The 72,089-nt window shown below is 35.9% G+C and overlaps 3 protein-coding genes and 1 long non-coding RNA gene across 4 annotated transcripts in view; 1 reads left to right on the top strand and 3 right to left on the bottom strand.

Moving 5' to 3' along the window:
- Positions 1–12,576: 12,576 nt before the first annotated feature.
- LOC110784549 (protein FAR1-RELATED SEQUENCE 5-like) lies at positions 12,577–19,693 on the bottom strand. The gene is made up of 9 exons (XM_056841936.1): positions 19,633–19,693; positions 16,595–16,615; positions 16,343–16,489; positions 15,412–15,655; positions 14,735–15,301; positions 14,432–14,596; positions 14,095–14,250; positions 13,137–14,025; positions 12,577–12,702 (listed from the first exon to the last, which is right to left on the bottom strand). Exons 1-9 carry the CDS (start codon positions 19,691–19,693, stop codon positions 12,577–12,579), a joined length of 2,376 nt encoding a protein of 791 aa, XP_056697914.1.
- Positions 19,694–21,996: 2,303 nt separating this feature from the next.
- LOC110784536 (uncharacterized) lies at positions 21,997–32,121 on the top strand. The gene is made up of 10 exons (XM_021988995.2): positions 21,997–22,257; positions 22,377–22,506; positions 22,757–22,817; positions 22,924–23,056; positions 24,479–24,602; positions 24,988–25,044; positions 25,131–25,227; positions 25,685–25,892; positions 30,860–30,920; positions 31,780–32,121. Exons 1-10 carry the CDS (start codon positions 22,157–22,159, stop codon positions 31,843–31,845), a joined length of 1,038 nt encoding a protein of 345 aa, XP_021844687.1. The 5' UTR covers positions 21,997–22,156; the 3' UTR covers positions 31,846–32,121.
- A 1,351-nt stretch (positions 32,122–33,472) lies between these two features.
- On the bottom strand, positions 33,473–37,455 carry LOC110784537 (uncharacterized). The gene is made up of 4 exons (XM_056827450.1): positions 36,869–37,455; positions 35,739–35,897; positions 34,964–35,620; positions 33,473–34,781 (listed from the first exon to the last, which is right to left on the bottom strand). The coding sequence occupies exons 1-4, from the start codon at positions 37,214–37,216 to the stop codon at positions 33,738–33,740; spliced, it is 2,208 nt and encodes a 735-aa protein (XP_056683428.1). The 5' UTR covers positions 37,217–37,455; the 3' UTR covers positions 33,473–33,737.
- A 33,546-nt stretch (positions 37,456–71,001) lies between these two features.
- LOC130459964 (uncharacterized) overlaps positions 71,002–72,089 on the bottom strand; it is a 3,533-nt gene continuing 2,445 nt past the window's right edge. The window contains exon 2 of the long non-coding RNA XR_008919737.1: positions 71,002–71,252. This is a non-coding gene — a long non-coding RNA (uncharacterized lncRNA). The remainder of the gene's footprint in view (positions 71,253–72,089) is intronic.

A 72,089-nucleotide genomic window follows, 5' to 3' on the forward strand; every position in this document is an offset into this window, starting at 1 on the left:
GCGCCAATGCCTCGTCGAGTCCACGTAGCAGCAACGCCCATGGGCTGCCCACTCGACTGATCGCATAGCAAGGCACGAGCAGCCACGCGTAGACGCAGCAAGCCGAGCCAGCCACGCCTACGCGCAGCAGCAGCTCGCTCGTTGTGGCGAGGCATCCCTCGCTAGGCGAGGCAGCGCTCGTTGGTGCGAGGCAACGCTCGTTGCCCGCGCGCGTAGCCTGCTTGCTTGGTGCCTTTCTTTCTCGCCCCCCCCCCCCCCCCCCCCGCCCACTGCTCGCAGCACTCGACGCAAGGCAGGGCTGCTGCCTTGCCCTCTCGTGCCACGCCCTTGCTCGCTGCATTCGTACCGCATCCGCATGCCCGCACTATACAACACCCCTTAAGGATAACACTTAGCGTCCATTACTTTGTGCGTGCAAGATTCGTGAACGGATTTTATAAAAATCAAAACTTTATTATTTAAATTTATCGACGAATTAATAAATCTTATTAATTTCTTAAATTTAGGGCGAAAAATCGAAAATTTATTATTCAAATTAATTTCCGATCAAGTTTATTTTCATGGATTCAAATCTAGGTCATAAAATTTTAAAACTTTTGAATTTTAACAAATTTTATGGTGGTTTTTAATCATGGATTCCTAATTAAATTGCTAATTAATTATGAAAATCTAATCAAATTCCAAATTATTCGAATTTCAACAAATTAATTACAATTACAAATAAGGTTGTATAATTAACAATCTTAGGCATTAAAATTGTTAAACATATACAGTAGGTCAATCATAGATTCAAGATTTACAAACAAGAATCGCAAATATTTAATTTAACATCCTAAAAATAATAAATTTTGCGTTCGAAAAACTAAAACCTCTGAAAAGTCTTAGTTAGGCTTTGAATTTGGGAATTCTGGGTTCGGCATCAAATCTTTGATTTTAGTCAAAATTTTAAAACGCCATTTACATGCGAAATTCACTATAAAATTATACGATTCCGACCATTATTGACTAAACTGCCGAAAATCCTGCGAACATATAATTAAATAATCGCACGAATTTGCAATTAATTACAAAAATCGAAATTAATCACCCCTTTAATTCATTGCAAATTTATAAAATTTAACCATGTTAACTATAATTTATTATGGAATTAATTAGAGGCTCGTGATACCACTGTTAGGTTATGACAAATATAAAACATATATTTCATGCGGAAAAACCATAAAGCCAGGAATCCAAATTAATTGCCACATAAAAATTAGCATAATTTAGGATGCATACATTCGAAACGTGCCTTCCCTAGCTGCTCCCGAACCGAACAAGAACAAGTTTAGGACTCCAAGTGTAGTCCCTCCGTAGATAGTCCACAGCACGTTCGGATCCGCCTTAGATTTAATTAACTACTCCCTCCGTCCCGGAATACTCGACCCGGTTTGACCGGCACGGAGTTTAAGGGACTTAAATTGACTTATTTAATTTAACAGGTAGTAGTTGATAGTGGGGTATTATTTTAATGTAGTTAGTGGGAGGTGTGTTAAGAGGTGGGGTTGGGGGAGAGTAGGGATTGAATTTTTAATTATTTTTTGTATGGAGTAGGGGGTAGGTGGGTTAATAGGGGTGGAGTGAGAAATAATATAATATTGTTAGAATATTTCCATTTTTAGAAACAGGTCAAGTATTAAACAGGTCAAGTATTCCGGGACGGAGGGAGTAGAATTTAGCCTAAGGTATTATGTTATTCGGTTATAATTTTGTGGCAAATTATTAACTTTAGTTTTTAACTTAAAACTATATGAATACTTGAATTGATGTGTTATAAATTGTGATTGCCATCACCTATTTATAGGGTAGGATCATCGGAACTAGAAACCTACTAGGATTCAACTTATCTAATTTTATTAGAATTAGATACTAATTAAATCTATTAATTTAGTGTTTAACTCAACAACTAATTCTAGTAGTTTTCGGAAAATAATCTTTAATCGAACTAATCCTAAACGCTTAAGGATTCGATGCATGCACGAACTCAACGCACACACACGCACAGCCCACGAAGGGCGCTGGGCGCGCACGCGAGGAGCTCGGCTCAGCAGCACTAGCACGCAGCCCATGCTTGGGTGCGCCAGCCTGCTGGCCTTGCCATGCTCGCTGGGCCTGGCCTTGCGTGCTGCTTGGCTGGGCCTTTCTTGCCTTGGCGGGTGATGAGTGACATTTATGTCACTCATAGGGTAGTAATTTGAGCATCATTTGAGTCGATTTTGTTATATTTTTAGCATTTTTTAGTCTTTATTTTTATTAATTTATCATTTTAATTATTTATAGCTTAGTTTAGCGTTTTTAGCTATTTTTGTTGGTTTTTATTTCTTAACTTCGTAATTTATTTTTTTTATTTATTTTCTAATTTTATAGTTTAATTAATATAGTTTTCGTTATTAATTTTCTATTTCATATTTTATTTTATTTTCTATTTCTATTTCTTTCTATTATTATTATTATTATTATTATTATTATTATTATTATTATTAGATTTCATTATTTGTCTTCATTTTACTTTTATTCGTTTCTCCCCTCGATTTTTGTTTTAATTTTGTAGGTTGCACGTGTATGGAGTATCGGAGTAGACGTTTCAAGGGCCGAAATCAATTGCATATCACATGGTCAAGAAAAGTCAACTTTGGTTTAAAGAACAATAAGCTACAACAAGTCAACAACCCTTACACTCCTATCCTACACCACATATCACCTTATCCTACACTACACCAACCACTCACACACCGCAGCTCCCTCTACCAATGCAACAACCTCTGCTCCCTTCTCGCAAGCTGCCACCATACCACCATCATCTCCTCTCCTTTCCATCACCGCACCACCACTGCATCCCCACGCAGCCCAGCTCCACCTTATCACCCATCATACACTACCAAAATCGCACATCAAATGCAACCAAATACAGAGCAAAAACAGAGGATTTGGGTTCGACCGAACCCGTAACAGAGTTCGACCGAACCGAAAATTTAGAGTTCCTGCAAAGGTCGGGTCCGGCCGAACCTTCCAGGAGTTCGCCCAAACCACAACGAAGTCCGATCGAACCTCATTAGAGTTCGTCCGAACTTTTGGGCGCTTAATTTTTGTACGGATTCGATTGATGATGGACGGCAACGATTGATGAGTTAAGGTGTGTTTTGCGCCCTTGGATTGATTCGACATTGATGAAGATGAGGATGGACGGTGTAGATGATTAATGATGGTTGATCGATGATGATGGAGGGTGATGAGGAGTTGGGTGAGGGAGTGCGAAGGAGTGAGTACTGAAGGTCAAAACGAAAAAGACAAAATACGGATCTGGTTTGATGGGCCTGGGAGTTGAAAATTAAGGGGCTGATTGTTTTTCATTTTTTGGGAGGAGGAGCAGCGAAAAGGGGATTAAGAAAAGGACGAGAAGGAAGATGGTTAACGCTCGGATTATACAGGCGGGTGCATGGTGCTCTTGGTGCACCTGCCCCAAAACGCACCTAAATAACAATAAAACGCAACCAAAATAAAAATCGCAAAAAAAAAATGAACATTAACAAAAGAACATTAACAAAAAGAACATGACGTACAAAGAACATTAACAAAAAGAACATTAACAAAAAGAACACTAACATAAAAAGCAGACAAAAGGTACAAATAAAAAATTAAAAATTAAAAATTAAAAAAAGAACGGTTATTTCTCTCTCCTCTAAAAAACATTGCCATAAATACCAAAATTCAAAGTACTGTGACATGCAACTTCTCTCAAAACCGATTTCCCCAAAAACTACACAACTTCCTTCTACATTCTAACTCAATTTCTACAACAATTCCAACTCGATTTCAACTAAAGATCAGCAAAATGGGTAAAGTTAACAAATCAGACAAACCAAAAACATCTGTCGAGTAAGTGGTGATTTTTGTTCTTTCAATTTTGGTTCATTTAGCTCAATTCTTATGATTTCGGAAATTATACTAAAGAATTTGCAATTGTAAACAGAAGTGATGAGATTCCTCTGAAAGATTTTGTGAAAAAGAAGAACAAAGAAATTTCAAAACCAGAAGAAGAAAATCCGGAAGCTAAGTAAGTTTTTTGTTTCAATTTCAATTTGAAAATCCAGATCTATATTTAAATTTAAATTGTTCTTCTACATTGAATTTGTGTTCTAACCACCAAAGATATTATTCTAGTTTATGCATTTTATATTTAAATTCCGTAACAATTTAGGTGTAAAATTTGTAAAATGTTAGATGTTCTTTTAAATTCTTTATTTGTTCTTTTTCAACCGTTTTATGTTCTAATTAAAAATAGAACGACGAACCTTTGATGAACTACAACCAGATCTATATTTGTGTGTTGTTCTTTTAAGTGATGAAATTGTTCTTTTCCAACCAATTTACAAAAAACTAGTAAATAAAACGGCGAATTTTTGATGGACTTTAAAACCAGATCTATGTTTTTTCTTGTTCTTTTAATTGCTGGAATTGTTCTTTTCAAACTAATTTATGTTCTAATTAAAAATAAACCGACGAACCTTTGATGAACTTTAAATAACAAAAAGAACACTAACAAAAACACAAAAAGAACACTAATATAAAAAACAAAAGTACAAATATAAAACCACATCTATATTTTTTCTTGTTCTTTAATGTTCTTTTCTTTAATGTTCTTTTCCAGCCAACATATGTTCTAATTAAAAAATTAACACGGCGTTGAATTTTAAAATTCGTTAGTGAACTTCTGATACAATTTATTTTTTAAGATTAAAAATATGCTTTAATTCCGTGATTTTATTCATCAAAAAAATATGAAAACAACACTTCAAATATGTAAAAATAACAATTGCTCATTCTATAAAAGAACACACTATTTTGATGCCATAGAAATACAAAGTTATAAGAAAAGAACATTAAAGTTGGAAAAGAACATAGAATTAAAACGAGAAAATTTACCTTAATCACTCGATGCTCCTTCATCAACAGCATAAACCTCTTTGAATTAATAAAAAAGTTCAAAAATAGCTAAATTGAAATAGTATATTGATGAATATACTAGTTTTTTGTAAATGTAATTCAATTAAAATCACATTTCAGAGAAAGAAGGAAGAGAAAATTTGTTTTGAACTTTCTCTCTCATAGAATCTCTCCTCTGTTGGGAGAAACTAAAAACTCTCCTCTTTCTCTCTCAAGAATGTGTTTCTAAAATGAGAAATGATGAATCTCAAAGGAGAAATATTATATATATAGAAAATGAAAAATTAAAAAAATAAAGGGGGAAGGAGAAGAAATACAAGCCATGTTCATCCTAAGAACGGTGCACTTGTTTTTTTTTTGGGGGGTTTTATTGTTCTGTTCTTTTATGTTTATTAGATATAAATCTTAATGTTCTTTTATGTTTGTTCTTTTTTCAGAATATTAAGTATTGAAGAGCAAAGGGAGCTCATACTTGGACAGCAACAAATGTTGTTAAACCTGCAAAAACAGCTGAAAGCACTAGAGGAGAGGCTAAATGCACAGACCAATGCCTCGAAAGAAGAAAAGGAGGATGAACATCCAAAACCCCCACCAAAAAAGAGAAAATTAACTTTTCGATCGAGGTATATTCTATATTTATTCTGTTCTACATATCATATCCTTTATAATCATTATTTTCTTCTTAAAAAAAATATTTCTTTAATTATTAGTGGACAAGAAGATGATGCACAGAAGGTTGATGAACAACCTGAAATTAAGAGCAAAGAAGAAACAGGGAAAAAAGGAACATTAAGGAAATCTGTTCCAAATAAAAACAGAACAAGGTAACTTTTGATTTTTTTTTTTTTGTTCTTTTATTTTTTGACAATGTTCTTTAAATATTTTATTATGTTTTTGACAATGTTCTTCTGTTGTGTACTTACCTTTATTTGGATTTAAGTTTTGTTCTTTTGTGTTGAATTTGTTCTTTTCTTTGACTATCATTGTTCTTTTACATCACTTTTCCAATGTTCTTTTCTTTGTACTTCATGTTCTTTTACCTATCTCTGCTGTTCTTTTTTATTTTTGTTGTTCTTTTGATTTTTAATTGTGGACATATTTCTTATGTTGTGTAGTTACCTTAATTTGGATTTAAGTGGTGTTCTTTTGTGTTGAAATTAATGTTCTTTTTTTATCACTAATGTTCTTTTGGTTTCTAAACAGATTACAGATATATAAGGAAGAATTCCCTAAGACGATGCAAGAAGTCAAGGAGGAATTTGAAGCTCTAGAAAAGAAAAAATCTGCCCCGGTGGTTAAGAAGCGCAAAGAAACTTCTAAGCAGGGAAAAGAGATTATTGTTCGTTCTGATTATGATGAGGATGAAGAAGAAGTGGAAGAAGAGTCAATATCTTCCTCTGCCCCTTTGATAAAGAAGGTCAAATAACTCACTCTATATCTGTGTTCTTTTATTATTCTTTAATGTTCTTTTAAAATATACCTAATGTTCTATCTTTTCATTTAGCTCAGAAAGCTGGTATAAGCAAAAAATTGTTGCTTATTTTGTTCTTTTTCCTACATTTACTGTTCTTTTACACTCTAACTAATAATCTTTTCTCTTTTGTTTCTGTTTTTCAGAGAGGTAATGATACAATGATTGCTGAAGTGAAGGAAGAAGAAAAGCTTTTGACTGATGCCAAAGAAAAGCCTCATGAGCACAAACTGAACGTGAGGCAAACTGCGCAAATGCTGATGCGCTTTTTGAAAGGAATTTCATCTGATTCAAAAATCAATAGGGCAAAACAACAAGCTGTCACAGAGTTAGGGTTCAGATCTTTTCTAAACCTTGACATACCACCAAATGTAAATCCATTCCCGTATGAGTTGCTTTCCCATTTCAACTCTAAAAACCGGACCCTAGATCTACAAAAATCTTCTTTTGGAATTTCAATAGGGGACATATACCTTGTGTATGGTATCCCTATTGGAGGAGACCCGGTAATAGAATTAACAGATGAAACAGATCCAGCGGTGAAGCAACTATTTTCAGATTTTTGGAAATATTGGGATGTGAAATCTAGATGCCCAAAGTTGGTGACAATGATAGAAAAGTTGGTCAAACCAACAACTAAAGTTGATAATAACTGGAAAAGATCTTTCCTCGTGGTTGTTGTTAACACGATGATCAAATCCACTACCAACTTATCGGTAAAGTTCATATTCTTTTCTTTCTACTTAATGTTTTTTTGCCTATCTTTACTGTTCTTTTTTATTTTTGTTCTTTTAATTATTAGTTGTAGACATGATTCTTATGTTGTGTACTTACCTTTATTTGGATATAAATTGTGTTCTTTTAGAACTTAATGTTCTTTTCTTTCACTATCATTGTTCTTTTATTATCTCTTTCATGTCTTTCTTTAATGTGGACATGATTCTTTAATGTGGACATGATTTTTTAATTGTGGACATGATTCTTCTGTTGTGTACTTACCTTAATATGGATTTAAGTTGTGTTCTTTTGTGTTGAATTTAATGTTCTTTTTTTAACTTTCATTGTTCTTTTGATCACTCTTTCATGTGTTTCCTCAATGTTCTTTACTTATAAGTTTTCTTTAAATATTCCTCTAATGTTCTTTTCTTTGTACTTAATGTTCTTTTGCCTATCTTTGCTGTTCTTTTTTATTTTGGTTGTTCCTTTGATTTTTAATTGTGGACATGATTCTTCTGTTATGTACTTACCTTAATTTGGATTTAAGTTGTGTTCTTTTGAGTGAATGTTTTTTTTAGTATTCAATGAAGAATAATGACTTTTTTTTTTATGTTTTTCTATTTTCAAAGCCAAACTTCAAATTCCTTGCTAACACGGTTGATCTGAATCGAGTAAGGAATCTGAATTGGTGACACTATGCCTATACCAGTCTTTTGACAGCAGCTAAATACTGGAATGAGGACCGAAGCAGATGGTTTGCTGGTCCGCTACCATTTTTAATGGTATATTTAAAACATTAAGCTAGCATTTCTGTTTTTGGTAAATTATTTTCATGCTCTTTTTTCATCTAACTAACCATAAAGATATGTTGTTTTTCTGAAATTAGGTGTGTTATTTTGACCGAGTGCAAATTGAAAAAGAATATCCTCCTAGGAGCTTCCCCATCATTAGATGCTGGTCAAGGCAAATGATAAGCAGCAGGGTTAAGCATGATAATGAGTCCGGCTTTGGACATGGTATCATTCTTGACAGAATCCAAAGCCCACCAGAGCTACAACAGTATAGGAGAGATATTCTTGATGAACAAGAACAAGAACAACCACCACCACCACAACAAGAAGAACAAGAACAAGAACAACCACCACCACCACCACCACAACAAGAAGAACAAGATCAAGAACAACCACAATCACCACCACAACAAGAAGAAGTACCACCACAACAAGAAGAAGTACCACCACCACCACCACTACAACAACAACAACAGCAGTAAAAACAACCACAGCAACAACAAAAACAACAGCCAAGTCAACAACAAAAAGCACATCAAATTTCACCGGTGACTGAACTCGGAGAAGATCAGGAGATACCAGAGCAACAAACACACTCCAACACTGAGGAAGTCAAACTACCCTCGACAGTTGAGGTAAAAATAAAATTAAGACAGGATTTTATTTTTAATATTCTTTTATTCCTGTAAGATGTTCTTTTTCAAGTATTTGTTCTTTTCATTTTACTTTATGTTGTTCTTATGTTCTTTTCACCATTTTTTTTAAAATGTTCTTTTCTTTGTTTTTAATGTTCTGTTCTGTACTGATATAATGTTCTTTTAATTCTTTAACATGTTCTTTTTCTTTATTTGTTCATTTTAATTTTATCCCATGTTTTTCTTATGTTCTTTTACTATGTTCTTTTCATCAGGAGTTTCATCAGGAGTTCCTAAAGACCACTGCTGAATTAAGTGGTGTCATGAAAAAATTCAACAACCTTTTGTCGTTGTCGAAAAAGTTCTTTGACACCACTGTTGACGTTAAAGAAAGAATGTCAATTAATATGGCAGAAATGTGGTCTAAGTGTTCCGAAACACAGCTTCCAACCATGTTTGATAACGTCAAGAATGCATCGAATGAGGAGAGAAAAGATTCACAGGAGATTTGTTCCATTCTGAGTCAAGACAAAGAGTTTTTCAGCTCGGACTACTTCTCAATTTTATTTGAAGATGCAGTCAAGAAGGCGACAAGAGGGAAGAAAAAAGAAACTCTTATCCAAAAAGAACAAACAGAGGAACCAATGTCAGAGGAGCCTCTATCAGAGGAAACTCTACCAGATTTACCTCCATTTCTCACACCTCCCACTATGGACTCTGAAAATGATGGGGTTAATGATTTGACTTTGAAGCTTGCACTACCGTCCATTTCAGAAATTACCCCTGAACATGACTATGAAGAGGAGATGAGGATCCAAGCACTCTTAATGAACAACTCTTTAACAGAAGGTGACCTTCAAACAATTTCAGGGGAGAAGAACGATCATTCTGAAAAAGAACAGCACTCTCCACCGAAAACCGAGTATGCGTTCTTTTAAACACAGTCACATTAGACATGTATAGTAAAAATGTGACTATTTTCTTTCATTTTTAACTATTTCTTTCATTATTGATGCATTATTCTTTCTTCTATTTCGCATGTTCTTTTATATTGTACTTAATGTTCTTTTTCCTATCTTTGCTGTACTTTTTTTTTATTTTTGTTGTTCTTTTGATTTTTAATTGTGGACATGATTCTTCTGTTGTGTACTTACCTTAATATGGATTTAAGTTGTGTTCTTTTGTGTTGAATTTAATGTGCCTTTTTTTTAACTATCATTGTTCTTTTGCACTCTTTCATGTGTTTCTTTAATGTTCTTTTATATTGTACTTAATGTTCTTTTTCCTATTTCGCATGTTCTTTTATATTGTTCTTTTATGTTACTTTCATTGTGTTCTTTTCTGTATTAATGCATTAATGTTAATCGTATTTTATTTTAAATGATCGTTTGTTCTTTTGTTATAAATGATTTTGATCTTTTAGAATCTTCAAAATATATTTTCTCTCTGCATAGAGTACCTGAGAGTTTGAAGAACAATGATGGTGCATTGAACAAAAGCAGTGAAAAAGGGACACCAATCCCTAATCGTGAAGAAGAAGATTTTCAGACCCCAAAAGTTCCTGAAGCAGATTCCCAGGATAATGTGATAACTCCATCAGTGTATCTGAGGTAAGAACACTCTTATGTTCTATTAAATATGATTTGGTGTTCTTTTTATTCTTTGAATTGTTCTTTTTAATTTTGATTCTGTTCTTTCATATATTAAGAGTGTTCTTTTATTGACTATCAATGTGTTCTTTTCCTAAGAGATGAAGAGGATGTTCCAACAAAAACAAAAAAAGATGAAGAGGATGTTCCAACTACAAGTCAAATCCCTGCCACAATGAAGAGAATCAAGAATGTCCCTATAGTTTTACGGTCACCGTTTTTAACTCAATATTCACATTTACTTGAGGCTAGTGACAAACTAAGCCAAGAGGACAAGGATTTGAAATGCATTCTTGATTATGCAATTGGAGAGGGTGATCCTAGGTAAGTATTTTAACACAATTGCAATTAATTCAATCTACTTGTTCTTTTTAAATTTTTAGTGTTCTTATATTGATATCATTTTTATTGTTTAAAACAGTGAGTTGGTGTACTATGACAAATGGAACTTAATTACAAGAGCTAATATGCAAACCCTAGGTAAAATTAATTTCAGTTGTTCTTTTTCAACGCATAGGTGTTACTTTTGTACTAAAGTTTGTTCTTTTCTTTTTTTACAATAGGTGGGGATGTTTGGGTGGAAAATAATATCATTGACACATTTGCAAAACTGTTGAATGATGATCGAGACCAGTGCGTAAAGTCGAACATGAAATTCTACTTTTCGACAATTTCTTACGTAAGATTTAAAACATCCAAAACCTTATTATTTTATTTGTTTATTATTTTATACTAGTATATACTTAAAATTATTTTCTATATGAAGAATATGCTGTTACAAAACGACGCATATGATGGGACACAAGATAGCCAAGGAACTGAGCAGAAGAGGTTTCAGAATTTTGTGGATTCCATTAAGCATGAAATATCAGTTGCACATGTTTCATCTCTAAAGGGATACCATCTGGTAAAAATGTTCTTTTTCTTTGCTAAATGTTCTTTTTTTTTTTTTTGCTAAGTTGATGTTCTTTTTTCTTTGCCTAATGTTCTTTTCTGTTTTTGTAGTTGTTCTTTCCTGTCTGTTCTGGTGCACATTTCTTCCTCATTGTGATAAACAATAAATCAAAGAAAGTTGAAATTCTTGACAATCTCGATCTACCGGAGGGGATACCTTTTGAGAACAAATATGAACAGAATCCCCAAAAGACTGTAAGTCTATTGAGTCAATTTCATCTCAAAATAATATTTAAGTATTTCTGTTCTTTTTTATTTTCGTGTCGTTTTATATTTTGATCTTTGTTCTTTATAATCCATGCAGTTTGAAGCATGGTTGAAGTTTAGTGAGCTGGAAGGTCATCCATTAAAAAACACACAAATCAAGCAATATGAAATCACATTACCTCCGATGCCATGGAAAAATCGAGAAAACAAAGTCGACTGTGGGGTGTATGCAATGCGGCATATGGAGACATATAAAGGCAACCCGAATTGGGATTGTGGATTTACAAACTATGAAGATGATGTAAGTAGTTCCTAAATCTTATTATTTTTTCGAAACTTGTAAATATGTTATTTAAATAACACATTATTATTTTATTTTCAGAAAAACTATATTCGGCAGCTAAGGATACATTATGCAACACAAATCTTATCAAGCGCTCAGAACGAGAAGAATGAGTTGATATATCTGGCATTGAAACAAGCAAATCAAGTAGAATAGACATTACTTTTTAAAAAACTTAGTGAACACAAGTGGTTGTTGTTTGGTTTAAAAACAATGGTTTGATAATGTTCTTTTGAAACAATGGTTTGATAGTGTTCTTTAGAAACAATGGTTTGATAGTGTTCTTTAGAAAGAATGGTTTGATAATATCTGTGTTCTTTTAATGTTGCTGATTGTTCTTTTGAACTAGTAGTTTGTGAATTGGTTTAGAAACAATTGTTCTTTTGAACTGGTTGTTTGTAAATGTTCTTTTGACTGATTGTTCTTTTCAAAATGTTTGAAATTCTTTTAAATTCCGGTGAATATCAGGATGAAGATACTTAAGGTATTATGTTGTGAGTTCAAATTATATATATAACTTTTGACATCTACTAATTTAATGTCTAAATTAACTAATGATTTTGAAGTTGTTCTTTTCACTTATGAATATGTTCTTTTGGTAACTATATATAGTTCTTTCATAAGCATTTAAAAAATACATTTAAATGAAAAATATGTACATATTATATACTCTTTGAGATTCAATCAAAAAACCTTCCCATTTAAAACTTCATATTAAAAACTACATTTTACTATATACGCTTGTTCTTTTACTTTGTTGATTGCACAAACAACAGTAGCTTGCAATCGACTAATATGTTCTTTTAAAAAATGAACAAATTACCAATCACGAAAAGAATCTACAAAGGATGTATGTGTACTCCAAAATAATCATCTGGAACATATGCTTCCAATTGTGAATTTGAAGATGTTGGATGACCAAAACCCCACCAACAGGTAAATTTATGATACACTGAAAAAGAACAAAAAAACAGTAAGGAAAAGAAGAACATGATTAGGAAGAAAAAAGAACAATGAAAAACAAAAAGGAACATAATAAAGGAATAAAAGAACAAAATAGATATTAAAAAAGAACATAATAAACATTACAAATAGATGTTCTTTTAAAAAATGAACTGTTTAGCAAAAGAACATAAACAAAAAGACAAAAAGAACATATAGGAAGAAAAATGAACAATGATAAACAAAAGGAACAAACTAAAGGAATAAAAGAACAAATAGATTTTTAAAAAGAACAATTTGCCAACAGAACATAATAAAGAAAACTAAAAGATCATTAACAAAAGGATAAATAGAACATATAAATGGAAAAAAGAACAATGATAAACAAAAAGAACATACTAAAGGAATAAAAGAACAAATAAATGTTTAAAAAGAACATCTTACCTGATTAGTAGACTGAGTTTCCTCCCTCAAATTATCAACATGTCTTTCTCTTCTCTTGTTCCAACCTTTCAGTTTATTGCGTTTCTTCTCAACAATTCCTTTAGGTCTCACATTCCTCTCATTAGCCTTTTCAGTCCCGTTCTTAATCTTCCTCTTTCGCTTTGGTGGATTTTGAATCATTGTTGGAATGACTTTTTCAGCAATCGGCTCCACAACATCCGACAAAACTGTGTCTGTTGAAGGCTCAACGACATCAAGTAGAGTTTCATCACGCACATAGTTGTTTGATACATTACCATCCCCTTCAACACCACCAATATACTCCTTTACTTTGCATGACATATCCAACACACCCAAATCAATAAGCTTCCTTGCAGCCGGACAATGTTGAGCTTCATTTATAACTTTAATGCAATTTCTTATGCTTTGCATCCTCCAAACTGAAGCAGAAACAACACTTACTTCATTATCTCTATCTTCTCCTTCTTCAACAATCGTGTTCATAGCCTCTTTGGTCCATCTCTTCATAATATATTGTTTGGGAATCTCTTCAACATTATGGACAATAAAAACTCGAAGAATATGAGAACAAAAAATTCCTATTTCTCCATATGACTTGCAAGTACAATCAACAACCATCTCTTGCTCATTAAACTTCACAACATGTCTAATGAAATCCTTTGTAGGATGCCCAACAATATACTTAGAAACTGGAAACTCATAGGAAATGCGTTGACACCTCAAACCAATTGCTTTGATGAATCGTTGCTCAAATATCAAATATATTTCAATGGTATACACATCCCGCGCATGCAAACATAACATGTTATCCGCACATGCGTAATATCTATTTCCAGTAGAAGAATTATAATCTCTCTTGTTCTCCTTACTTCTCCATTAATCAATTACATCCAAAAAACACTTATAAAAATCACATAAACCATTCGTTTTATGCAACCTCCTAGAAATAGAATGGTTTGTGGTCTCACTCCTTTGAGAAGATAAAATACCCCCAGAAAACCACTCTTTGTTATATGCAGGACACCATTTCTCTTTCAAATCATATAACCTCTTTATCCATTTGTATGTCTTGCAATTGTAATCAGTCATAAGACTACAAAAGAACAAATACCAAAAAAATAAAAGAACAATAAGCCACACAAAAAGTACACACAGAGAACACGTAACATATAGAAAAGAACAATATATCAAAAAAAAGAACAACGAAAATAAAAAAGAACAATTTTGGTTAACAAAAGAACAAAAGACTTACATAACACACAAAAGAACATTACCTATTCCAATAATGCTGAAATTCCGCAATTGTGTCAGTATATTTCAAAACATAATCAAATCTACGTTTGAAACCATCCTTAGCCATAACACCTTTGATGTTTACAATAGCATTTTCTCCTATATGCCACGTACATAACCGATGCCTTGATTTAGGAAACACTTCCCTAAAACACATCAACAAAAAGCAATATAAATATAATATTAATAAAAAGAACATTAAAAAAATAAAAAGAACATAAAATAGAGCTAAAAGAACACGAACGTACAATAAAGAACATAATAGGATCATAATCGAACAATACCTTATAGCCTTGTCCATGGCAGAACTCTGATCTGTCATGATAGTAACCGGTTGCTTCCCACCCATAGATATCAAAAAAGAATTAAAAAGCCACTCAAAAGAACCTGCCTTCTGATTCAAAAGAAACCCAACTCCAAGCATGATATTTTGAGTGTGGAGATACATTCCAACAAAAGGACCACATATCATATCGTATTTATTAGTACGATATGTTGTATCATGAATCAATAAATCCCCAAATGCTTCATAATCAGACCGCATTCTCCCGTCTCTCCAAAAAAAGTTGGTCAATTGATTAAATTCATTAAGTTGAAAATCATAATAAAAGCCGTGTTCATTAGCTTGTCTCATTGCAAACCACCTAATCAATTGATTTGAATCACAACCATCCAACTTATTCTTTTTCTCCGCATTGACAGCATCATATGCATCAGGAATAGTAAATCCTAAATGAGCTTCACCACCTACTTCTTTCCTCATTGCTCTAAGAACATCGGCAAGCTTAGTACCACTACAACTAAACGTAGTAAGGAAGGCCAACTGTTCTTTTGATAGGTTCCTATGAGACCTAATAAGATATCTCTTATTGGCAGGAACCATTGAATGATTATGAACACGAGAGTGTTTAGAAAGAACATACACTCCAGTTTTCTTATCAACATCAAACTAAACTGATGCCTTGCATCCAGTTCTCCTATCAATTTTTTTTTGTAACATTTAGGCACAACACCATCAGCTTTTTTAAAACCCTCATATGCACAAACAAAGAACCTCTGCCGAACTATTTTGGTACCATTCCTATACTCCTTTTTACCCTTCCTAGTACCAAAACCATTCCTAAAAGCATGACTGTTGTATAACTCATACGCTTCATCATCATCCTTAACTACACTACCCTCAAGTGAAACTGGTTCTTCATAATCTGCAAAAATAATAGAACATTACCAACACAAAAAGAACAACAATAGAGCATAAAAGAAAATAATGAAGTACAGAAAAAGAACATTATAAATAACAGAAAAGAACCTATCATATTAAAACAACTTTACCAATAAAAAAACGAAAAACACATGTGCATAAACGAACATAATAAAGTAAATGAAAATAACATTATAAGTAACAGAAAATGAACATATCATATAAAACACTTATATTAAAAATGTGAAAAGAACAACAAAAATGATAAAAGAACAATTTGATCTGATGTGTGTAATATCAAAAGAACAACAAGCTAAAGCAAAAAAGAACAACAAGCTAAACCTTAAAAGAACATAATAAAATAAAGAAAAAGAATATTATAACCAAAAGAAAAGAACATATCATGTAGAACACCTATTAACAATGTGAAAAGAACAAAAAAATAAATAAAAGAAGACCAAAAATGATAAAAGAACAATTTGAACTGATGTGTGTAATATCAAAAGAACAACAAGCTAAAGCAAAAAAGAGAACAACAAGCTAAAGCAAAAACGAACAACATGTTCATTGATTATTTTCCGTATCATTACAATCACTTAATACATACGAAGTATATCAGAACCAATATATAAAAGAACAAAAGGTAAGACTAAAAGAACATATAAAAACGAAAAAAGAACATGACTGATACCTTGACCAACAACCACATAAGATTCTGGATCATCATCAACATCATTTTCTTTCGAATGATCCAACGCATTATTCAAAATTTCTGAAAAGGTATAAGAAAATATATAATCAAATACGTTAATCAAAGTAATTTGAGATATGCAGAAATCTAATGATCAACAAAATCAAAATGAATTCAAATGATCAAATAAAGAAAATCGAAATCAAAATCATCACAAACAAGTAATTCGTTTTTAAAAAATTGAAAAATTACCTTCACAAATCAGATTATCAGCTGAGGAATTCAAATTTGAAGAAGAACAATCAATAGAATTTGAAATTGAAGTACAAAGATCAACTGAATTTTCCATTACTTTCTCTCTCCTCTTCACAGTTTCTCTCTCCTCTTTATAGTTTCTCTCTCCTCTTCATAGTTTCTGATTCGAAAATTATAACAGAAAAATGGAGCGAAAAATGGAAGGTATATATAACAGAAAAATGGAGCGGAAAAAAAAAGATCAAAATAAAACAGAGCAGTCATTGTTCTTTTCCAAGGTTTGTTCTTTTCTAACGTTTGTTCTTTTCTTTAACAAAAAAACAACGTTTGTTCTTTTCCTTCTCCAGAAACCCGCATAAACGCGTTTTATATTTAACGAGTGTCGTTTTGGGACAGGTGCACCAATCGCACCATACACACGCCTGTATAATCGAATTTGCTGGAAGATGGTGGGGGATGGGTTTTGTTTTTTTTTTGAGTGAAAACTTTTCCTTTTCTTTGTATTTCGTGTTTTTAATTCTTTTTTTTTTTTTTCTGTGTTATTTTTACTTTTTTTTGTTTTTTTTTGTTTTTAGGTGAGGAGTATAAATACTATTTCTTTTCTCATTTAAACCATGTAAATAATTAGTTTAGTTCTTCTTTTTCTTAGGGTTTAGGGTTTAGCTTTTAGAGAGAGAAAATGAGAGATAATCAACGAAAATTGGGGCTTTTGAATTCAAGTGTGACAATTTAGTTTTGATGATCAACCAATTAATCAATGAGCAATTTCTTACTCTCCCCTCATTTATTTCTTCATTTATTGCTTGATTTATTTTGTTTTATTTAGTTTAATTGTTCATGTTTAGTTTAATTATCCATGTTTAGTTTAGTTATTGTTAATGTTTAGAATCATGTTTTTAGTTGTTAATTTCGTTAAATTTCATATTTTTAGGATTATGGAGTAATTTATTGATTAGGGTTTGGTGAAAACTCAACATTGATTTTGTTTGGGTGTTTGTGATTGGAAATTAGGGATTTTCATGATTAATTATTGCATGTTTAGGCATTTCCAATACATGTTGCTTTTAACTTGATCAATTAAGTGTTCCATGATTGCTTGGAGTAGTCTAGTTGGGTTGGAAAGGGATTAAAGACCTAAGCTTGGCTATGTTGTTGAATTGGGATTTTGATTTACCCCGGGTGTGATAGGGTAGAACGGGAGTTCATCCTTGATGCTTAGGGAAATTGTTCGCGCATCGGGAGATGGTTGGAACTATTTGTGAATTCAACGCTTATTCATGTAGTGCTTGTGAATCTTCCCCGTTTTCAATTGTCTTATGTCCATCCCGTGATTTGTTGTTGTTTGACCCATTCCCTAATCTCGTTTACTTTTGATTTCTTAGTTTAGTTGATTTAGTTTTAGTTGGTTAGTTGACTTTCCAACTCGTTTCGACCTAGCTTGTTGTTCGATTAGCATAAATTAGCGCACCTTAGTCCTTGTGGATTTCGACCCTTGCTTACCGCTTTAATTATGTTTAGTGGTTAGTTTAGGTAATTTTTTTGATTAGGAGAGACTAGTAACGACCTAGTTTTCCCCTTGATCAGCGGGCAGCTGGCTCGCCTTGCTGTGCGCAGGCTTCGCTAGGCGCAGGCCTGGCTTCGTGCTGGGCCTTGCGTCTAGCAAGCTCGTCCGATGTTTATTTTGTACGACGCGCTTCCGATTAATTTTTCGATTCCGGAATTTATTTACGATTCGAACAATATTTAATATTTCCGATTCCGGAATTAATTTCCGTTTCTAACAAATATTTAATATTTTCGATTCCGGAATTATTTTCCGATTTCGATAATATTTCCGATTCCGACAATATTTCCGTTTCCGGCAATATTTCCATTTCCGATAATATTTTTCGATACGTACCATGTTTCCTCTTACGGCAACATCTACGACTTGGATAATATTTATATTTCCGATACGATCCATATTTCCGTTTCCGGAATATCATCGTTTCCGGTAGTATTCATAATTTGCCTTTTAACGATTTCAGCTCCCACTGGAACCGAGATCCGTCGATTCCGAATATCCATAAATGGAGTATTTAATTCACTTAAATACTTGATCCGTTCACGTACTATTTGTGTGACCCTACGGGTTCAGTCAAGAGTAAGCTGTGGATTAATATTATTAATTCCACTTGAACTGAAGCGGCCTCTAGCTAGGCATACAGTTCACTTGATCTTACTGAATTATTAACTTGTATAATTAATTAATACTGAACCGCATTTATTAGACTTAACATTGAATGCATACTTGGACCAAGGGCATTATTTCCTTCATTTCTTGCCTTAGTTTAGAATATTATGATTGCATTAGGTTAGGAAAACATGTTGAATAGGATATTATAATATCCTATCACATGAGCCAAGCCAACCGACCAAGCAAGGAGCTCGACCGACCAGCAAGGCCCACGCCGACGCTGACACACACACGCGCACAACACAACACGTAGTGGGCTTTGGGCCGTCACTGCTGCTGCTGATGTGGCTTCCTCGCGCGCGCAGCCGAGGCAGCAAGGCCATGGGCTTGGCGCCTTTGTGTGCCTTGCGCGTGGGCTTGCTTCCATGTTTGCTTTATTGGATTATCATTCGATAATTCATTTATCGTTTCCTACTTGACGATCCATTGTCGTACGATACGATTATTCGTTTCGCCTAGCTTACGAATATACGCAACACGATATATGATTTCACGATCCAATGTTAAATCGTTTAACTATGTTTTCCGAACTATTTTCCCGAAAAGCTATTAAATGAATTTCTTATTCATTTAATTCGATGATATGTTACATGTCAATGGTGTGACCTTATAGGTTCAGTCAAGAGTAAGCTGTGAGCATAATTAGGATTAGAACTCACTGATCGGAAGCATTGCTCCAGCCAGCTGTTCCGATCACTTGATCTCACTAAAATAATTGTTCATCATTAATCTTCAACCTTTGGTATTAGACTAATGCACATTGGGTGAAGGACATATTTCCTTCAGTTGGTCTGACTACCCTTCCTCCCAGTCTCCTGGACCACGGACCCTCCAGCAACACTCTCTTTGTTTACCGACATGATCAGATTGCTCCGCACCCAACCTTCGTTCACACAGCAGCTAGCACAAAGCAACTTCAGCAAGACCGCCCCTTCGATTGTCGATGCTCTGATACCACGTGTCACGTGCTGACTATTTTCCTTAGTCTCACACGCTGCCTACTAGCGTCACACTCCCGTCGGACTAACTAGTCAAGGCACTTCGATGCTCAACTAATGCTAGGTGTGTTAGGTTATGATACATATGACAATTCATAAATCATGCGGAAAAAACCATAAAGCCAGGAAAACATATTATTTACACATAATCATTTAGCATAGTTTAGATGCATACTCTTTGTTGCGTGCCTTCCCTAGCTGCGCCCGAACCGAACAAGAACAAGTCTTTAGGACTCCTAGTGTCGTCCCTCCGTAGATAGTCCACAGCACGTCCGGATCCGCCTTAAGATTGACCAACTAGAATCGCCCTTAAGGTACTACTTATTTTCGGCTAAATGGGCAAGAGTTATGGCTGATTTTTCTGCTTAAAAATCCTAGCTTTGAATACTTGAAAACATGTATATAAATTTATGACCCTAGGCATATATTTATAGAACCTTGGAAAGGATTTCGAATCCTGTTAGAATACTAATTAATTAATTAGAATCCTATTAGAACTCTAAATAATTAATTTAATCTTTTAGGATTAGGATTTAATCTATGCACGAATCCCGATAGCTTTAGGATTCGTATAGCACGTACACACGCACCGCACGAGCATCGCACGCCCATGCGCAAGCCTTGCGGCCCACGCTGTGCGCACGGCGCACAGGCCCACTGCCCGCAGCCCATTTGTGCGCGCGCGCCAGCCTTGGCTGGGACTGGCCTTGCGCTGGGCCTGGTCGAGGCATTGGCGTGTTGTTGGATGCGTGTGGCTTGCTGGGCGATGGCCTGGCTTCGTGCTGGGCCCTCGTCCGGCAGGCCTCGTCCGATGCTTATTCGTACGATACGCTTCCGATTAAATTCCCGGTTCCGGAATTCATTTCCGATACGAACAATATTTAATATTTCCGATTGCGGAATTAATTTCCGTTTCGAACAAATATTTAATATTTCCGTTTCCGGAATTATTTTCCGATTCCGATAATATTTCCGATTCTGACAATATTTCCGTTTCCGGCAATATTTCCGATTCCGGCAATATTTCCATTTCCGACAATATTTTCCGATACGTACCATGTTTCCGTTTCCGGCAACATCTACGACTTGGATAATATTTATATTTCCGATACGATCCATATTTCCGTTTCCGGCAATATCATCGTTTCCGGAGTATTCATTTCTTGCCTGTGACGATCTCAGCTCCCACTGAAACCAAGATCCGTCGATTCCGAATATCCATAGATGGAGTATTTAATGCCATTAAATACTTGATCCGTTTACGTACTATTTGTGTGACCCTACGGGTTCAGTCAAGAGTAAGCTGTGGATTAATATCATTAATTCCACTTGAACTGAAGCGGCCTCTAGCTAGGCATTCAGCTCACTTGATCTCACTGAATTATTAACTTGTTAATTAATACTGAACCGCATTTATTAGACTTAACATAGAATGCATACTTGGACCAAGGGCATTATTTCCTTCAAGGTGATGCTACGAAAGCTTTAAGTGTGGGAAATACTAAGGCACAAGTGATTGACTTTTAAAAATGTTTTGTATTGCTTGAGAGAGAATTACAAGTGTTTGATGACATGTACAAATGAATGCCAAAGCCTATTTATAGGACTTTGATGCCCTAGAGACTTCTACTCTAGAAGTTTCTACAATGCTCCTTCCAAGGAGTTCTCTATAAGTATCTAGAATGTTCCCACCTCCAAGGAACCAGAAAATACAAGAAGGTTTCTAGAAAATACTTACAAACATGTACAAGGGTGTTCTAGAGTCATCCATGCTAGAACACTCTAGAGAAAACCTAGCTAGAATGCCCAAGAGCACTCTAGAACCTTCCGGAGTCATCTCGAGAAGCTTGCTGCACCATCGGGCCCCACTCGGGCCTCAAAACCCAATTCTGGCCCGACCATTGTCTTCATTGGGCCAAAATATGTGGGACCCACAAGTTTCAGCCCAATCTAAGTTCAATTTGCCCACCGAACAACCCATTATTACATTAATGTCAAGTGGATGTTCACTAGGAATTTATGCAGTCAACGCCCATGGACACCCCTGTGGCCCATGCTGCTGCCTTGCCGCCTAACGATAGCACTACAACGCTGTCTTCGAATGCCTTGTCGCCTTGATGAGGGACATTTAGGGATGGCTCGTTACATCACGCTTTGATGTGAAATAGCTAGAATGCCTAGGGACTGAACCCATTCTCCACCGTCCACACTTCACTCCAAACCCAGTAATCTGACCTCATAATTAATCGGAAAATAGACGTGAAATAGAATCCAATCTCCCCCCTCTCTCTCTCCAGATTCCCCAGTCAAAAAGAGGTGCATGACATGTATTGCACCTACCATCGCCTCCATCTCACAACAACATCCTCACTCCGCTCTTTGAATTTCAACTTCCACAGACATCACCATCACCCAATTCCCACCAGGTTCCCCATTCTTAATTGCGAATCTTGCCTGACATTATAATCACCATTAATAACCATAAATTCCCTTAATTATTCATCCTTATTTTCTAATTAATTTGTTTTTTTTGTACATTTTGCAGGGTTGCAGTTTGCAGTGGGAGGCAGTTTTCGATGGATTGTATTGGAAGTGAAAATATGGTGGTAGGTGATATTCTCTCACTTCAGAGTAAGATTGCTGCAATTCGTGCTGCTGGTCCTTCCAAGCTTCAGGTCTACGCTTCATTTTATTTGATCATCTTGTGGGTTACAACGAATTAAATTGATATGGGTTTATTATGTATTTGGTGAGAAATTCCAAAAATGATCTGGGTTTGTTATAATTTGGTGGTTTAAGGGTAAGGTTCAACCAACTTTTGCTGTAAGGTTTGGATACTGTTATACAATTCGTACAGTTTAAAAGAGGAAGGCATGACATAATTCCATTGTTATATTCATAAGCTTGACACATAACACTTATCAGGTAATTGCCGATTTTGATGCTACATTGACAAAATACAATATCAATGGTCAAAGGGGGCAAAGTAAGTAGGCATCCAATTATCCTTTGTTACTCGTAAGATACTCTTGGTACTTGCACTCTATAGTAGATAATGCTTCTATTTCTCTGTTTGCTAATAACATGTGTAGCCAGTCATGCACTTCTACAACAGGGGAATCCAGAGTATGACTTAAAGAGACAGAAACTATATGACAATTATCATCCATTAGAAATCTGTCCAGCAATTCCAGTTGAAGAGAAAACAAAGCTTATGGAAGAATGGTAATTTTATATAACATTTAATGTTGAACCTCTTGATATCTCCAGCTAAATTTTCTTTGCTCTCGTTGTCATTCATTACAAGTTTACAACCAGCCAAGAAGAACCATTTCTCTTTTTCATTACAACCAGCCTTTTTACTTTATTATTCACATACCATTTTCTAGTCTGACAACTCAAATTACTAAGTACTTCATTATTTAACAATGGCAGGTATATTATATTGGAAGGGTTTCTGTTAATCTAATTCGTGAACAATCCTTCTATCCCATTTTTTATAGATTCCGTTTAGTGATGTCTCAAATTATAGTATAAAACACCCAAATAACGTTCCCCCAAGGCAACTGACGAATCTCACACTCTTAACATAAAAGGCATCATCAATTACCATTGCTCATGGTTATTAACCAAGTGAATATTTCTTGGTTTGATTGAAGTTTATTTGAGAAAATGAATAATTTAAACGGATATATTTATTAAAACTCTTCCATCTTTGTTTGTATCACAAAATGAGAAGAAGGGACCACTTGAGTACATTGTTTAAAAAAGCGTGCTTAAGCGCTGAAGTGCGAAGCTCTAGGGCAAAGCGCTTAATAGCGAAGCACTGTGATTAAGCGCGCCGAAGCGCGTGAAGCACGCGAAGTTCAAAATGCGCGCTTTTTGGCGCTTCATTGAAATTCTTTTATTTTTTATTATTTTGCGTTGAAAGCTTTTATTATATGTTGTTATTGTGCTTTGGACCACGCCTTATTAATCCTTAACAATAGAAAGTGGGCCAAGAGTCCAAAAGAAAAGGAAAAAGAAGAAGACAACAGTCATAGCAGCCGGTCATAGCTTCGGGATAAACACTATGTTATGTGCTTTATTTTTGTTAAAATAAAGAGTAATATATTTTTGGAAGCAAATCTAATTTTTATATATTTTTGTGGTTATTTTTGTAAGATATATATGCATAATAGTAAAAAAAACTTTAATTCTTAAAAAGTGTGTTTCACTTCGATGAAGCGCGCGCCTTGCGCTTAGGCTCTAGAACTCGTATCGCTTTTGTGTGCTTTGCGCTTTTTTATACGTTGTTGAGTAGTTTTCAGCCAGAGGTTGTTCAAAGTAATTTGTGTGCATGGTGCTTATTCTTGTGATTGTTTGCCACTTCTTCCACTATTCTCAAGCCAAGAGTTATTGCTCGTTTGAATTGTGTTAGCAATAAGAAAATCCATGTGAATTATAAGCGAATTTGGATCAACTAATCCTCTCCTCCCCCCCCCCCAAAAAAAAAGAAAAAAAAGAAATCATATTGAATCAGTCAAGGATTTATGAACTTTCTCTCCGGGCTATTCCTAGCACTCTCTTTGGATAAGGAGTTAAATTAGTGAATCATATCCTTGATCTTTTGACTTAACTGATGTTTCTATTCCCCGCCGTAAACAGGTGGGAAAAGACACATGCTCTTCTTGTTGAGGGAGGTCTTACATTTAATGATATACGAAAGTCTGTTGCTAATGCCAGAATGGCATTTAGAGACGGCGTAATTGAACTCTTTCAGATTTTAGAGGTGATTTCTAATGTTTTTTCAATCCTTTTCCATTTTTGCTGTTTCTGTTGCATGCATGATTGTATGTGAATTCTCTGCTTCACATTAACTTCAATTCAGTGAGTATATGCAAACCCTGCATCAATTTATCGAATAAGTTACTAGAACCAGCTATCAAGTAAAGCAAACTATTTTATGCTCTAAGCCACTAATATTACTTGTATTCTGTGGTTTCTTCTTTATCCTTCAATCAAATGCCATGACTAAGTGTTTCGTGGACCTCCTCGTTTAGCACTAGTACTTTGCTCATTTTCTGTATATCCAAAAGGTTATATGAAAGAAGATTCTAACTTTTGAAGTTTCCTTCACTGTTGTTTATAATTGTTTGTTATTGTTCCTGGTGCAGAAAAAGAATGTACCACTCCTTATTTTTTCTGCAGGGCTTGCAGATATCATAGAGGAGGTAGGTGGGAATTATTGTCATCTCTTTCAACAATGGCTGGAGTTTTTTTTTTTTTTCACTATCATTTTGTTCCATGAAATGAAAAGGTCCTGAGGCAGAAAATTCAGAGACCTTTTAAAAATATTGAGATCGTATCAAACCGGATGGTCTTCGATAACCAAGGGAACCTATCATCTTTTAAAGGTATTACTGTTATGTCACTAATATGTGAACCTCATTGACATTTTGATGCTTGTTGTAGTAGCTAGTACCTCAATCGGTGAAGCTAAAACATTCACAGATCATAATGATATTCGGCCAGTTGACCAAATTGGTAAAATAAGTTGAACGTTTACGACAACTTGGTAACTTAAATTAGATCCGGCGTCAATTGGCCATAAGTTAGGCTTCGAATATGAAAAACACATGCGTGTATTTCACTTCTTCCGTTTTCATATTTATCCATAATTTTTGTTTCTTTTTCCAAATATTCCCCTATTTAGTGACAAATTAGATCCTCGTGAAAAAACTAACGAATTAAACCACACGACTATTTTTATTTCTTTTCAACTTCTGTTACATTATGCCGCTAATTTGGTGAAATTTCCTCTGAATTTTTCGATCTATCATCGGTAATTATTATTGTCTTATTATATTCCAGGAAAAACCATTCATGTCTTAAATAAGAACGAACATGCCCTTGATATGGTGGCACCTTTACATGATGAAATGGGAGTTGTGGATGAGCCAGTCATTGATTATGTTGCAATGAAACGGAGAACCAACGTTCTACTTCTTGGAGACCACATTGGAGACTTGGGAATGTCAGATGGTCTAAGTTATGAAACACGAATATCAGTGGGTTTTTTGTAAGTTCATCTCTTCATTTCTACCTTCCGTTGCAGCATGATAATTGGTTTTCCTTAGTAATACTTCCATGAGTTATGACCATCTTGGCTATCTTACTTTTGCAGCACTGATTTGTGATGTCTTTCTATCTATGCAACTTTTTATTTTTATTTTTACGAATAGCAGGAACTAGAGATAGACCAAGAGGAAAAAAGAGAAGTATGTTACAACATGATTCCAATCCTGTAACTGAAAAATGTGGTACTTCCTAGTTGGTTAATACAAAAGTGTTCTTATAGAACCTGTCGATTCACCCTTCCTTCCCTTCTTAGTCTGGGCATCATCTAGCATATTTGATATCCTTGGAGCACATTCATCTTTCCGTGTAGTAATCATGGATATCAGGTCCCTGCACTTAGACACCATATTAGTTAGATATTTTGGGCTTTGGGGGTCTTCCACGTTTGCAGTTTTTTTTACATTGAACTGAATTTAGGAAAATAATCTTCCAGCCCTTCTCGACACAGATTTGAAGCCAGGATAACTGCTAATTTTCCATAGCGTGAGTTCGACACCTGCTTCCTCTCTTCATATCCCAAATTCCATCTGGCACAATCATCTTTAAAAGCACTTGCAGTGGCATCTATGTTTTGTCTCAGGGAGAAAGAGTCTTTGAAACTAGCATCTGTGTTTTACTTGATCCAGCTGTAGGAGGTGAATGCCAGGATACAAACTTTTATATAAGGTGGTCTTACACAAAAGACCACCTTGATGTCATATAAGTTAAGCAATGAAATCAATTAGTTAAACACTTGAACTAATTAGTTAAGCACTGAAACAAATTAGTTAAACAATGAAAATAATTAGTTAAGCACTAGAACTAATTAGTTAACCAATAGAACCAATTAGTTAAACAATCAAAGTGGTCTTTCCGGTAAGGCGGTCTTACACAAAAGTTGCCGATGCTAGGATCTGTGGGCAATAAAAAAGAATTGGAGTTGCTTAATGGGAGCAGTTTTGGTGGTTAGGAATTCTCAGGAAAGGTCCATTGCGTGTCTCTGATTCCAAGCACGCCTTTTCTGATTGAGTGGTACCTCTAAAAATGGTTGCAGTTCTTCAATCCATACTTTTTATAGAATGAAAGAAATAATGATGTTCAAGTCAGGGTTATGGTTGTGATTCAGTCAGGAGGGATGGGGTGGAGGAGGCTATGGAGAAGTTAATTTTAGCTGCAGGTCCAGGGGGTTCTTGAAGATGGTGGCAGGGAGCTAGGGACAGAGAGGAGGCTCCAAACTTGCTTTTCTTGAGGATAACCCTGCAGCACATGCATAGAGTCTTCACTCATATGTTACATTTACACTCATTATCAGAAGACTTTATGTATGTATAAGGAGCCTGTCTTTAGCAACAAGCCAGAGGAAGAATTGAAGAAGGGACATTTGAATCTTCCATAGAAAGGGAGACCGCCTTTGCAATTGCTTCAACAAACAAGAATTTTGTGTAAGAAGGGATGATGACGTCTTGGGTATTCATATTGGGACCAGGAAGGCTTTGGATGATAAGTTGGATTAATCACGAATGGCCAGGGGAGTGATGAGAAAATCTTATCCCTGCTCAGAATAACAAGAGACAAATATGATTTTCTCTTCTGCCCTTTGCATGGGTCCATGGGTTAGGTTACCAAGCTCCGTACTATCATCTAGATAGAATTGAAATCTAGACCCATCTCCAAGGCCCCATTTAGTAGAATCCTTGAAATTACAACCCCCCCCCCCCCCTCCCAGGCCCCTATCCTGATATGAGGTCCTGAGGCAAAAGATTTGAACCCTCCAGATTTGTGAAATTTTCTTTCCTTGCAACTTGAGTTGTTGACTTCTGTTATCTATTCGTAAAAGTTTATGGAAGTTCTTGCAAAGCTGGGTAGCATATCCATAGTTCTCAGCACAATTATTTTGTCAGTCTTACAGTTGCTTTGGTGATGATTTCTACTGGTTTTATTAACTCTTATTTTCTTATCCGGGTTTGATAATCATATTACTGCCGAAAACTAAAATAAGACAACAATCTGTTGAGGATGAAGACAGTCAGACAATCATAATAGCAGATGATATTACCAATGGAGTTTGTATTATTGAGACCTGTAGACTTGCTTTTAACAGGGATAGCATAGTATTTAATTTAAGGTGAGTTCAGAGAAAGTTTGGTCACATGGATTAACTACGACTGACAGTCAGACCTCACTCTCACTCCATATTATCTGGATGGGATAGGGGTTCTTGGAAGAACGTGGCAGAGACAGAGAGGAGGCTCCAAACTTCCTTTTGCTTGAGGGTATTCCATTAGCACATGCACTGATGCAAGGAGTCTTCACTCATATTCTTACACAACTTATACTCCTCACTAAGAAGAATTTTTTTTATTTATAAGGTAGCCTGTCTTTAAACAACTAGCCAGAGGAAAATTTGAAAAAGTTATGTGACAGACCTAATGCAACTGACCTTTGAATCATCCATAGAAAGGGAGTCCTTAAGCCTTTGACATTGCTTCAACAAACAAGAATTTCGTGTTATAGGATAAGAAGAGATTAAAAGTCTTGGATATTCAGATTGGGACCATTGGCTTTGGATGATTAATTGGATTTAGTTAGGAATGAAGAAATGGCGATGAGAAAATCTCATCCCTACTCAAAATAACAAAAGATAACTACGGTTTTCTCAGTTCCCTTTGCGTGGATCCATTGGCTAAGTTCTCAGAGGACCAAACTCCATACAATCATCTAGAATTGTAGACAGAACTGAATTCTAGACACATCTCCAAGGCCCCATTCAGTAGAATCCTTGAAATTAATCAGTTGGATCACATGGCTTAACTACGACTAGTAGTCAGACCTCAACTCTCACTGCCGTTATTTTTCTAATTGGAATATTCTCAATATTAATCTGGTTTATCATATATGGAATGTTGTCAACTGGTGGAAAGAGCCTCATCATAATTTCCCTTTTTGATTTTAGTTATGTTACATAGCATTTGCTTGCTACGTAATTGCCCTGCAATAAAAATGGGACCACACTTTAATTAGAGTGAGCTTTGAAAAATGAGATGCAGAATAACATAGGAGATAAATCATTGTTAAGACACAATAACACATAACAAAGGGGAGAGTTGTGAGTCTTGTGAGGTGAGATTTCTGTTCGTATGTCAAGGATATCTAGAGTTCTTTTACAAGCTTTACTGTCTTTACTTCTATGATTGATCTTCATTAATCTACAGTGGCAATTATGCTCAATCATGATACTTAATTTAACGCAAAATTCCAGGGTCACTTGGTTCCATGAGGTTGGTTTCATTTTAGGCATCATGCCTTGGGGGTTTGGTTGAATCAGTTGCCAAGTCGGGTATCGGCCTCTGGTGGGTTTATGTGTTAGTAGACTAGGTGGTGATGAGAAATTCACAAGTAATCCTGTTTCTTTATCTCTTATTTCCTCCGTACTATCATTACAATTGAATGGATGTTTTCTGTAATTGAAATGGAGGTTAATTGGATCATATGAAGGTTTATTCATGGGATACATAACAATTTGTTCTTGATGTTTTTAATATCAAATTTTCAAAAAATGACTACAATATGGTGATTTTTGAAAGCACATTGCAACAAGTTGTCCTAATAGGAGGTTCTGACAAGAGCCCAGCACGTGGCAAGGATTGTATACAAGGTTAAAAATATAACGAAGGTCATCAATCTAGTAGTATATACGAAGTGTGGGGTGTCAACTACCTTAGTTGGTTAAAGTCACTGGGGGGTCGTATCACCTAGGACCAAATCCCATTCTCATCCTTTGTGGCTCTCTCTACACCAAGAAAACTGGTAATCTGGTATCTATTATGAAGTTGGAAGGTAGAGGAAATATGCTTACACAGATCACATAGCTTAAAGAGTTCTTCTCTGTGAGTCTTCTCCAAAGCTTAAAATGTTCTTTGATAAGACAATAGAGAGTATTTGAGAAGTTGTAGTCTTTTTGTATTGCCTTTTGGTTTCTCAACAATCACAATCAGATATTTATACAAGGTATTAGGAGACTAGTAACCTATGGAAACTAATGGCCATAATGCTAGTAACATAAAACTAATGGCAATAATACTAGCTAGTAACATAAGGAACTAAATAACACTAATTACAATGTTAATACTATAGTTAGTAATAGTAACCTCCTTCTAATATTCTTCTCTATGAGTCTTCTCAAAGCTTGAGGAGTTCTTCAAGGACCCTTATATGACATTATTTACCTTGGATATACTTGCACATCTTTAGGAAGTGAAAAGGACGCTTATTGAAAAGCTTCAGAGTGGATGCTCGTGATTATTGTGTATTATTTTCTTTTTTCTTTTCTTTTGTGGGGGGGGGGGGGGGGTTTAGGGTTACAGAAAATGTTTCAGAAGATTTTCATTTTTGACATACGATACCTCTCACCAGCAAAGTTCTTTAACAAATGGTTACAAGAGGAAGGCAGTAAAGGAGCTTGTTTTGCTTCAGATTCTGTTTGGGGTTTTTGGAGCTTTATCCAATGTGCCTCCCTCTCATGCCACAATTGACAAAAATATTCTGTAATACTCCCTCCATTCCTAAATAATTGCCCACGTTTGACTTTGGATCATTTTCTAAGAAATCGAATTAAAGTACAATTATAATTTTGACATCTCTGTCATATTATCATTGTCCTTTTGATTTCTTAGTAAATAATACGAAGTACTCCATAGTATTAAGAGTAACATGTAAATGTTCAAATTTAACTTCCTAAATTTTGAAAGTGACCTATTATTTGGGACAAGGCCAAGAAGCTAAAATAGAATTGCGGCCTGTTGTTTACAGATGTATATAGTACAAATCTGCACCGATTATGAACATAATAACCTATAAATATGTAATGTAATCCTGCACTATCATTTAAGTAGAAATAGTGACTGACGGAGAGCCATATGAATCATGCAGAAACGACAAGATCAATGAGTCTCTGGAGAGTTACAGCAAAGCCTTTGATGTTGTGTTATTGGTGAGTGGTCTAACTTGTGTGCCTCTTGTTTTTTTTCTTTTCTTTTTTGTGATTCCTGATATTCTAATAATTCTATTATTGGTCAATGTTTGTCCTAGTCACCCTTTCCTTTTCTCTGCTTTATTTCTCCTGTTGCACTGGTAGTTTGGGCCAGTAGATGAAGGGCTATAGTAGAGTGTTATTAGAAGTTGGGCCTACAGATTAATTTATATGGGATCTAAGTTGTTAAGCTGTCGATCTCACTTTATTAAATGTACTTTATTCTGTGGAAAAGACCTAGAGAAAGATATTGAGTTACCGAGAAAACTCGTGAAATGCATAGCCTGACACTGGAATCTATTGTTTATGATTGGGATAAAAATTTCCAGTCATCCAAGAAAACACAAGTGTTGAGGTTTTAATCTTGAATGAATGGGTAGTTCCTTTGGTAGACTGACTTGCAACATTTAGAAAATATTTACCTCTTGTAAGTATATCACAGAAGGGGAGAAAAAATCTGACAAGAAATTAGTGTCATTCTATCAAAAAAAAAAGTTGCTAATTAATGTAAGTCTGAAATATTTTGTTCTTGATATACCAACACATTGAGATTGTATTGGTTTTGGAGTGCTTGTGTAAAATGCAGTGTCAACAAGAAGACTTCGTCTTGTCTTTAAAGTTTATAGAAAACATTGAAGTATATCTACTGATCACTGACAATTTACAGAAATGCATGTTCCGAGTGCTTTTTTTTGTGACAAAAATGCAGTATGTTGACATTCTGTTTGGTTGGTGTGGGTTGAGCGATTTTTTATGGAAGAGTTGTTGTGTTCGTATTGATGTTTTTATGAGGAATTTAAGAAGTGTACTCTTGTTTCAGAATGATGCCCCAATGTCGGGAGTTGTCGACCTTCTTTATCAGCTAATCAAAGATGGGATAGACTGATCAAGTGCCTTGGATGCTTTTTCACACTAACACCTAAAGTCAATCATCTGTGTATTGAAACTACAACCTCCCATATTGACATTATCATGATTTTAGTCAAGTATTATACGTTTCATTAATCATGATTTTTGTCTTATGATATTGACATTATCATGATTTTGATATTGAAACGGCTACCCATTTCTTGCAGTAGGAATCATTTACTTGTGTACAAATTTGTCTACATTAGGATAGCCTCATCTTTTTATTTCATTTTTGACTCACTAATTACCTCCATTTTCTGCTACAGTCGTGGTGCAGTAATTGCATACGGGTTGGTCATGTGGGTTGTACAACTAGCCGTGGACGCGTTACAGCTCCTGTATCATTGTACCTAAAGATACATTAGGTATTCCCGGTCTAGTCTTAAAATGGAGTTTTTTTGTTATCGAGAATCAAGTGAGAGAACAATAGTGTTTGGATTTTTATCACCGGCTGGCCCGGCCTGGCCCAGCCCTGCCCGGCCCAGCCCTGCCCCGCCCTGCCCCGCCCCGCCCCTAATTAAGTTTATAGTTGAGTTATCGAGATCCCTCTATCTCTCCCAGTTATTACAATGGTACATTTAGAAAGTCCACTCTTAATCCTCCCCCTCCAAGCAAAGATGTGTGAGGTGGAAATGTGTTGGATATTGAGTGAGTGTACACGGCACAATAATAATGTACCATTTAGCATGGAAGATGATGTGCTTAGAAGCAAACACAGCCAAAAGTAGAAAGTGCGAGATCGACACCACATATTTAGCAAGTGGCAGACATACCCCATCCCATTTAGCTTGGTTTATATTCAAAGTCAAACTCTTAACATTTCCAACAATATCATTATCATTAAAACTTCATCAACATCTACCATTAAAACTTCTTTTACTACTGTATCATATTTGGTGGGACCTTGCATTTTACTATAGATTTTATTTGCTTTAGGAATCATTCTCATGCATTCACCTTCTTTCATTTTGCTCTTAAAATTCACCCTTATGGCGCAGCTTTAATTAAGGATAAATGTTTTTTTACTATCTAACAAAAATTCAACTCTTGTTTTTTACCACCTGAAAAAATGGAAAATGTTATGTAGGGGGCTACAATAACGGTAATACTTCTTATATGTTTCATTCTTCCACTTTCTTATGTTCCATGAATTTACATAATTTTTTACCATCATTAATTCACAAAATTGACAAAATTTAATGGAAGTAAAGAGAGAAGGCTGAAAGAGTTAAAGAAAATTACACACGGAGTGTAAAAAATTGGAGGGAAATTGAGTTAGGTAGTCATACATAAAGGTTTCATTTATTTTTTCGCTTCGCTTTCAAGTGATAAAAAACAAGTTTTGATTTTTTTTAGGTGGTAAAATACAAGTTTTAATTTTTTAGGTGGTAAAAACAATTTTTTGATTTTTGTATTTGGTAAAAATCAACTTGTCCTTTAATTAAAGGTTGTGTGTAAGCATTAATCTCCTTTTCTGAATTGGACTACTTCTTTTACAAATTTATGTTACTAATTAATATTAATGACAAAGTATTCAGTAAACCATAGGAGTTGTGTAATGTGTATAACAAGTGTGTTGTACAAAGTTATATACCTGAGAAGTATTTGTATCATGCAAAATTAAAACACCTTTATTATCATGTAATAAGTTGCATAACATTTCACCTATGTATGATGTATCCCACTTGTAAGTGCAAAAGATTACCCTGATCTTGAGAGGGCAAACGCACTGACTCCAGGGCTTAGTAAGAGTAATTACACATAATGATAACAGTCTGTTATAAAAGGTGGAGGAAATCAAAATCTAAAAAAGAAAAAAAAAAAAAGAGTTAGAATGAAGAATATGTATAATGCCTCTTAAATTCTATTCTATGCAACAACAACTGTCATCATTGATGCTGGTACAACAGGCGCCACCAGTATTGTTGCTGGTACATGATCATCACCTGCCATATCTGAAACTCTATACTCTGGAAAAAAGTGCTGCTTAGTGTAGTTAAACTCTATCTGTAGTCGATGATGAAGTGGGGTTGAAGACATCAATCCTTTCTTCATGTCAATCTGCAACTCCCTTATTGGAATGGCAGCCAAGAAACTCTTTATATACTCCTTGCAGGATTCATTACCTCTACAAATCACCTTCTCTAAACCTTGAACACTTTCAGAAGAATCTTGTGGTTGTTCCTTTGATATTGTTCCATCCTCTGATGATGAAGTTTGACAAGCTACTCTTTCGATGGTTGTGTCATTGTTGAATTTTATAACATAAGCCTGGTTGCATCCCTCATAAAGCCTTTCACCCAATGTGTCAATGATGTAAAAGGCATCCCAATCAACCCTCAGTATGAAGAAATGGTCGTTCCAACTCACAGCATACACCACAGGTTCACTATTGCAGTTTAGCTCTGATGAAACTCGGCAAATCTCATCCCATATGTTGTCAAATGACATGGCACCCTCAAGGAACCCGAAACACTCCTGTTCCAATCCATCAGGATGAAAGAAACCAATAAAAGATCTCTCTGGAACCACACAGAGTGGGCGGATTTTGGCCTGAATTACAGTCTCAAGATCAAAGTGCTTGTCAGAGAATTTTTCCCTGTAATCTTCATTCTCACAGAGATTCCTCCATTCAAGGGAGCCTTCTCGAATGAGGCTATCAAATTCAGATTTTATAGGCATTTCTCTTTGGTTGGAGTGGAGCCAATCGGCAATAACAGCAACCAAAGCAGCGCAGGCACTCTCACCAGCCGCCCTTTCGCTTCGTTGGTCAATTGAAGCCAAGAAGATTTGAGTTTGAAGCTTCATGCTCCCGTCACGGCTCAGTACCTCCTTTTGTTCCCAACTACCAACAGCGAAGTTGTCATCTCCAAATTCAGAGATGAATGATCCACTTCCCACTGAGCCAAATTGCTGCAAGAAATTCAAATTTATCAAACCCAATGTATTCATCTCATTAAATTTATTGTTCGTTATTTACTGCACAGCATCTTTCAACATTCGTAGCTTTCACTGTGATTATGAGCTAAACTATGTTTTTATTACCTCTAAAACAACCACTAAGCTTAATGAGAATAAAGAAATTGAATGCATACCCCTAAGGATTCATCAGAGGAAAGCTGCCGGCGATAAAAATCAATATCATCTCCACCTTGTTCGCCATAATCCTTCTTCAGCAAGGGTTCTCCTTTGACTCTACGAGATTTGAAACTCAATTTCCCTTTCGTCCATGAAATACCAAATTTTGGACTCTGCCTCTGGATTATTTGCTCAGAGATTGATGTGTCAAAATCATGAGCAAGTGAGCTGTCTATATTTGGCTTATGTCTTCCGTAATAAACCAAATCATCACCCTCGTAATTGGTTCCTAAGTCAGCGAAGTTGGCATGGACTAAAGTGCCATAACTGCATGACTTTTGAACATCAATATCCTCTTTACTTTCCTCTGACTCACCCTCATCGGTATCACCAAATGAGTCTGTGTCAAACGGGTTTTCTGAATCCTCGCTTCCAGTAGAGAACTTACTGTCACAACTTCCTTCTCCATGGTATGCCTTCCTCAATTTTCTAGATGAAACAAAATCTGTCAAGCTTTTAACTTTTCTTAGATTGAATTGACAAGGAGAAGCTTCATCTTTCTTTATCAGAGGAGAAACACCAAAACAGGGTGATAATGGAGCAAACATTGTTAGTCTCTGCACTTGAACTGAAACTTCTTGTGTTGTTCTCAGCTCCATCAAGCTAAGAGAAATCTGTATCAAGCATAAAATATTGTGAGAAATCAGCAGGAATATCAAATGCAAAATCATGTAATTCTAACCAAGTACAGTATGAAGCTAAAAAAAAAAGTAAAGGGAAATAAAGTCTTACACAGAGAGAGGGGCTGCACTTAAAACCACAATGGAGGATTGACAGAGGAATGTTGATCTCAAGCTCCTTCACATCTTCTTCAAGAGAAACAAACTCGGCAAGGTTCAGTACAGCAGGTGCTGTCAAAGGAGCCATCTTGTTTGCCCGCTTATCGGAACCCTAAATATAAGAAACATATCAGCTTAACTCCATATCAAAATAATAGTATATAGACCCTTACATAATAAAGAAATTTAAGTAACAAACCGCTACGCGTAACTCAGTAGCATAAAAATCATACAAGAAAGCCATACAAGTTCCAGCAATTCATACATGACAATGAATTGTAAGACAGTAAAAACCAATGAAGAACCTTAGTAAGGAACCTAACTGCAGAATTCAAAATGTCTCAGTGAGTAAATATACTTTAGCTTCTACCTTAATCAAAGTGAAACTGTGAAAGCCAGCAGCATGACAACAAAAAAACCCATATTATTGTATCTTTGATCAAATTGCCGATTTCAAGGATAGATTACGATTTACTGGCAACGACAGCGTACTACTAAGTAGAACAACAAACATACTCCGTAAAACATATCAGGTTCATGTGCACAAGCCTTTTACTTAGCTTCTAATGTAATATTCAATCATTCAATAAATTCCAACCAAAAACCATTCACCCTTAAAATCAGCATATGCATTGCCAAAATATACCTAACATAATAATACGGAGTATATTTTAATAAGAAACCCATTTTTAACGCAGCTTGTTCCATGAATCAAGGCATATGAAACCCCAACAAATATTTTGATCAATTGATAATCCAAATCCCAATGCAATAAGAACAATCAGGTCATCATCTTCTCAAGGTCAAACCTTCAATTAAAACTAAGTAAAACACATGATCATCTCCCAAAAAACAAAGGAAAAAATAACTGCATGCATCAATAGCTGTCACAAAATCAAAAAACATTCAAAGCATTTATGAAACTCAATACCCACATAATTATCCAAATAGTCAACTCAAATATATGATCAACATCAACATTCAACCCAAAGAAATTTTCTTGAAGATCCCAATTCAATGAATTTAAAAAATAAAACAATTTTAACTTAAAGAAATACCCAAAAATAAAAAATAAAAACTTACATAGAAGACCACAAAAGAGACTTCATAAGGATGAAAAACACCCTCAATCTTATCCTTAGACCCACAAAATTCACAAACTTTCTTGAATTCCTCATCCCACTCAACGACACCGTCTTGACCCAACCCTTCTTCCCTTGAATTTTTTTTCTTCACACCCTTCTTCTTCAATGATTTAAACCCATTTGATTTAGAACCCTTAAATTTAATCTCCACCCTGAATTTATACTTTTCATCATCTTCTTCAATTAAATTTAACCCTTTAATCGAAAAAACCACAATTTTAACCTCAAATTTTGTGGACTGAAGTGGTGGCAACCATGGCCTCCACTTGATCATATTAACAACCATTAACAAAACTTCACACCCACAAAAAAAGACTCAATTTTTTGCACAATTCGTAAACTTTTCTCAAACGGGTATCTGGAATTAGGGAAATTTCGGTCAACAGAAAAAAAAAAAAAAAAAAAAGGAGATCAAATGGAATTTGGAGGAGTGGAGGGTTAAAGTAGAGTGGTCTTTTTTGTGTGTTTTTAAATTTATTTATTCTTGGGGGTTTTGTGGAAGAATATATATAGTGGGGATATGAGTTGACTTTGAGGGAATTAAAGTTTGTAAAATGTAAATAAAAATAAATAAAAATAAATTATGTATTTTTTTTTCTTCTATTTTAATTGGATGTGTGACATTTGGTGATGTTGCAATCGCATACGGAGTACTACGAATTCCACCACCGATTGCAATAGGTGGCGAGATAGAGAGAGATGGCCAGCAGTATTTCACCACAACGATTATACTTCCTCCGTCCCGGAATACTCGACCCGGTTTGACCGGCTCAGAGTTTAAGGGACTTGAATTGACTTATTTAATTTAATAGGTAGTAGTTGATAGTGGGGTATTATTTTAATGTAGTTAGTGGGAAATGTGTGAAGGGGTGGGGTTGGGGAGAGTAGGGGTTGAATTTTTAATTATTTTTTGTATGGAGTAGGGGTAGGTGGGTTAATAGGGGTGGAGTGAGAAATAATATAATATTGTTAGAATATTTCCATTTTTAGAAACAGGTCAAGTATTAAGGGACGGCCCGATAAGGAAAACAGGTCAAGTATTAAGGGACGGAGGGAGTAGGATAATTTATTTATTTTTACAAGAAAAAAGTACCAATTTTTCCGGTGAGAGTAAAGTTTGTTACAGCCTAGATTTGAAGGATTTGGATGACGCGTGCAAAAAAAAATGAAAAGGAAGATCAACCCCTTTAAATGAATGGATAAAAGTGTTGCATGTTAACTCCTTATATATTATCATCGGTTATATAAGTATTGTCACTGTTGTATATATATTGTATTGTTGTATTAAACTATGTCATAATCACCCAAAAATAAAGAAATGAAATGAAATAGAAAAAGTAAATGGACCACTTAAATGAATGGGTAAAAGTGTTGCATGTATACTGTCATCGTTTGTATAAATATTGTCATTGTTGTATTAAGTATTGTCATTGTTGGCGATACTTAGTGTGAATATAATGATACGGCTTACCCTAATACGGGTGCCTGGGACTCATATATATAATAATATGGTATAATAGTACAATTACGAGTGTACCCTTAGTATCCTCTATTATACCCCTTCAATCTGTGCAGGGGAACCACGTGCAGATTGGACCGTAAAAACTCAAAACGCTGACCTGACAAACCTTTCGTAAAAATGTTAGCTAATTGTAAATCAGTAGGGACATAACGAACAACTAAATTACCATGAGCTACACGCTCCCGAATAAAATGATAATCTATTTTGATATGTTTGCTACGATCATGCTGAACCGGATTGACTGCAAGATAGGATGCTTAAACATTATCACAAAAGAGCTTCATGGGTGCGCAGATGATGATCCCCAACTCAGCTAACAAGGAACGAATCCAGAGAGTATCTGAAGGAAATAATGCCCTTGGTCCAAGTATGCATATAATGTTAAGTCTAATAAATGCGATTCAGTATTAATTAACAAGTTAATAAATTCAGTGAGATCAAGTGAGCTGAATGCCTAGCTAAAGGCCGCTTCAGTTCAAGTGGAATTAATGATATTAATCCGCAGCTTACTCTTGACTGAACCCGTAGGGTCACACAAATAGTACGTAAACGGATCAAGTATTTAATGGCATTAAATACTCCATCTATGGATATTCGGAATCGACGGATCTTGGTTTCAGTGGGAGCTGAGATCGTCAAAGGCAAGCAAGTGAATACTCCGGAAACGATGATATTGCCGGAAACGGAAATATGGATCGTATCGGAAATATAAATATTATCTAAGTCGTAGATGTTGCCGGAAACGGAAACATGGTACGTATCAGAAAATATTATTGGAAATGGAAATATTGCCGGAATCGAAATATTGCCGGAAACGGAAATATTGTCAGAATCGGAAATATTATCGAAATCGGAAAATAATTCCGGAAACGGAAATATTAAATATTTGTTCGAAACGGAAATTAATTCCAGAATCGGAAATATTAAATATTGTTCGTATCGGAAATAAATTCCGGACTCGAGAATTTAATCGGAAGCGTATCGTACGAATTAGCATCGGACGAGGCCTGCCAGACGAAGGCCCAGCACGAAGCCGGGCCATCGCCCAGCAAGCAAACACGCAAAAAACACACGCCAAGCTCGACCAGGCCCAGCGCAAGGCCAGGCCCAGCCAAGCCTTGGCGCGCGCGCATAATGGGCTGCGGGGCTGTGCGCCGTGCGTGGGCCGCGAGGCTTGCGCATGGGCGTGCGGCTCGTGCGTGCGTGAGTGTTTGTGAATCCTAAAGCTATCGGGATTCTACATATGATTAAATCCTAATCCTAAAAGATAAATTAATTGATTTAGAGTTCTACTAGGATTCTAAGTTAATTAATTCGTATCCTAGTAGGATTATAATTCCTTTCCATAAACTCTATAAAGTGGTGCCTAGGGTCACATATTTACAACGAGAATTGAAGTATTCAAAGGTAATATTTTCAAGAAAAATCAGTCACTCTCTTGCCCCATAATAGCCGAATTTCATATTACCTTAAGGGCGATTCTAGTTGGTCAAGCTTAAGGCGGATTCGGACGTGCTGTGGACTATCTACGGAGGGACGACACTTGGAGTCCTAAAGACTTGTTCTTGTTCGGTTCGGGCGCATCAAGGGAGGGCACGCTACAAAGTGTATGCATCTGAATTATCCTAAATGATTATGTGTTAATAATATGTTTCCTTGCTTTATGGTTTTTCCGCATGATTTATGTTTATTCATATGTATCATAACCTAACAGTGGTATCACGAGCCTCTTATTATTTTCATAATCTAAATTGCATGAACATGGTTAAATTTTACAAATTTGCAAGGAATTAAAGGGGTGATTAGTTTTCGTAATTAATTGCAAATTGCGTTTATTTAATTATATGTACGCAGTTTTTCGGCAGAATATTCGTTACTCAACCAAATCGAGTGATTTTTGTGTCAATTTCGCATGTAAATGGCATTCTAAAATTTTGACAAAAAATGTGTTTTTCGACCGAACCCAGAATTCCTAAATTCGAAGCCTAACTATGACTTTTCGGAGGTTTAAGTTTTTCGAACGCAAAAGTTTGTAAATTTAAGATGTTAAATTAAGTATTTGCGATTCTTGTTGATAAATCTTGAGTTTTTTATTGACCTACAGTATATGTTTAACAATTAGTAATGCCTAGACTTGTTAATTATACAACCTAATTTATAATTATGATTAATTTGTTGAAATTCGAATAATTTAGAATTGATTTGTTTTTCATAATTAATTAATAATTTAATTAGGTATCCATGATTAAAATCCACCATAAAAATTATTAATTTATGTTAAATTTTAAATTTTTATGACCTGGATTTGAATCCATGTTAATCGGAAATTAATTGATTAATAAATTTTCGATTTTTCGCCCTAAAATTATGAAATTAATATGATTTATTAATTTGTCGTTAATTTTAAATTAAAAATTTCAAATTTTTATGAAAACGCTCATAAATGTTGCACGCACAAAGCAAAGGAAGCTACGTGTTACCCTTAAGGGGTGTTGTATAGTGCGGGCAAGCGACGACGAGCAAGGGAGCTCGTCGCCCGTGCGGTACGAATGCAGCGAGCAACCTAGCGCATGGCGCGCGCACGAGGCAAGGGAGCCTGTGCGTGTGTGCTGTGTGCTATGGGCGATGGGCGAAGGGCGATGGCGTGGCACATGGAGAGGCGCGCGCGCGAGGGCGAGAGTTGGGTCGCCCAACGATCGCTGCTCAGCGCACCAACATGCGATGCCTCGAGGGCTTGCTTGCGCGCGAGCGAGCGAGCGCTCCTTCCGTAGCTGCTGCGATGCATGCGGGCAAGCAGGCTGCGCACAAGCGTGGCTTGGCTTGCTGCGTTTGCGCGTGGTTGCTGCTGCGATGTGCTATGGGCCAGCGATTGGTCGTGCGCATGATGGGGCTTGGGCGCAAGCCCAAGTGCCTCGTCGTGTTACGATTGACGAGTTTTGAATTTAATTTGAGATTTTCAGTTCGGAAATAATTTTAATTAATTTTAAAATTAATAATTTAAATTGTTTTCTCGGATTTTAATTTTGAATATTATAATTATTATAAATTTTATTTATACTAATTATTTCACTAAAATTAAACCTTGAATTAATTTAAATTCATTTAATTCAACTGAAAATTAAATTAAATAAAATGGATTCAATTATAAATTTATATGAGCTTTAAATTTTAATTAAATTTGTATGTTTCCGGTTAGACTAGAAATACATTTTTATGTTTAAAATTAGTAAAGCATATGAATTTATTGGTTTAAGTGGGAGCAATTTTAGTCATAAACTCTTGATTAGGTCTGAATAATTGGTAGATTATTGGTGCCCTTGATTAATTGCTGCAAATATTTATGTGATGCATACAATGTGTTTTTACTAACCAATTATGTGGGCCATTCATGATAATGAGTGGGTGAATGGTATATATTATATATGTACTGTTTTGCAGGTTATGAAGTGACTAGTATGGCCCAAATATGATAGAAAATATGGTCTGCGTACCATTAATTTGAATGTAATTGGTCTAATGCACCAAATTTGTTTTTCAATTCAAATATGGTCTGCGTACCATCAAATAGTTGTAATTAGTTTAATTATAGCTGATCCTGTTTGAAGAAAATGGAGCCTCCAACGGTAAAATTCAAGACGAAGTTTCCATCCATTTTCAAGACGGACTTTGAAGTTGAAGTTTCATGATGAAGTCGGGCCATACTAGATCACATTTATCTTATGCATGCTTTAAGTTATTTATTGCTTTTAAATATGTCTTAAATATGCATGAGATTGAAGCTTGATTATGTTGCATGATTAAGGATTTTAGTTCACTTAAAATCTAACCAACATAGTAAGAGCCTTAAGTTCCAAACTTAAAAATTGAGTTAAAAGGTGCCATGCCAAAATAACACTTACTTGGATAACCTTTACATCAATCTAGTAATAGATTACGCTCAGCGAGGTGTTACTTATTGATCCTAAAGGGGTAAGGTACACAAATAATTGTGAGTACATGTTAGTTTTGGTGAAACTCAACGATATAAGTAAGGAGTTCTTTTATGTCGTGGCAAAATCGATAGGTTTACCTAATAAGTTCTTAGACGTACCTATCAACCAAGAGTAGTTTCTAGACTATTAGGAAAAGGCTTTTGCTTACCTAAAATATTTTAGAATTGAGTCAAAATACATAATGTGCTTAATTCTTCAATGATTTTAGGGTCTTGGAATCATTTTATTCACACATGCCGGAACAATAAAGTCGAATAAAATGCTAATAACTTGTTTGAATTGCATGATTTCTTTAATTTTCAAGTTATTACTCATGATAAATGTTTAGACTTTGCATGCTTCAATGTATGTTTTAATTATTGTTTATAATTAAATATCTTGCACTGCAGTAAATCCTTTTAGAAAGGTAACAGTAAATTTCCTCGATTGGTAGTGAATCCAAGAACGATTCACGGAAATGAGAGAAAATGAGCAATTTAAAATGTACGTTTCTTTTAGCGGCTTTTATGGTTGTTTTCGACTATCAAAATCGAATGGCAAACCGATTGGTGCTTGTGAATTCAAAATACAATGTAGTTTTGAGATCATAAAGCATTGAGTTTAAACACTCAGCTTTACCAATGGTTAACAACCTAATATCTTTGTCCATTTAATTCTCGAATGAGTCTATTCCCTAGACATTCGAATAGATCGATGCTTAGAGAACTTTAGAAGCTTCTGATAAGATCATCTAGTTGAAACAGAATATTCAACATAAATAAAATGGTAAGAACTTTGATAGAGTGACATTGGACATGTCTAACAAAGTATAAAAGTCAACACTAAAGAATTCAATTCTTAAGGCTATAAGAAAGGGTACAAGAAACAGGAAAACAAAGGAACAAATGAAAGGAATTTACAATTCCGTTTCTACCTATAAGTTTATGTTTAAAGACCAGTGACCTAGAAATCAAACTTCCTTGGTATCATATACCGCTTGAGGTTCTTACTTCGGTAATAACTCAAACAATGGAAGCTAGGCTACACTAATGGCCTACAAGTGGGAAATGAAGCCCGACAATGCTACATTAGTTGTAGGGTCATCTAAAGTTTGTTTTAAGTCCTTTCAAAGGCTGGAACTTAATACCTAAATACCTAAGGCTATTTTGTTCCATAATCAGAATACCTAAATTTCTGCTTCAAACACAGAAAGACTCACATTCAGAAGAACAAAAACAATGCTTGTTTGTTTGTTTATTTGAATGAAATGGTCATTTACAGGTTGAGTCAATATGCTTGATTAAAAACAAACAACTCTTTAACAATAAGAACTTTACCAGGTTCAAATCAATCTCTTGATTTGAGTTCCACTAATCTTTGGCATTGTTTCTTAGACCATATCAACAAGTTAACATTCAAAAGCTCTATTTTGATGGACTTTTTGAAAGTTGATTGATTTCTAGAACAATTTAAGACAAGCAAGTCTTACTTGTTGAAAGTAACAAAAGATATGAACTATTGTTAGAACGCCTAGACGATAGAGTCCAAAGCTAAAGAAAGGTTTTATGACTTTATTATTTCACACAGATTTGAGTGAATATAGGTTTATTTACTCAATGTGATATAAGTTTGAATCTGTTTGGCTAGTTCAAAGATTCAGAAGATCTAAGTTAGATCATGTTGATGATTACTTAAGTCAAGAATGATCATCAATGATTGTGTGTAGTAAAATTCACAATCTAGCTCCATAAGGTATGGCATATCTAAGTTGGAATGATCGAAGTCGATTAGTACTTGATTCGATCAATGATGGATCATAAAGACTTTTCCTATAATTTTTAAAACAAAATGCTCAACTACCACCAAACTAAACCAAATTCGTCAAAGCTATTGAACAGTAATTTCAGAATATCTTTTCATAATATATCTACAGAGTTCCTAAACTCAGTGGGAGCTTAATGTTTGTTATTCAACAAAATAAGGCCCAAGTATAGATATATGTTTCATAGTGATTTATTCAAATGAGACACAAGGGTATTGTTTCTACCACGAATTTTTGAGAACATAATGTTTGTTTGCTCGAAATAATGTCCTTTTGGAGATTCGTTTCCAAAGTGACAAGTGGGAGAAAATAGACCTCGAAAGTCTTCGAGGCGAACAACAAACATAAACGGACGTTCCGGAGGCTTTTTCGAAGTTCTTCAGAAAATCCGAACACGTATTCTTTAGGGACTTTAGAAGTGGCTTTAAAGAATAGACATCTCTTAGAAAGACTTTACAAGTGCTTCAAGGAGAACAGAATATTCAAAAGACTTTCAAGAGTCCGTTGATATTCTATTTGTTTGATGTTCTATACCCAAGTAGGCATAGAGTTCAAGTCACTGAAACTATGAGATTCTTCTATTAGATATTGTAGAAACATGGAGTTCAGGTCACTGAAGCTATGCAATTCTTCTATTAGATAGTGAAGAAACCTACAACTTACAGCCAAACTATATCATGTAGTTAATGAGTTTGTGAACTTGTAAGAAAGCTATGACGAAACCTAGATTCCCTAAAATGGTTAGAAGCCATATATAGACTCAAATGTTTTAGATGGTTAAAAGCCATAAAACATAACCAATGTTTTGATAACAAAATTGAAATTTTGTTGATTTGCAAGAATGGTTTACACCAATTGGTTGCAAATTGGTTTTAAGGATAAAAACCATCAATCATGAAATTGTGTTCACATACAAAGCTAGATTAGTTGCTAAAGGTAACAAGCAAATTCACGTAGTGGATTGTGTTGAAACCTCGTGCATAATCGTATTGCTCAAGTCTATAAATCAAGCAATGATTGCATATTGGTACATATGGCAATTGGATGACAAAACGTATTCCTCAATCAAATGTTGGAATAACTATGTACATGGAATGTCATAGGATTTGTGGATCCAACTAAATGCTTGAAAATGAAAGCTATCTTATAAAATCTAAGTACAGATTTAAGCAAGCAATTGGGAATTAGAACTGTATTTTAGTGAAGCTAATAAGTATTTTAGTTTCATAAAATGTACATGATTCTTATAGATATATAAGAAGTTTAGTGGGAGTACATAAAACTTAATTGGTCCTATGTGTATCACACACATATCTCTCTATTGTGAAATAACATTCAAAAGCTAATGACTTAGATTTGAAATTATTCATTAATGATGGACCATGGCGAAACTTAGTACATACTGGGTATTAAGATCCATTTACAAAGATCTTATAATATTGTTTTAGATTAAGTAATGGCATTTACTAAATCAAACACGAAACACTCCATTGGAGATATTCGACCCATGTGAATAAATCTAAGTAATGAATGTTTGAACTATGTATAAGCATTTACTAAGTTAAACATCAAAGGATCCAAGTGAGATTCTTAAACCTATATTATATGTCAAAGAATTTAGCTGGATTCAGTATCTGCTGAAATTGAATGAGCTAAAGTTACATGAATAGAATTCAATTGAGAATAATTCTGCAAAAGAATTTATCATGTATGATATAATATGAGGATCGCCAAAAACGCATCGTATGACTTTAGGCATGACGAACATATACCAATCTCTATTGATCTAAGTGAAGATCAACTAGATTGAGATCAAGGAAAACTTATGGTACTTGAAAAGGTATATAAGAATAGTTCTTGATTCAAGGAAATAAAGATATACTAAATATTGATGCTACACGTATAAACACTAGCAAAGGATCAAGCAAGATTCCTTTGGAGTTAACCATTGACAAGGACGAGCTAAAGAGCATCGTGTTTTGAAATGGCAACATGGATTGGAGACCATGAGTTGTTGCGTGGGAAATTAAAATATTAATTTCTATGTTCTAAGATACAGCTGGAAAGTCTTTCACATATCTGTGAACTGCTTGGATAAGTAAATCCAAACAAAGCATCACTAGCAACATATACAGTTGAAGTAAAATTACTTATTGCCTGAGAAGCAATAAAACAGGGTTGTTTATGTTAAAGAGTTCTTCACTGAACTTGGGTAGATCACATGTCTGCTGGCTTGATGGTTCTTCATTGAGAAATGCGTAGAACCACTGATGTAGCAAGAAAGACTAGATCACAAAATAAACATACTCAAAAGATCTTATCATCTATCTCGAAGAACATTTGATGAAAAGGATATTAAGATTGGCAAAGCATGATAACTAAACCTATGAAACAAGTGAGAAGCAACATTCACATTGTAGCACTGGAAATCAAGCATAGCTTTGAATTCCATGAATTGTTTTAAAGATGGGTTTGAGGCCCATGGTTGTAAAACATTGGGGTTGAACATTTATCATATATGAAATGTATTTTCATATTCCATTTAATCTTGGTTTAGTATTAAATGACGAGTCCCTTCAATTTGACAATATATTCAAGATAGACTGTCAGGACCAGTCCCGTGACTAAGAAATGTCTATCAAGTGAACTTGAATGTCAAAAGTTGAAAATGGTCCCTGGTCGGAGTTTCCTATAAAGATGGACGCATAGAAAACGTTAGACGACTAGAATGCAAGATGACTAGTAGTTCTGTTTCTTGAACTATGTGGACATGGCAATGTCATAATCATTTGCATAGATACTTACTTTGGGAAGATTAGTATCGGACAGACCTATGAAACTTACTGTAAGAGATGAAAATCTGCCATAAGTAAATTTCATTAAAATTATTAGACACTAATCCTCAATACTTGAGTGATTTGAGATTACTTGTCTGAGAACTGCTTACTTTGACGTTGACCAACCGTCGCAACGTAAAAGGAGGCTATAAAGGCAACGCTCAGGTAAACACCTATCAAACGAAGTCTAATCTCAAGATCGCAAGATTGGGATTGTCCTCCCATAAATCGGGATGAGATGCTAAAAGTTGTACAAGGCCACTCGGAGAGCTAGAAACTGTAAAATGCATGGCCGTGCTCAGATGAATCATAGGCTATGATTATCTGTTTTATTTGATCAGTTGAACTCTGAAACCGAGAAACACCTCTGGACGTAATAAGGATGACAACTCTTACCTTATGTTCAAGAGAAAGCATCAAGCGACAAAGGAATTAGGAAATGCACACTTGTCCCTAAGGAAAAGTGGGAGACTGAAGGAAATAATGCCCTTGGTCCAAGTATGCATATAATGTTAAGTCTAATAAATGCGGTTCAGTATTAATTAATAAGTTAATAAATTCAGTGAGATCAAGTGAGCTGAATGCCTAGCTAGAGGCCGCTTCAGTTCAAGTGGAATTAATGATATTAATCCGCAACTTATTCTTGACTAAACCCGTAGGGTCACACAAATAGTACGTAAACGGATCAAGTATTTAATGGCATTAAATACTCCATCTATGGATATTCGGAATCGACGGATCTTGGTTTCAGTGGGAGCTGAGATCGTCAAAGGCAAGCAAGTGAATACTCCGGAAACGATGATATTGCCGGAAACGGAAATATGGATCGTATCGGAAATATAAATATTATCCAAGTCGTAGATGTTGTCGGAAACGGAAACATGGTACGTATCGGAAAATATTATTGGAAATGGAAATATTGCCGGAATCGGAAATATTGCCGGAAACGGAAATATTGTCAAAATCGGAAATATTATCGAAATCGGAAAATAATTCCGGAAACGGAAATATTAAATATTTGTTCGAAACGGAAATTAATTCCGGAATCGGAAATATTAAATATTGTTCGTACCGGAAATAAATTCCGGAATCGAGAATTTAATCGGAAGCGTATCGTACGAATTAGCATCGGACGAGGCCTGCCAGACGAAGGCCCAGCACGAAGCCGGGCCATCGCCCAGCAAGCAAACACGCAACAAACACACGCCAAGCTCGACCAGGCCCAGCGCAAGGCCAGGCCCAGCCAAGCCTTGGCGCGCGCGCATAATGGGCTGCGGGGCTGTGCGCCGTGCGTGGGCCGCGAGGCTTGCGCATGGGCGTGCGGCTCGTGCGTGCGTGAGTGTTTGTGAATCCTAAAGCTATCGGGATTCTACATATGATTAAATCCTAATCCTAAAAGATAAATTAATTGATTTAGAGTTCTACTAGGATTCTAAGTTAATTAATTCGTATCCTAGTAGGATTATAATTCCTTTCCATAAACTCTATAAATAGGTGCCTAGGGTCACATATTTACATCGAGAATTGAAGTATTCAAAGGTAATATTTTCATGAAAAATCAGTCACTCTCTTGCCCCATAATAGCCGAATTTCATACTACCTTAAGGGCGATTCTAGTTGGTCAAGCTTAAGGCGGATCCGGACGTGCTGTGGACTATCTACGGAGGGACGAAACTTGGAGTCATAAAGACTTGTTCTTGTTCGGTTCGGGCGCATCTAGGGAGGGCACGCTACAAAGTGTATATCTGAATTATGCTAAATGATTATGTGTTAATAATATGTTTCCTGGCTTTATGGTTTTTTCGCATGATTTATGTTTATTCGTATGTATCATAACCTAACAGTATCCTGTACCGTGTATGCAACAGAGCGGTACTCTGCTTCTGTGGAAGATTTGGAGACGGTGGGTTGCTTCTTCGAGCGCTAGGAAACGAGGTTGCCACCAAGAAAAATTGCATAACTAGTGGTGGAACGACAACTATCAGGACAAACTGCCCAATCCGCATCTGAGTAGGTAATCATGATTAACATGTCTGGGGCGGGGCGAAGACGTAGACCGTAGTCTGAAGTATCCTGCAAGTACCTGTATATACGCTTAACCACCAACAAGTGAGATGTGCGGGGTGCATGCATAAATTTGGAAACTAAATGCACAGCATATGTAATATCGGGTCTTGTCATAGTCAAGTACTGTAAAGCCCCAACCATGTACTGCGATACTCAGTAGGATCGCATAATAAATCACCATCGTTAATAGAAAGTGTGGTACGACTAGGAAGAGGGGTACGCACAGGTTTAGCAGTGTGCAAATGGAATTTCAGAACTAAATCATGGACATACTTTTTCTGACACAAAAACAAACCTTTGGAAGTACGTATCGCCTGCACTCCTAGGAAGTAGTGCAGATCACCTAGATCTTTCATAGCAAACTCGAAAGACAAAAGAGATACGAAGTATGAATTTGGTGATCCAATGAGCCGAGTTGCCTGTGACAATGATATCATCAACATAAAGAAGAAGATAAACAATGAATTTGTCACGACGAAAAATGAACATAGAATTATCTGATTGACAACAAAAGAAGCCCTGTTGTAACAAAAAACTGCTGAAGCGAAGATACCAAGATCTAGGAGCCTGTTTCAAACCATAGATTGCTTTCCTAAGACGACAAATATGGTTAGGAAAATCAGGATGAATAAAACCTGCAGGTTGTTTCTGTTAGGTTATCACAAATATAAAACATATATTTCATGCGGAAAAACCATAAAGCCAGGAATCCAAAATAATTTCCACATAGTCAATTAGCATAATTTAGGATACATACATGTGATGCGTGCCTTCCCTAGCTTCTCCCGAACCGAATAAGAACAAGTTTAGGACTCCAAGTGTCGCCCCTCCGTAGATAGTCCACAGCACGATCAGATCCGCCTTAGATTCAATTAACTAGAATATTATCTAAGGTATTATGTTTTATTCGAAAGCTTAGTTATTAGTTTTAGGCAAATTATTAAATTCGTTTAAACTTAAACTATATGAATACTTATTGATTGTGATGTATAAATTATGATTATGAATCACCTATTTATAGGGAGGAAATATCGGACTTAGATTTCCACTACGATTCAATTCACTAATTCTATCAGAATTCTAGTTAAATTAATCCATTAGAATTTAATGTTTAATAATACAAAAAACATTCAATTCTTGTGGAATTAGGAAAACGATAAATCGAGCAATCCTAAACGACCAAGGATTCGGTCGTACGTAGCATTGCACACAAACACACACACGCAGCCCACGAGGGGCGTTGTGCGTGGCTCGGCCCAAGCAGGTGCTGGCAGCACGCGGCCCATCCATGGGCGCTGCTGCTGGGCCTTTGCTTAGCTCGCTTGCTGCGGGCTTGGCCTTGCCTTGCTCGCTGCTCGCGGGCCTTGCTGGCCTTGATGCTCGCTGCGCGGGCTTCGCTAGGCGCGGGCCTGGCTTCGTGTTGTGCCTTGCGTCTAGCAAGCTCGTCCGACGATCGTTTCGTACGTCGCGCTTCCGATTCGTTTTCCGATTCTGGAATTCATTTTCGATTTGAACAATATTTAATATTTCTGATTCCGGAATTTATTTCCGATTTGAACAAATATTTAATATTTCCGATTCCGGAATTTATTTCTGATTCCGACAATATTTCCGATTCAGGTAATATTTCCTTTTCCGGCAATATTTTCCAATACGTACCATGTTTCCGTTTCCGGAAACATCTACGACTTGGATAATATTTATATTTCCGTTATGATCCATATTTCCGTTTCCGGCAATATCATCATTTCCGGAGTATTCATATTTTGCCTTTTGACGATTTCAGCTCCCACAGAAACCGAGATCTGTCGATTCCGGATATTCATAATTAGAGTATTTGTTTCACTTAAATACTTGATCCGTTCACGTAATATTTGTGTGGCCCAACGGGTTCAGTCAAGAGTAAGCCGTGGATTAATATTATTAATTCCACTCGAACTGAAGCGGCCTCTAGCTAGGCATTCAGCTCACTTGATCTCACTAAATTATTAACTTGCATAATTAATTAATACTGAACCGCATTTATTTTACTTAGCATTTAATGCATACTTGGACCAAGGGCATTATTTCCTTCAGTCTCCCACTTGTCCTTAGGGACAAGTGTGCATTGCCTAATTCCTTTGTCGCTTGATGCTTGCTCATGAACATAAGGTAAGAGTTGTCATCCTTATTATGTCCAAAGGTATTTCTCGGTTTCAGAGTTCAACTGATCAAATAAACAGATAATCATAGCCTATGATTCATCTGAGCACGACCATGCATTTTACTGTTTTTAGCTCTCCGAGTGGCCTTGTACAACTTTCAGCATCTCATCCCGATTTATGGGAGGACAATCCCAATCTTGTGATCTTGAGTTTAGACTTTGTTTGATAGGTGATTACCTGAGAGTTGCTGTTATAGCCTCCTTTACGGTGCGACGGTTGACAACGTCAAAGTAACCAGTTCTCAAACAAGTAATCTCAAATCACTTAGGTATTGAGGATTAGTGTCTAATAATGTAATGAAATTTACTTATGACATATTTTCATCTCTTACAATAAAGTTTCATAGGTCTGTCCGATACTAGTCTTCTCAAAGTAAGTATCTATGCAAATGATTACGACATTGCCATGTCCACATAGTTTAAGAAACAAAACTACTAGTCATCTTTCATTCTAGTCGTCTAGCGTTTTCTATGCGTCCACCTTTATAGAAAACTTCCGACCAGGGACCATTTTCAACTTTTGACATTCAAGTTCACTTGATAGACATTTCTTAGTTACAGGACTGGTCCTGACAGTCTACCTTGAATATATTTTCAAATTGAAAGGACTCATCATTTAACACTAAACCAAGATTAAATGGAATATGAAAATACATTTCGTATATGATAAATGTTCAACCCCAATGTTTTACAACCATGGGCCTCTAACCCATCTTTGAAAAAGTTCATGGAATTCAAAGCTATGATTGATTTCCAGTGCTACAATGTGAGTGTTGCTTCTCACTTGTTGCATAAGTTTAGTTATCATGCTTTGCCAATCTTAATATCCCTTTCATAGAATATCTTTCGAGATAAGATCTTTTGAGTTTGTTTATTATGTGATCTAGTCTTTCTTACTTCAATAGTGGTTCTACGCATTTTGCAATGAAGAACCATTAAGTCAACAGACATGTGATCTACCCAAGTTCAGTGAAGAACTCTTTACGTAAACAACTCGATCTGTTTCATTTCTTCTTAGGCAATAAGTACTTTTACTTCAAATGTATAGGTTACTAGTGATGCTTTGTTTTGATTTGCTTATCCAAGCAGTTCACGGATATGTGGAAGACTTTTCAGCTGTATCTTAGAACATTGAAATTAATATTTAATTTCCCGCGCAACAACTCATGGTGTTCAATCCTTGTTGCCATTTCAAAACACGATGCTCTTTAGCTCGTCTTTGCCAATGGTTAACTCCAAAGGGATATTGCTTGATCATTTTCCAGTGTGTAAGCGTGTAGCATCAATATTTAGCATATCTTTATTTCCTTAAATCAAGAACTATTCCTATGTACCTTTTCAAGTACCATAAGTTTTTCTTGATCTCAATCTAGTTGATCTTTACTTAGATCAATAGAGATTGGTATATGTTCGTCATGCCTAAAGTCATACGATACGTGTTTGGCGATCCTCATATTATATCATACATGATAAATTCTTTTGCAGAATAATTTCCAATTGAATTCTATCCATGTAACTTTAGCTCATCTAGTTTCAGTAGATACTAAATCCAGCTAAATTCTTTGACATATAATATAGGTTAAGAATCTCATTTAGACTCTTTGATGTTTAACTTAGTAAATGCTTATACATAGTTCAAACATTCTTTACTTAGATTTATTCATATGGGCCGAATATCTCCAATGGAGTCCTTCGTATTTGATTTAGTAAATGCCATTACTTAATCTAAAATAATATTATAAGATTGTTGTAATTAGATCATAATACCCAGTATGTACTAAGTTTCGCCTTGGTCCATCATTGATGAATAATTTCAAATCTAAGTCATTAGCATTTGAATGTTATTTAACAATAGAGAGATATGTGTGTGATACACATAGGACCAATTAAGTTTTATGTAATCACACTAAACTTCTTATATATCTATAAGAATCATGTACATTTTATGAAACTAAAATACTTATTAGTTTCACTAAAATACAATTCGAATTCACAATTGCTTGTTTAAATCTGTACTTAGATTTCATAAGCTAGCTTTCCTTTTCAAGTATTTATTTGGATCCACAAATCCTATGACATACCATGTACACAGTTTCTTCCAACATTTGATTGAGGAAGATGTTTTGTCATCCAATTGCCATATGTACCAATATGCAATCATTGCTTGATTTATAGACTTGAGCATTACGATTTTGCATGAGGCTTCAACACAATCCACGCCGTGAATTTTCTTGTAAATTTTAGCAACTAATCTAGCTTTGTGTGAAGACACAATTTCATGTTTGATGGTTTTTATCCTTAAAACAAACTTGCAACCAATAGGTGTGAAACTATTCTTGCAAATCAACAAAATGTCAATTTTGTCATCAAAACATTGAGTATGTTTTATGGCCTCTAACCATTTAAAACATTTGAGTCTATATATGGCCTCTAAACATTTTAGGGAATCTAGGTTTTGTCATAACTTTCTTACAAGTCACAAACTAATTAATCTACATGATAATAGTTTGACTGCAAGTTGTAGGTTTCTTCACTATCCAATAGAAGAATCTCATAGTTTCATTGACCTGAACTCTATGTTTTCTTCACTATCTAATAGAAGAATCTCATAGTTTCAGTGACTTGAACTCTATGCCTACTTGGGTATAGAACATCAAACAATAGAATATCAACAACCACTTGAAAGTCTTTTGAATATTCTGTTTTCCTCGAATCACTTGTAAATTCTTCTAAGAGATGGCTATTCTTTAAAGCCACTTCAAAAGTCCTTAAAGAATAAGTGTTCGTATTTTCTAAAGAACTTCGAAAAGCCTCCGGAATGTCCGTTTTATGTTTGTTGTTCGCCTCGAATACTTTCGAGGTCTATTTTCTCCCACTTGTCATTTTGGAAACGAATCTCCAAAAGGACATTATTTTGAGCAAACAAACATTATGTTCTCAAAAATTCGTGGTAGAAACAATACCCTTGTGTCTCATTTGAATAAATCACAATGAAACATATATCTATACTTGGGCCTTAGTTTGTCAAATAACAAACACTAAGCTCCCACTAAGTTTAGCAACTCTTTAGATATATATTATTGAAAAGATATTCTGAAATTACTTTTCAATAGCTTTTACGAATTTGGTTTAGTTTGGTGGTAGTTGAGCATTTTGTTTTAGAAATTATAGGAAAAGTCTTTATGATTCATCATTGACCGAATCAAGTACTAATTGACTTCGATCATTCCAACTTAGATATGCCATATCTTATGGAGCTAGCTCGTGAAATTACAACACACAATCATTGATGATCATTTTTGGTCTTTAAGTAATCATCGTCATGATCTAACCTAGATCTTTATGATTTTTTGCCATGTGGATTTTATACTTCTGAATCTTTGAACTAGCCAAACAGATTCAAACTTATATCACTTTGAGTAAACAAACCAATATTCACTCAAATCTAGGTGAAATAATAAAGTCATAAAATCTTTCTTTAGCTTTGAACTCTATTGTCTAGGGGTTCTAACAATAGTTCATATCTTTTGTTACTTTCAACAAGTAAGACTAACTTGTCTTGAATGATCTAGAAATCAATCAACTTTCAAAAGTCCATCAAAAATAGAGCTTTAGAACGCTAACTTGTTGATATGGTCTAAGAAACAATGCCAAAGATTATTGGAACTCAAATCAAGGGATTGATTTGAACCTAGTAAAGTTCTTCTTGTTAAAGAGTTGTTTGTTTTAATCAAGCATACATGACTCAACCCGTAAATGACCATTTCATTCAAATAAACAAACAAACATTAATTTTGTTTTTCTTGAATGTGAGTCTTTCTGTGTTTGAAGCAAAAATTTAAGTATGCTGATTATGGAACAAAATAGCCATTAAGTTCCAGCCTTGAAAGGACTTAAAACAAAATAGATGACCCTACAACTAATGTAGCAAAGCCATGCTTCATTTCCCACTTGTAGGTCATTAGTGTAGCCTAGCTTCCATTGTTTGAGTTATTACCGAAGTAAGAACCTCAAGCGGTACATGATACCAAGGAAGTTTGATTGCTAGGTCACTTCTCTTTAAACATATACTTATAGGTAGAAACGGAATCGTAAATTCCTTGTACCCTTTCTTATAGTATTAAGAATTGACTTCTAGTGTTGACTTTTATACTTTGTTAGACATGTCCAATGTCACTCCAACAAGGTTCTTACCATTTTTTTATGTTGAATATTCTGTTTCAACTAGATGATCTTACCAGAAGCTTCTAAAGTTCTCTAAGCATCGATATATTCGAATGTCTAGGGACTAGACTCATTCGAGAATTAAATGGACAAAGATATTGTTAACCATTGGTAAAGCTGAGCGTTTAAACTTAATTATTTATGATCTCAAAACTACATTGTATTTTGAATTCACAAGCAACAATCGGTTTTCCATTCGACTTTGATACTCAAAAACAAACATAAAAGTCTCTAAAAGAAACGTACATTTTAAATTGCTCATTTTCTCTCATTTCCGTGAATCGTTCTTGGACTCATTACCAATCGAGGAAATTTACTGTTACCTTTCTAAAAGGATTTACTGCAATGCAAGATATATAATTATAAACAATAATTAAAACATACATTGAAACATGAAAAGTCTAAACATTTATCACGAGTAATAACTTGAAAATTAGAGCAATCATGCAATTTTAAACAAGTCATTTGCATTTTATTCGAATTTATTGTTCCGACAGGTGTGAATAAAATGAATCCAAGATCCTTAAATCATTGAAGAATTAAGCACATTATGTATTTAGACTCAATTCTAAAATATTTTAGGTAAGCAAAAGCGTTTTCCTAATAGTCTAGAAACTACTCTTGGTTGATAGGTACGTCTAAGAACGTATTAGGTAAACCTATCCTGTTTGCCACGACATAAAAGGACTCCTTACTTATATCGTTGAGTTTCACCAAAACTAACATGTACTCACAATTATTTGTGTACCTTACCCCTTTAGGATCAATAAGTAACACCTCTCTATGGCGGAAAACTATTACTAAGATTGATGTAAAGGTTATCCAAGTAAGTGTTATTATGGCATGGCACCTTTTAACTCAATTTTTAAAGTTTGGAACTTAAGGTTCTTACTATGTTGGTTAGATTTTAAGTGAACTAAAATCCTTAATCATGCAACATAATCAAGCCACAATCTCATGCATATTTAAGACATATTTAAAAGCAATAAATAACTTAAAGCATGCATAAGATATAAATGTGATCTAGTATGCTATAGGCCGGATTGGTATAATTCTCTTCTTCCTTACCTATTCTATTTCAATTCCGTATTTTAAATTAAATTATTATTATTGTTTTGAATAATTAAAATGATGGGAATCGGTTATGAACACCATATTTTGAGGATTTATATGTTTTAATTCATGAGGCGTGTTTTAATTATTAAAGCATGAATTTTCAGATTTGTTTATGTAATAAAGAATTGATTTTGTGATGTTAAATTGGTTTTATTGGGAAATTTAAGTTAGGGTTTTAACCTAGACCAAATGGGTCAATTGATTAGCATAATTAGGTGATTAATTTAATTATGATAATCAATTATATTTTCAGATTTATAAAAAGGTTTAAAGTGTTGATTTTTATTGATTTTAAGGGTGGAAAAAGTATGTTTTCATACTAGGGATTAGTTTTGCAAATTGAGACGATTATTTTATTAAAGAACGACTGAATTCTGATTATTAACAAGGTTTTATATTTTATAAAGTTGCTGGAAATTTAATGAACATGGAAATAATTAAGGTTTCATTATTTTGATGATAGGAGGTGATTTCTAAGTGAGTGACCGTGGTTGCAAAGTGGCCCCTACGCTTAGGTATTCAAGGTGCGTATAAGTCTAGGGCGACCACATTATTTGTCAAGGGACATTACATGATTGTTATTGATGTGAATTATATTATGTAAACTTGGTGAATTCATATTTGTTTTGGTAAACGATCATGTGAATTATTATATTGGATCTATTGATTTAATGGTTGAACAAGCATGTTGGGACTATTATGAGTATGGATTTCATTGTCAATCATGTTGTTCAATATTTATGCATGTATGGTTTGTTTCACATGCAAGGGATGAATTATTTATTGTTATGCTATTGTACGGGATGCCTAGCATACTTTTGAGCCAATTATTCGTACCTCGTTGTACTATTTATTCACATGTGAAGGGTTAGCTCACGTAATCCACCGCACATGTATGGTTCAGTTGGAAATATTTTATATGAAATGAATTAGGATTTGTCGTGCAAGGGCACAACCCTCATGTTAATAGGCATGATGTGGAATCTCACCTTTTGTGAGAAGGAACTTGGTAGTAATTTCACTACGTCTTGATTTATTGATCACAAGTCCTAAAGGATTAAAATGAGATTGTTTTGGTTGTCGTTTGTTAATTGTATGTATGTACGTGTGTGTTCGAGTCTCGAGTTCACCATTAATAAAATATTAATAAACGTAAAGTGCAACCAGAACAAGCTTCAAAACTCTTCGAACGTATATACCTTGAGTATGAACAATGGGGGGAGACTTGCCGGAAAGCTTGAATCTCCTACTATGATATAAGACATTGTTTCATTTAAATTATGCGCTGGAATTCTGTCGGTATGGCCCGACACTCGGTATGGTCCGATATTTATTATTTATTATGGTGTTTGGTGGGCTCCCAACACTCTTCCTTTATGGAATATTCTTTTGGCCCGTTCGAATCTTATTCTAATTAAATTGTGAGTCAAGAGTCGAGTCAAGAGTCGAAGTCTTGTATTCATGGTTTACTTGTTATTATTAAATGGCTTTTGCATGTTGATTAGTACTTAAGCGAGTGATGCATGTTTATAGTTTTATTTCACTCTAGCCTTGTAAGTACTCAGCTTTTGCTGACTACGTGCTTTATGTCTTTTGGTCATGGCTTTCGCCTTAATGACCCTATGATGATCCATCCTTTGCACTTGCATTGTTGGGGAGTAGATTAATTTAGCAGGTTGGTAGATCAAAGTAAGATCGAAATCATGTAGCTTGGGATGGTTGAGAGAGTTGCATTCTTTCGTGCTTTAAAACTATTTTTAAATTATACTTTATTCATGTTTCGGGTTTGTTGAATTTTTAAATACTTTGGTTTTTGGGCCGTTATGGTTCCAACTTGTAGGAGGCCTCAATAAATATTATTATTTATGTTGGTTTGAAAGTTAGTTGACATTAATTTCCACTACGTAATTCTGGTACTAGCCTTAACCGTTATCACGGTGGCGGTAATACTTTAGTAATTCCTTTATTTTAAGTTTGAAAATGGTTTTATAAAAGCAAGGAATTATTACGGTATTAAAGGTGCAATATTTAAAGGCATTATTGAAATTGCGGTATTGAAGTGCATAATTGAAAGACATTATTGAAATTGCGGTATTGAAGTGCATAATTGAAAAGGTGCGATATTGAAATTGAACTATTGTATTTGAGATCCGAACGCCAAACGACTACTTAATAATAAGTGCGTCCGACACGGATTCAAGTCTAAAAATCCCAACTTTAGGACAAGTTGCTCATCCAAAAGTGTCTTAGATTTTGGACATAGAAATTGAACTTGAAATATTGAATCTTGAATATTGAATTTGAATATTGAACTTAGGAGTCTTGAATCTCAAAGATTAGACCTTTTAATATTGAAAAGGTTTCATCTTTGATATGCTCCATATCTTGAAATGATTCTAGTTTAAGGAAGTGATTACAAACAACCTTAAACATCATAGAATCTTGAAAATGATACTTGTACTTGAATTTTGAAATGAGGAGTCTTGAATCTCAAAGATTAGACCTTTTAATGTTGAAAAGGTTTCACCTTTGATGTGCTCCATAAGTTGAAATGATTCTAGTTTAAGGAAGTGATTACAAACAACCTTAAACATCATTGAATCCATAACTTTGTATTTGAATCATAGAAAGTGTTGATTTTGTAAAAATGTGTGATTGTTGTAAGTGACACTTTTAAGAGTAAAAGTGCCAACTTTACTTTTGAAAGAGAAATTATAGAAACATAGTAGATTGGGATTGGGATTCGGAATTACCAGTTAGGTTTAGGTTAGAATTCCTCTTGGAGCTCCCAATTGCTTGAAAACTTGAGATTTGTATGAGATTTTTGAAGTTTTTGTATTTGAATTTTGAGGGGAAATTTCAGAATTACGGCGTTCTGATTGTAATTTTGTGCCCTAAAGTGCTTGGAAATCAAGGTTTAAATAGAAAATTGGATGGCTAAACGCCAAATGACAGTTGCGCCCAGCGCAGCAACGACGCCTGGCGCCGCTGACGTGGCACGGAAAACGCCAAGCAAGGACGATGACGTCGTCCTTGCGTTTGGCTTCTAGTGAGCGTACCTTTGTACGAAATGTACGAATTTTGGCACGTAGCACTTGCTTAATGGTTAAGGCTTTGATTTTGAGACTAAAAACTAGCCGTTTTTGGGTTTTTGAATTCGGTTTTACGGGACGAGGCCTGGCTTGCTCGATTTTGTGGGTCGGCGCCCGAATTTGGATTTCTTAGTGTCATTTTGACTGGAAAAGGCCTTGTAAGACCAATGGAGTGGTCCATTGGGCGAGATTGTACTTGGATTTTGAAATTGATTTTCGAGAATTGAATTTTGTACTGAGTTCCGTAATGGGAACGGTCTCGGGAATTGGATTTTGGATCTTGGATTTTGGAATATGTTTTAGCAATTGGGACTTCCGTGCAGAGTTGTTCCAACCACCTAGCAAGGATAATGGTATCGTCATCATCCCAATGGGGAGACACGATTTAGGTGTCTACAGCGTTGTTCCTAATTGTGCTTATTTCTGCCTGAGAAACTTTAAATATAATAACTTGGGAATTAGCTTGACCGATGACGTGTTTGACCGTGATTTCCTTATATCCAACCACCCGTGTTACCGTTTTTAGACAGTCCCTGAATGTGTCCGAGGAACCTTCGTATTAAAATTAGATAAGTTGTTGTTAAGTGAGAAGAACTAGAGATAGAGTGACTGATTTTCTTTTTTAGGTAATGATTAGATAACCTTTTTTAATGATTACAGTAGAGTATTTATATGATTACACGAGGGTAATTACGTAATTATGTCTACTTCTAACTAAACAGTTGTCCTCCTTAGTTCCCAAGACCCAAGACCCAAGGGCATTTTTGTCTTTTTATACCGAGTTGGGCTGACCATGCATATGGGCCCAAACAATTAGCCCCACGCTTGACATAGGAAATGACGCCGTCAGCATGCCGTATGTTGAGCGGAGTCCGGTATCAGTCATTGTTTGTTGTCACTCTTAGTTTATCTACGTGCAGGTCGAGGGACTTTTTGTCTCGGGTGTTTATTCGGTCGAGGAGCCTCCTGAGTTCGGTCGAGGAGCGGCTTGGGGTGGGCTTCATAGCTGCGTTGTTGAGGAAGGTCATTGGTAGTCTTTATGGATGCCTTGTCGAGGAAGATCACATGCCCACGCAGTAGCTTCGGTCGAGGACCTCTCTTCTTGAGGGCTCGTTTGGTCGAGGGACTTCTCGGGTTCGGTCGAGGGACCTTGACTGGGTTGCTCGAGGGAGTTGTTTGTCGAGGAAGCTTCTCAATTGGAGTGGGTTGCCCGACGTCGAGGAACTTTGGGTAGGAACTCTTGGTTGGGTAATTTTGCCCGTGTTTAGGTGATATTGGTTGGTCGAGGAGCATATAGCTTCCCCCTTCATCGGCTGTTTGAGTGGCTCATATGATGGCACTCGGTCAAGGAGCGTGCGTTCTGAGTATATGTCTCGGTCGATGAACATCTTGTTCGGTCAAAGGGTGTTTTTGGCTCGCCTTGTGTCGAGGAACTTTCTCTTTAGGAGAGCGGGGTTCCTCGGTCGAGGAACCTTCCCTTGTTTTCGAGCGCCGAGTTTCTTAGCGTCATAGTATGGGCCGATCATAATGTGAGGTCGAGGAATATCTTCATGTTTTTAAGTGGGCCTGGTCTGTTAGGTAAGTCATCAACGGGCCTAAGTGTCGGTTGAGGAGCACAGCGTTGGGTGTATTAATTGGAGTGCCGGTGAAGCAGTGCGTCGAAGTAGGGCCTGCTATTGGACCGCATCTCGTCGAGGAACATTCGCTTTGCTGTGGTTGTTGCCTTTGGTCGAGAGGCCTACTTCACCATCTTCCAAGTAGTACCACGTTGAGGGAGGGTCCAAATAATGATGGGATACCTTGACTTGGTCGAGGGATTTAATGAGCCCCATTAATTAAACTCGAGTAAAGTCCGACCTCGATAAGAGGAAGGTGCCTTTGGATGAAGGTCTTTTAAATACTTTGAACGATATGCTCAAGTACGCCTTCGTGGAAGGTCTTTATGCACTTAATTTAGTTTTAAGTGTTCCTTTTTTGAGTTTGAGGCCCCGAGGAGGGCTAATGAGCCCTGTGAATCTCGAGAGGTGGGCCCAAACACGAAAAGGCAACATGTGTTGCGCGGTGTACGGTTAACCGAAGCGCCGTTCACGGTCTTGCGGTTGGAGAGCATTGGGCCTTACAATGGGCTTTTCTTCATTTTTTTGGACCCTTCTTTAAGCCGCCGCCCCCCCCCTTCTTCTTCATTGACCTAATTCTTGTTGTATTAGTATAAAAAAGGGGGGGGGGGGTGTGCTCTCTTTCATTCACTTCTCCCATAATTCTCCACAAAGTGTAGCCTCAAAACTCCAATAGTGTCTAGGGGTTTGCATAAGATTCCGGCAACAAGTAAACTCGGAGGAAGAGCCGTTCGACATTGCGCCGAGGGTCTGGTGGATACTATTATCCGTCGACCCATTCCCACTTCGTCGTTGAGCCGCTTTTATCTTGTCGCCGGCTGTTGATGTGCACGGTCGAGCCAACAGATTTTGTTGGGGGTTTTCTTCGTCGACAATCCACTTAACCGGTCGACGATCTTTGACGGTCCGTGCTTGTTGGGTTGTCGGCTGTTGGCTGTAATCCCCCGTAATTTTATACATTTTGTTCATATATTTTAACGTATATTAATATATTTGAATATAATTTGCGGGTTTAGAAATGAAAATGTAATTAAAATATAATGATTTTATTACATTTTAAACATTTTAATGATTTACGAAATCAAAATTTAATTTTGAATTTTACATTAAAACGGAATTCGGATTTTGAAACCACGTTCGATTGAAATTAGAAATTTGGATTCATCAACCTAAATCCTACTCCTAGCCCAATTGGGCAAAGCCCAAACCAATAAACCCAACACAATACTCCCTCCCCCTTTTCCTAATTCACGTGAATCCAAAGACGAAAAAAAGCAAACCCTCCTTCTTCAACCTCACGTACGGTACAACACCAAGCATTTATCTCAGCCGTTTCTCTCTCCCGCCTTCACTACTCTCTGCCCAGCCGCCGCACCACCCGCGACAGCGACCCAGCCGACCACCACAAGCGCGATAACTTCTTCTTCTTCTTCTTCTTCTTCTTCGAGCTTCTCCTCCTTCCTCCTTTTTCTTTTTATTTCTTTTATTATCGTTTCTTGTTCTCATGGCTTGATTCTCTCGATTTTCATGGATAACCGCAACCCAGGCCCGCCGACCACCGCACGCAGCCACCGTGCCCAGACCCTTGCCGCGAGCCGCCACCTGTCCGCCGGCCAGCCTCCTCTCTCCCCTTTAATTCTTGGTTCTTTCTTAAACCCTAAGTAACTAATTATTTAAATTAATTATAGTTGTTAATTTAAATTATGTTCTTGATATTAAATTTATAATTTTTATGGTTTGAACATGATTTTCAGATTTTGGGTTGAGATTATAAACGAATTAATTTTCAGTTTTGATTAATTAAAAATAAGTTAGGGCTTAATCATGTTTTATTAATTCGAATTATGTTTTCGTGAATTAAAGTTATGGTTTTTGTGATTAAATTATAAATTTCAGATTAAGCAAATTATATAATAAAGTTATTAATTTTCAGATTATCAAATTACTTTGAAATATTAATTTTGATTGTTTAAAGTATGAAATTCAAGGTTTTTATGATTATTAATCATGGTAGGTTGAGTATGGATTATTGAATTTGTTGTTTTGAGATACTAGGAACGTAGATTAACCTTGGTGAAGCTTTTAAATGAATTTATATTGCTGAAAATTTAAAGTATGATGTTTGCAAAGAGTTTTCAACGAATTTCAATCACTAGTTCAATAATTATGATGCTAGGAAATCAAATGTTTAAGTTTTGATATTGGGGAAAGTTCTAAATATGTTTAGGATGCATTTAGAATGCTTTATTATGGTTGCCAATGATTAGAAATTGATTGGGATTACTTGTTGGTTGTTTTAGGCGGAGAATTCTCTTTAGGCGACTTTTGAAAGTGTTAAAGTGGCCTATCAGTTTGTTTACACAAGGTACGTACGTACCTGTGTGCTTGGAATGTGTGCTAATTGTTGAAACCATGTTGAAATTGTTGATGAACTTGGTTATGTTGATATTGTTGATGAACTTGGTCAGGTTGAAATTGCATGTTTAGTACTGTTGGATGGACATATTGAACCTATATTGCATTATGAGAATTATAACATGTTAGTATGGATGATTGATGCAAACATGTTTGATTAGGAACACTAGATTACTTTGTATATATTGATTCAGATCGGTTGATTGTTGTTCCCTTTTAGCTTTTCACTACTTTATGAGGGCCGAGGACCTTGTTTAGTAAGTTGAAACCTTATACCCATATAGAGGGGTTGATCAGTATTAAAGGAAAGGTTGGATTTAATTGGAATGAGTCTTGTTTGATACCTTTGTGATTACTTACTTAATTCCAAGATAAAAACAGTTGCGAATAAATGTGGATTGTATGCCTTATGTGATTGTTGAGTCATAACAGGGTTTCAATTTGTAAATCATATAAAGTGAAACTGAGTAGCAATAGCTTTAGACTGTGCACGTCTAAAGTGACGTATAAACAGGAGTTGGGGTTCATGGTGGTAGCCAATGGCCTTTATCTCGGACCGGATTGATCACCGTGTCCTATTTTTATTCAAACGTTCCTCGATATCGCAGGTCACTGAGGTTACGGAGTCGCGCCCGTACCTCGTCTTCCTTAGTGAAGCTTCTAGCTAGAAAACTCGGTACATTGCCTATTTCAATTAAAATAATATTATTGTTATAAAAGTCTAGTCCAGTCTAGCCTAGTCTAGTCAAGTATGGTCGTCAAATTATCATGTTTTGTCTGCCCTTATTTATGTTTAATAGTATCATGTTAGGATTATTATTGTTTTAGTATGTAGTGCTCAGCTTTGCTGATTACGTGCTTTGTTTGTGTGTGTTGATCATAGCTATGCCTTATTGATCCTGTGATGACCCATCTTTGGTGAGCAGTCTCTAAGGATCAATAAGCGTTGCCCATCTACAGGTTTGAAGATGATGCATCATTGGGATCGGGATTAGAGAGCTTGTAGTTATATTTGTTTTATTAAGTGATTTGGTTTGTTAACTTGGATTTGAAATTTGTAGTACTATTCGTATTTCCTTATTTCTGTTAATTGGTTTTTGGACTTAATATGTAATCGATTATTTATGAACCTAAAAGTTAGTTTTATGTTTTCCGCTGCAAAATTCTGAATAAGCCGTTACGTTTTCACACGGGCGATAATACTTTGATAATTCTCTATAGTTATATTTATAAAAAGGGTTATTTTAGAAAAAGGGAATTGTCGGGGTGTTACAAAGTGGTATTTTTGAGCTAAAGGTTTTACTGACATTTCGTGTCTACCTTTTAAATTTTTAGATGCCTAACTAACTAATTAGTTACGTAAAAAGAATTTCGTATAATTAAACTACAACTAGTAAATAAATTGAAAGTTATTAGTTAGAAATGTTTGAAATTATTTTAACATTGACTCTTGAATTACGTGCTTTGAAATATGTTCTCGTTTATGTGAATTAATGTATTTCGTTTTTCTTTGAAATTTAAATTAATATTTTCGGAATTATATTTTTTTTTAAAAAAAAAAAAAATTTCACTGCTGCTGCTACAATACCGTAAATAAATAAATAAATAAAATATTTTATTTATTTGTTAATTATTTATTCGTTTAATCAAATTAATTCTTATAAATCATTCTTGTTTTATTCTTTTTATGCTTCAATGGTTGATATATTGTGACTATTTTGAGAGATGGGTAGCATAGGAAAGGGTATATAGAATAGAAGCATTGTGTCTGCATTATGTCAACATGATTGTACTTTCTCTACCTGCTAACTGTTGGGTCTTTCCTATGCTTTGCGATTGCTATATATTCTTACTTATTGTGTATTGTGGGATCATACGGTAAGTGAGAGTACTAATTACTAACATAGAAACTATGTTTAATTGTTATAGATCACTAATCATGTCTGGCATAGAAGAAAATAGAATAGGGAGCAACTCTAACCCTATTGTTCTGAGCGATGATGAAAATGTGATGAATTATGAACCTGACAACAGTAGAATTCGTAGTCTAGAGCACATTTGTCGCGAAGTAATGAAAACAAGTGCATATGGTAGTGATGATGAGGCGATTCGTGAGTATGACCGTGCTGTGGGTTAAACAAAAATGGATATCTACACAGCTTTTCTGAGGGTTGAATCTGATTTTGAGCCTGAGATTGAGTTTGAGCCTGAGCCTGAGCCTGAGCCTGAGCCCGAGTCTAAGCCAGAAGAAGATAGTCATCAACTTCAAGGTCTACGAAGATCCTCAAGGCCAAGAAAACAAGCTTATTATTTTGATATGGATGATGATGATGAACTTAAATATGAGTTATTCACCCTAGAAGGTTACAGCGAATCAAAGGACAAGTCTGATGATGTTTCCCTTTAGCTTTGCTTACCTATTTAGTTGTGTGTGAGAAAAATGTTGGACAATTCGCCCAACCATAGTTTATGTTTATATCGTAGAACCTTTTTTACTTTATTTTGAGAACAGGTGTGTGTTAATATTTAGGATTGTTATCGACATTCTTCTGAGGAATAAAAGTTAGATTATTGACTATCTAAAGGATCAAAGTTATTACGGGCACGCAAGGGGAATGTTTTCTTCTTTTATTCTACCTTATTATCCGTGATGATTGAAGTTATTCCTTGTTTCTCAGTTGAATGTTCTGCATGCGAATATCATTCGCAAATGATTGTTCATTTTGTGTGAATTTTGAATGTTGGTGTGATACTACATTGCTAGAGGATAATATAAGTAAAGGTTTGAACCTGAATTAGAGTATATTAATTTCAGGTCGCGCTCTAGGATGGCCAGTAATAACGACCTAGATGCTGCTATTCGCCTCTTGGCGGAAAGATTAAACCAGGAAAGAACTCAGCGCCCCGATTCTGCAGGGGACATGTTTGAAAGGCTTGCGAAAGTTAAGCTACCGTACTTTAAGGGACAAGCAGACCCCACCTTCCTTGAAAACTGGATCAGGGAGTTTGAGAAACTATTTGGGGCGGTAAACTGTCCTGAGCATCTGAAAGTAGGCCAAGCTGTCCTCTACCTGAAAGATAAGGCCGACCTTTGGTGGAGGGAAAATGGGACTAGACTAAGTGCTGCTGAGGGGTTCAATTGGGACTCATTTATTGTTGCCTTGAGGGGGAAGTTTTATCCTCCTTTTATGAGGAAGCAGAAAGCGCAGGAGTTTATCAACCTTAGGATGGGTAATATGACCATTGCTGAATACTACAGTAAGTTTATAGCTTTGTCGAGGTTTTCACCTGAGGTGGTAGCTACTGAGGAGCTAAAGGCTCAGAGGTTTGAGCAGGGGTTAACCGATGATATCCAACTGGGATTAGGCGGGGAAACCTTTACGTCCTTAGACATTGTGTATGGGAGAGCTGCTCATATTTATGGCCTGCAGACCAGGAGAGACAAAAAGAATATTGTTGTTGGGGACAAAAGGAAAGAGTTTAATGATGGGGGCAGTCAGGGGAACTTCAAAAGAAATAGAAATGGGAATGGTAATGGCAATGGTAATTTTCAGGGAAGAAATAACCAGGGGAATAACTACAACAACAAAAACCAACCTGAAAGAGTGCATCACTGTAAGATGTGCAACAACAACCACCCTGGGAAGGACTGTAAGGGGGAATTGGTAATTTGCAACTACTGTCGTAAGAAGGGGCATAGAGAGTATGAGTGCTTTACAAAGCAGAAGAGAGAGAAGAATGGTAGTGGGAGTAGTAACCAAGGGAAACCAGGGTTTAACCATTCGGGGAACCAAGGTTCAAAGCCTGCTGGGGCACCAAATAACCAGGGAAACCAAAACAAACCTGCCAATGGGAACAACAATAACAACAAGGCTCCCGAAAAGCTGTTCGTAATGAGTAGAAATGAAGCTGAACGTTCTGCAGATGTAGTTTCGGGTACTTTCTCTGCTCACTCCTTACCTGTTAAAACGTTGTTTGATTCAGGGGCAACTTATTCTTTTATTTCGTCCTCTATTGTTAAAAGTTTGAAGTTAGTAGATTTTGAGGCAATTGATTTACCTGTTAGTATGCCTACATGTGCAACCATAAGGTGTACGGAATTATTTAAGAACTTGCCTTTGAAGATAAAAGATTGCATTTTTCCATCCAATTTGATAGAATTTAGTTTGGGGGACCTAGATGTGATTCTGGGTATGGATTGGCTAAGTTTATACAAGGCCATGATAGATTGTGAGATTCAGAAAGTAAGCCTAAAGAACTCTACTGGGAAATCGATATCATATAGGCGTTTTGAGAAGTCTAAGAACTTTGGGGTGATCTCTGCGATGCAAGTGAGGAAGTTGGTCAATAAGGGGTGTGAATTATTTTTCTGTAGCGTCCAGGATGTAAGTAAAGAAGTTGGGGTGAAGATAGAGGATGTCCCAATCGTAAATGAATTCATAGATGTATTTCCGGATGAGATTTCAGGTATGCCACCTGCTAGAGCCCTTGAGTTTACCATAGAGTTAAATCCCGGAACTGCACCCATATCCAAGGTACCCTATAGAATGGCACCTCCAGAAATGAGTGAGTTGAAGACCCAATTGCAAGAGTTGTTCGACAAGGGATACATTAGGCCTAGTGCATCACCATGGGGAGCTCCAGTATTGTTTGTCAAAAAGAAAGATGGGAGTATGAGGTTATGCATTGATTATAGGGAGTTGAACAATGTAACAATCAAAAACAAATATCCTTTGCCTAGGATAGATGACCTGTTTGACCAGTTGAATGGGGCAAGTGTGTTCTCAAAGATTGATTTGCGTTCGGGATATCACCAGTTGAGAGTAGCTGAGAAAGACGTACCTAAGTGTAGACACCTACTTTTGTCCCCATTCCCGAAAGGGAAGGTTCGATGATGAGAACATAAATCTCCACTTGGCAACGCATCTCCTATAAAATAACGAATCTCAGTCACCCTTTCATTTCAGCCAAAACTGCTATTTATAGAAACCTGCTAAGAATAGTAACCGCCGTAAAAGGTAATTGTTAAAAGTGGCAAAATCATAAAAGATAGAAACCTGTCAGAATTAGGTGTTGCACTCCAACATAAATCCTAAAAGAGATAGAATTTGCATTCCTGGTATAATTCGAAAATAAGAGTTACGTATTAATTAAATTCCTAACGAACCTAGAGTTCGTAACAGGCCCAGACGCATTCCGTCATAAGTTAATACGCACTAAAAGACTCGGATAAATCTCAAAAGCTCCACGTTCTAAGAATCCAAATTTGACAAAGAACTCGGCCCAGATCCCATTTTCAACGCCAAGATCTGGGCGCCGAAATCTTCGGCGCCCAGCCCTGGGCACTGAAAATGCATGGGGCCGTTTTATCTCCGGATTCTTTTTGGATTCGTATCTTAAAATCTATCTTTCCACACACTCTTTTCCTATAAATACAGCCTAAAAACCAACGTGAAAAAGAACACACAATTCGATAACCTGAGTATTGACTCTAGCCTTAAGCCTAAGCCTCACGCTACGAAATTGATCCGGCGTTCTGTCGCAATCGACCCAAAAGTCGAATAGAATGCGTCCTGCCCCTTGTAGCTTGATGAATTAAGCCTAAATACTGGAACATTGCTTAGAAACCCGAGATTCGTTAAATAAAAGGAGAAATAGCAAAGCCAAGTGGTTAGTTTTCTGAGAACCACAACGCACCTCTCAAGGGTGCGTTGTAATGTGTCCCTTATATGATTTAATCGCTTTCATGACCCTTTTATAAAATTGTCAAACTATTAATTTGATTGATCTATCACGCCTAATAAGATAATACCTTGGACAATTGAATTATCATGCTAGGTACCTTAAATCAATCTAAATAAGATAATCACGATCGATTTAGTATTATGTGTTGCAAATTGCTAAAATCAATTCAGAATAGTTTAATAGTTTAACGCATGTCCCTTCAATTATTTATGCTGAGCTAGTAAGGATAACCTGCCTCTGGAGTATTATCGATGAGCACTCCTCTCGGTAGCTACAGTCCCCCGAACTCTCAATCTCTGCCCTGCGGGTGTACGTTGAGCGATCCCCACACCAGGGATCACAAGGGAACCTATGGCCGTCGTGGTCGAACATAATTGCACTCCCTTTATGTCACGATAACCGGGTTTTGTCAGTTTTTCTCATTGTCGTTAAAAACTGAATGACGACTCCTATATTACTAGTCGATTGGGTGTAAACTCACAGGAAATCCAATTACACTTGATCTGACAACGTCACGCCCACGAGGGACGAGGTCACACATTAGCCTCGTGCTTTTTCGACCCCCTCACAGTGGCGACTCCACTGGGGATTTTAATGAAATACTCGTGCTCGTAGGTAATCAAAATAGCCGAAGGGTGAAACGATCCTACCCCGCGTTTATTTCCCTATCAAGTTGGGACGACCTGAAAATCAGCATATTGATGTGAACGGACAGAACCGCATAACGAATCTTAGCTCCCTTGGCATGTTTCATCTCGGGAGTTGGGAATAAGGATACCCATCGCCACCCGGGGGGTGCATGCGCTTCGAATGTTGTCCACTCGGCACTTTTGCTAGTAGTACACCTATCCCAAACCCAATCGCTCGCCCACTAGGTCCCTCTCATTGGTGCATGCCCCCTTGGCTTACATCGTGATTGGCCTCTTGGGACGAAATTCGCTCGTGAATGCACTACCCCGACCGGGGCATGTGTTGGATCGACGATAGAAGCACTAGTAGAAAAAACCCTTATTGGAGCGGGCTTTTAGACCCCTGTTGCAGCGTACATCGTATGCTGCAACTGGGGAGCCTGCAACAAGTCTGAACTTGTTGCAGCGTACAAGTTCGCTGCAAAAAGTGATTTGTTGCAGCGGGCTTTTAGATGTACGCTGCAACAAGTGCCAAAAAATTGGCAAAAATTCAGACTTGTTGCAGCGTACAAATAAATGTACGCTGCAAAAAGTTGAGTCTTTTGCAGCGTACATATATATGTACGCTGCAACAAGTCCAAATTTTTGCGAAATTTTTTTCCCTTGTTGCAGCGTACAATTATATGTACGCTGCAACAAATCACTTTTGGCGGGAAAATTCTAATTTTGTTTAGGGATACCTAGAGTGCCTTGCACCAAATATAGAAACCTGTCAAAACAATAATAGAATAACGCAACCTGTTTAACAAATATAAAAACAACAACTGGAGTTTTGTATACTATATATCCCAAAACCAAATTAAGTGCACATATTACATTTAAATATATGTTCCAATTTCAACATAAACATACATTTTAATATAAAATTTATTCTATAACAACTAAACCAACTCGATCAAGCGCGCTAAAGCCAATAATAAATACTTGCTGGTAAAAAACTTGGCCCATTGCTCACGAACCACATCAAATTCCTCGCATAAGGCGCAATCCTCGGAGTGTAGACCTTTACAAAAACAGAAATTTAAATTAAACATTAGATTAAATACAAATTAAATATCACATTTTAACATTCAAGAAACTAATGACAATGTCCTAATAGTCTAAAATGAGTCCTTAGGTTCTTTAGTTCAAAGTTAGGAGCGAAAATGTCATTTTAGCCTAAATATGACCTATAATGACCCAATGAGCCTATAGGTGCATAAATAGATTGGAACGAGTCTTAGATCGTTAAAATTATGCATATTAAACATGTAATAAGTTTTAAATGAGTCCTTAGGTTCTTTATTTTAAAGTTGGGAGCGAAAATGCTTATTTTAGCCTAGATATGACCTATAACGATCAAACAAGCATTAAATGGGTATAAGTAGATTAGAATAAGTCCTAGAAACTCAAAACTAAGCTTATTAATCATATAATAATTTAAAAATGAGTCCTTAGGTTCTTAAGTTCAAAGTTGGGAGCGAAAATGTCATTTTAGCCTAAATATGACCTAAAACGACACAATGAGCCTTAAATGGGCATAAATGGATTGGAATGAGTCCTAGAAAGTTAAAACTAGAATATAAAACATTTAGTAGGTTTAAAATGAGTCCTTAGGTTCTTTAGTTCATAGTTGGGAGCGAAAATGTCATTTTAGCCTAAATATGACCTACAACGGCCTAATGAGCCTTAAAGGTGCATAAATAGATTGGAACGAGTCTTATAAAGTTAAAATTATGCATATTAAACATGTATTAAGTTTAAAATGAGTGCTTAGGTTCTTTATTTTAAAGTTGGGAGCGAAAATGCCTTATTTTAGCCTAGATATGACCTATAACGATCAAACAAGCATTAAATGGGT

The sequence above is a fragment of the Spinacia oleracea genome, chromosome 4 (genome assembly GCF_020520425.1).
Source record: "Spinacia oleracea cultivar Varoflay chromosome 4, BTI_SOV_V1, whole genome shotgun sequence".
Lineage (NCBI taxonomy): Eukaryota > Viridiplantae > Streptophyta > Magnoliopsida > Caryophyllales > Amaranthaceae > Spinacia > Spinacia oleracea.

Bases quoted from the DNA above. Each gene is read 5' to 3' on its own strand.
- LOC110784537 (XM_056827450.1), bottom strand. From the start codon at position 37,216: ATGGTTGTTAATATGATCAAGTGGAGGCCATGGTTGCCACCACTTCAG. The intron at 35,621-35,738 runs GTAAGACTTTAT...TGCTTGATACAG, and splicing joins AGTGCAGCCCCTCTCTCTGT to ATTTCTCTTAGCTTGATGGA. The intron at 34,782-34,963 runs GTATGCATTCAA...AATTTCTTGCAG, and splicing joins CCTCTGATGAATCCTTAGGG to CAATTTGGCTCAGTGGGAAG.
- LOC110784536 (XM_021988995.2), top strand. From the start codon at position 22,157: ATGTATTGCACCTACCATCGCCTCCATCTCACAACAACATCCTCACTC. The intron at 22,507-22,756 runs GTCTACGCTTCA...AACACTTATCAG, and splicing joins CTGGTCCTTCCAAGCTTCAG to GTAATTGCCGATTTTGATGC. The intron at 25,228-25,684 runs GTATTACTGTTA...ATTATATTCCAG, and splicing joins GAACCTATCATCTTTTAAAG to GAAAAACCATTCATGTCTTA.
- LOC110784549 (XM_056841936.1), bottom strand. From the start codon at position 19,693: ATGTCGGTAAACAAAGAGAGTGTTGCTGGAGGGTCCGTGGTCCAGGAG. The intron at 14,026-14,094 runs GTTGCATAAAAC...TTAATGGAGAAG, and splicing joins AACCATTCTATTTCTAGGAG to TAAGGAGAACAAGAGAGATT. The intron at 12,703-13,136 runs GTAAGATGTTCT...GTTCTTTTTCAG, and splicing joins AAACTCAGTCTACTAATCAG to TGTATCATAAATTTACCTGT.